Source organism: Dermacentor variabilis, chromosome 3 (assembly GCF_050947875.1).
Source record: "Dermacentor variabilis isolate Ectoservices chromosome 3, ASM5094787v1, whole genome shotgun sequence".
In the NCBI taxonomy this organism is placed as follows: Eukaryota; Metazoa; Arthropoda; class Arachnida; order Ixodida; family Ixodidae; genus Dermacentor; species Dermacentor variabilis.
Window position 1 is genome coordinate 99,080,579 of NC_134570.1, and position 72,089 is coordinate 99,152,667.

At 46.1% G+C, this 72,089-nt stretch overlaps 1 protein-coding gene and 2 non-coding genes across 5 annotated transcripts; 2 read left to right on the forward strand and 1 right to left on the reverse strand.

Moving 5' to 3' along the window:
- Positions 1–14,061: 14,061 nt before the first annotated feature.
- LOC142576093 (uncharacterized) lies at positions 14,062–55,034 on the reverse strand. Of its 3 annotated transcripts, XM_075686034.1 has the most exons (8): positions 54,618–55,034; positions 46,895–47,022; positions 44,223–44,587; positions 33,309–33,452; positions 29,003–29,151; positions 22,488–22,692; positions 15,469–16,509; positions 14,062–14,349 (listed from the first exon to the last, which is right to left on the reverse strand). In XM_075686034.1, the coding sequence occupies exons 3-8, from the start codon at positions 44,479–44,481 to the stop codon at positions 14,210–14,212; spliced, it is 1,938 nt and encodes a 645-aa protein (XP_075542149.1). In that variant the 5' UTR covers positions 44,482–44,587; positions 46,895–47,022; positions 54,618–55,034; the 3' UTR covers positions 14,062–14,209. The 3 variants fall into 3 exon arrangements, with proteins under 3 accessions (XP_075542149.1, XP_075542150.1, XP_075542148.1); XM_075686035.1 differs by lacking the exon at positions 46,895–47,022; XM_075686033.1 differs by lacking the exons at positions 46,895–47,022; positions 54,618–55,034 and adding an exon at positions 32,259–32,416 and having other exon boundaries at positions 44,223–44,479.
- Positions 55,035–68,443: 13,409 nt separating this feature from the next.
- On the forward strand, positions 68,444–68,515 carry TRNAE-UUC (transfer RNA glutamic acid (anticodon UUC)). Its single transcript has one exon. It is a non-coding gene; the product is annotated as a tRNA-Glu (tRNA).
- Positions 68,516–68,522: 7 nt separating this feature from the next.
- Positions 68,523–68,594, forward strand: TRNAQ-CUG (transfer RNA glutamine (anticodon CUG)). Its single transcript has one exon. It is a non-coding gene; the product is annotated as a tRNA-Gln (tRNA).
- The last annotated feature ends 3,495 nt before the right edge of the window (positions 68,595–72,089 follow it).

Below are 72,089 nucleotides of genomic sequence, written 5' to 3' on the forward strand. Positions count from 1 at the left end.
GCTTTTGCCAGAACAACTGCCTACCTTGGCAACATTATTATGTAGGCTCAGCTCGCTCTCCTCCTTACTCAATGAGGGAAGGAGGAGGAGAATAAGCTGGTGTACGCCGTAAGTGCAAGTGAAAATGTTCAAAAACCGGGGAGGAAGGAGAAAAAGAAAACATTGGATGGCGTTTATTCATTAAAGAGAGAGGACAGATAGGCAAACCGATACTGGTTTAGAAGCAAGGCCGATAAGAAATGTGAGCGGATACAAACATGAAAGTAGTTGCTGACAGTACCCCAGGCCCATCTTCCGCATAAGAGGGAATAAGAAGTTGTGCTAGTTGGTCGCGTGGAAAGAAAAACAACAAAAAATGAAGAAAGAGAAAATGGAAATTGTTAAAAGGAACTATTTTAACAAGAAGTGTTTGGTTAGGAGTAAAAGTACAAATGCACAACTTCTTGAAAGCTGAGGGAGAAAGAAACGAAATTGATTAAGCAATCAATAAGTGAAACAATACATTTATACTGGGGAAGACAGTAGATTAGCGAACCATTGCTTGTGAGAAAACATATTATAAAATAGAAAATAGAAAAAAAAATCTGATATAATAAATTAGATGGGGGCGCATGATCAGGTCAGGTCTAACCAATTGCAAGACGACGAAAAAATAGGGTCTGCTTGTTACATTCATGACCAATGGATTGCAGATCTCTATTTGGAACATTGATGCCTGTTAGTTGCAGCGCATTGAACTTCTAAATGAGATAACATTCCCTATATTGTTCCGGAGACCCGCAGCTGTAGCTAACAGGCGGCTTGCGATTTTCACTGGAGTTGGGCACAGATATCCAAGGCGTGGTGTGGACGGGAGACGCACGTGACGGCTGCCTGTCGTGTCGAAGGACAAAACTCGTAGGTTGTGGCTGGACTATGGTGCTCTGGGCATGGGTGTTATCGTAAACGGGATGGTCGCTGTAGGCAGTTCGTGACCAGGCTGCTGATGCCGCGCAGTAGCGCTCTTCAACTGAGCATTGGTGGCACACGCGGTTGACTCCTAGGCCTTGAAAGTGAGCCGGCTCATCTCTGATAACTCGTCGTACTAAAGCCGCAAGGTAGTCAGAGGCAGATGCGTCCACACTTGCTACGCTGGTCACGTTGTCGAGCCCACGAAACTTGGGAAAAATGAGGCATGTTTTAGGAGCCTCTAATGTAACACAGTGATGCCTTAAGTCGGAAGGAGTAGTGAGGCCGTCCTTAGAGATAAAATAAATATATGCATCTTCGGCAATTCCCTTGAGCAGGTTTCCAGCCTTGTCCTCGTCCGACATACTTGCAGTCACAATTCCGCAGAGCTTCAGGACTTCCTCAATGTAGGTAGTGCACGTCTCTCCCGGCAATTGCGCTCGTCGTGAAAGTGTCTGTTCAGCCGTTTTCTTTTTCGAAAGCGAATCACCAAAGCATTTCGTTATCTCTTCGACGAAGCTGTGCCAAGTTTTCAGCGAGCCCTCGTTATTGTCGAACCACATCAGGGCAGTTCCGGCAAGGAAAAATACAACGTTAGAAAGCGGTGCAGACGCGCTCCATTCGTTATGGCGGCTCACCCTCTGGTAAGGTCTCAAGCAGTCTTCGACGTCCTCATTCGCTTTGTCTGATAATTTGCGTGCTTCTCGATGAGGTGTCCAGTAGCCAGCTTGCCTTGGGCGAATGCTTTCTTCCGTGGTTTCCTCGCGAACGTCGCCTCCGTCCGAATCACTCATGGCAGCGTCTCCTGGTGGTAGCACTGCCAACCATTTACTGCCTCGAAGGGGTAGTATAGCTCATTTGTCCAGTGTGACCTACCCAGCACGTCCACCAAAATTTCTGCCTCTGCATCTCTATCTATCTACCTCTGCGTGAACGAAAGTGTGACTGTAGGACATGAAGTTTAAGCTCGTTGAAATTGTGACCTGGCAGGCTAAAATGCTGTGCGACCGCTTTCGGAGGTTTCTTCCGGAAACCTCCAAAAGCAGTCGCACAGCATTTTAACTTGCCAAGTCGCAATTTCAAAGATCTTAAACTCGTTTTATGTTGTGTGGTTACTGGAATCACCAATGTACTTCCTGCTTTGTACAGGCTTAAAGGAATCATTCATCTAACTTATTGAACTGGCGGCGCACATTGAGTACATTGTTGAGGGACATGTGTCTCAGAATCCAGGCATTTCCAATAGGGCGCACCCAAGGTCGGCATGCCATTCTTTAACTGTTTTAAGGGGTACATGATATTCACTGTGGATCACATCATTGCCTAACAACATCACATTCTTTTTATTCGTCTATTGTACATAGGACTCCACTTTGTGTGGATAAGAACTGAAAGAGTGATTTTTTTTTTACTTTAGTCATGTTCGTGTTTCCTGATGCAGTTCTTGTCCGCTGTCACTCTTGAAGCCGCCTTGTGAATTGGGTTCGGCATGTTGTCTAACTTATTAAAGAAATGGAGTGTTCAATTTTATGTCTCTTGTCGCATGCTTTTCGAACTTTGATTTCTGCAGCATTGTTGCTAAATATCTGCAAGTGTTAGGAAGGAGTCTCCGGCACACCTTGTACTTCTGACAGGTCTTGCATCTGCGTTTTTTATTAGCGTACCTGCCAACTTTCACGAATTTTTTGTAAAGTCTATGAAATTGGGAGCCGCTTGTGTTACGGTTATACGAGCGTCGCGTCAAGTTCTACGAAAAATGATTCGGTTTGAAAATGTTTTGCTCGTCAGTCTCCGTGGCTTCTTCTTATGGTGAAAGGTTGAAAAAGGGATACTTACTTCGAGGAAGGTTATGCAAACACGTTCCTGAAGAAGGTGAAATGTGAATCAACTCGGTTGCTGAAAATGTTACTGCAATCCGAAAATAAATTGAATTCTGCGGTTTTACGTTCTAAAACCACGATTTCATTCTGAGGCATGTCGTAGGGGGGAGGGGGGGGACTTCGGATTGATTTTGACCAATAGGGGCTCTTCAACGAGCCCCCAACGCACAGGACACTGGCGTTATTGCATTTCGCCGCCTATGGGGCCGCCGCGGCCAGGATTCGATCGCGCGACCGAGCGCTTAGCAGCTCAGCATCATAGCCGCTAAACCACAGCGGGAGGGGATCTAAACAATCTACAGTTTCACCACAAAGGCAAAGCGCTAAAAGAGATCAGAAAGTACTAAACTACACGAAATTCTTAATTTCATTGCCGTATAAATTTCAGTAAACATTTGCTTACTAATAAGTTAACAAGTATGGTGTCTGACTCGATCACATGTCCATTAATTCTGGACATTCTCCTTTGGAACTTCACAGGAATACACAAGTGTAACTCAATGTGAAAATTTTTTTTCAAATTTATATTTCCGAATATCGGCCAAAGATCAAAATGCCTCAAGTGACTACAACAAGCGGGTGGTGCATTACAGCAGTTAAAGCAGGTTAGACAGGGGCGGTGAAGTCCCAAGACAGGAGGAAATCGTTTTGCACCCTCCCGGCAGAGGGCGCAATGACTTGAATAAAGCGCCAACTGTAAACCACAAAGCGATTTATTACAGTTGGCATTGAGACCGTAATCGTAGAGGGAGCGTTATGAAGTCTGTTAGCACGCGCAGGTTTTTGAGAGGGAACCGAGATGGTATAGAATGGTTATGCTTGTGCATGTCTTGAGCGTGCCTGGGTATGGTTGTATGCGCGTGTGCGCTCTGTGTATGTGTGTGCGGGTGTGTGCCTCGGTATTTGCGTTTGCATGCGTGCCAGTGCGTGCATGCGCGTGTGAGCGTTCGCGGCGTGTGTGCATGCCTGAGTGTGCGTACGGGTGTGCGCGCGCTTGCGGTGCATGTGTGGGCGCGTGTGAACGTGTACGCGTGCCAACGTGCGTTTTCGATTTTCAGGATGCACGAATGCGAACAAATGTGTGCGTGTTTTGTGCGTATGGATGTCTGCGCGTGCTCATTTTGTGTGTGTGTGTGTGTGTGTGTGTGTGTGTGTGTGTGTGTGTGTGTGTGTGTGTGTGTGTGTGTGTGTGTGTGTGTGTGTGTGTGTGTGTGTGTGTGTGTGTGCGCGTGCGCGCGCGCGTGTACGACTGAGACAGAGAGAGTAAATGCGTGGGAGGGAGAGCGCGTTTGTCTGCGAGTGAGAGTGCGCTCGTGTGCGAGGTGGAGAAAACGTGTGTAAGCGCGAGGCAGAGATAGTGTGTGTGTGCGTGTGTGTGCGAGGGAGAGAGAGTGTGCGCGTGCTAGTGCCTCCGTATTTGCATGTGCTTGCGCGCGAGTGCACGTACGCGTGTGTGAGCGCTAGCGGCTTGTGCGGATGCCTGCATCTGGGCGTGCGTGAGCGTGTGCGCACGGGTTAATGCATGTGTGCGTGCGCTTGCGTGCTTGCGGTGCATGCATGGCGGCATGCGAATGTGCACGTGTGCGACCGTGTGTGTTCGCATTTCAGCATACATGCCTGCGGACAAAAGTGTGCGTGTTTGTGTGCGTATATCTATATGTGCGTGCGATGGATAGAGTGTGTGTGCATGCGTGTGAGGAAGAGAGTGTGCGTTCGTTCGAGGGGAGTGCTTGTGTGTGTGTGCGTGAGAGGGTGTTTGTGTGTTTGCGGGTGTGAGCGAGCATTTTCCGGCTTACACTTACTCTTGGAAAACTACGCGATGTGGAGATCTTTAAAACCTGTGTTTAAATCCACGATACAAGAACGAATAACACTGCATTTGTAGCACTATCTCTTTCTAAAGCGACACCGACAAAAAAGAAAAAGCGCCTGCGACGCCAGTATTGCTGCTCATGGGTGGCACGGCCCCGTAAGAAGCTGCCAAGCGGTTCCCTTTCGTTATCTTGCTTCCATCTGTGGCAGCGCAATGTCTTAAGGGCAATGACATGCTAAATCTACACTGTCATTCAATCGTGTATCGTTTTCGCTACCAAGCAAGCTTCCGGCAGCACACGTTCGTTGCTACATTGACGTTTCAACTTTAAACGGCTTGCCTTCAGAAAAACAATCTGAACAAAAATCGACAGTCGTCTGGCCGCAAGGAATATGCTCACGGAGCCGTACCATTCATGACAATATCTCAAAAGGCTGGAAGCGTTAAGGTCGATGTCACCCACGATCTTTTTCAGCGTCAGTTACGCTTTCAGAGAGCACTTATTTGCAAAATATTTGTTCTTAGCAGTTACAGGAGCATGTTTAATAAACATATTTCATTCAACTACACAGTCTCGAAGACAGGCTCGAAACTTCTCATTTGCTTTAGCCACAGAAGATGAATTATTTAAAGCAAAATTAACATACCTTCGTGATTTACGCACACAACTGCTCAACTTTCTCCGTATCCGGAGGTCATCATCTGAATAGTCGGATAATAATCATAATGTCGGGAAGATTTACATTGATCTATTTCTTAAAATTTGGTGTCCTTAAATATGACCGCTTGCATATTGATAGTGCAGCAAGCATCTGATAAAGCAGGTGCGAATGCTTGAAGAGGTTTTCTTGACGCAATTAGAGTTGCTGAACTTAGAACGCATGCGCCCAACCTTGCACCTCTCTCTTTACAATGTATTCTACTACACCGTGCAAGAAACACCTCAGCGCCACGGTACATTACAAAAGGTGTGCGGGAGCATTATTTGCTCTCCCTAATAGATTTCTGAGCGTTCGTGGCATCAGGCTTGGTTTTCTGGTGTCAGACAGACAGACAGACAGACAGACAGACAGACAGACAGACAGACAGACAGACAGACAGACGGACGGACGGACGGACGGACGGACGGACGGACGGACGGACGGACGGACGGACGGACGGACGGACAGACCGACAGACAGACAGACAGACAGACAGACAGACAGACAGACAGACAGACGGACAGACGGACGGACGGACGGACGGACGGACGGACAGACAGACAGACAGACAGACAGGCAGACAGACAGACAGACAGACAGACAGACGGACGGACGGACGGACGGACGGACGGACGGACGGGCAGCAGACGTGCTACATAAAAGTTTTTTTGCGAGCGTGAAAGAAGCCCACAAATGCACGCGAAATTGCCCTGAGACTGGCCACTCGAGGCACTTTAGGTGTATTCGTGGGCTTCTTTCGCTTGCGGAAAAACACTTTTATGTAGCGGAGCAACAGGAACCTGTATCAGGAGTTTTTCATTTTGCTCTACGATTTTCTCATTGACACTTTCCATATAATTATAATATTTGAGGAGTTGAATTATTAAGAGTAATTATCTAATAGGTGGAATAAAAAAGATATCTGCGTTTCTCCGAGCGACGACAAACAACACAACCTTCGTTCTGTCCAGCTACGCCGCATTTACATATCTTTAATGTTTGGCTCATGTTACGTTGGATACCTTGTATATACGCATAGGTATTTACATTGTTTGACCATGGGAATGACTTGCTATTGAATTGACCCTGTGTAATTATTCCTATTTTCATTAAAGACACTAATTCCTGATTTCTCTGTGCAAAACTAAGGCCTAGGTTTGTCGCTGCGCTGCCAAAAATATACACAGAGTCTACGTGAGAGAGACGGTGATTACGGAGATGAAGAAGCGCTATTTTCTGCATAAATTATTTATGAATGATTTATGAATTAGTAATGATTAATGAATAATTTATTTGATACATTAAAACGAGAATGTCGTACCGAGTACCGGGAGACGCAAGTCTTAGCACGTTGCGAAAGGGGCGAGCGACATCTAGAGAAAACAAGAGGAGTCCTGGTGGTAGGCGAAGTCCCAATTAAAGGTCCAGAGAATACAAGAGGGCGTTGGTGAAACCTGTTGAATTCCAGTGTAGATGTGTCATGTGGCGAGCAAACGATTGCAGTCACCACCCAACATCCGTCCTTTCTTGTGGTATAGGTGACCGCAGTTCATGGTAACAAACACGTCCTGAATACCATTCTTGGCAATTATTTCGTCATCGGCCATACTCGATTGCGCATTTCTTAGAGGCAGGCGCTGTGAATTACAACTCCGTTGTCGTGACGACTTACAACTAAAAGAACAGGTCACACTTCTGACTCTTGTGTTTGTGGGAATACTAACAATATGGGCTCAGTGAAACGCTATTTTAAACAGGCAGTTTGTAATAGCGTATCTCGGCTCACATGCGTAGGAGAGATACGTTACATATGTTAAACGTAAGCCACACTACCGCATGTTACGATGCGCGTCCCTTCAGAACTGAGTTTACTGTACAGGAATGCCAGCATAATAAGACGTTAGAAGACAGGGCGCTGTCTTGGGTCTCCTGACAAACATATCCAAGTCATCAAAATGCATTAGCAATCATCCTGTCGTTTCTGGGCCGACGCGTCTCGTCAGATCTACCGAGGCTGGACACTCAACACCTGACGCTCCACGCCCGACTCCAGGAGCTCAGTATTAACCGCTTGGATGGCAGCCTGCTCGGTGAAAATGTCTCGGTAACTTGTCCTTAGTACTAATAGATGCTCCAGGCCACAATGACCAACTGTGCTTCTCGAAAACGGCTGCTGACTATATACGAACGCTTGCAACTGTTAGCGGTCATTGCTCTTGGACTTTGTCCGCTCCGGCTATCCCTTCACTATTATTATCTTATTTTCTTCTTATCTTTCCCTCGCTGTTCCTCTAGCCGGTATAAGCGTGCAAAGCTGGAACTCAACTGAATCGTTTCGAAGTGGACAGACTTTGAAATCTTCTAAGGATAGTTTTTTGTTGAATTTCCTTTTTCTGCCGTCTGCTGGCTGGAACCCGAATAATAAGCAATAACATCTTCTTTTCTCTTGGGACATATCCGTGTTCCTCCATTTTAAATCTGTTAGAGGAAAAATTTGGTTGTGATTTATAAAATATTGTGTTAGAAGAGTAAACGCAAGCGGAACAAAAACATATGGTCAATTTACCAGTATCCACTCAATGAAAATGTAGCATGTCTTTACTGTCATGTAGAAGTGATAGTGAAGAACAAAGAGAATTCCAAAATTGTGAGTCGTGAATCTAACCCCACATTTCGCGCACTTATCCTCTGAAAAAGAAGTTACGCTCAAAGCCCGACGCACTGTTTCGCTTTTGCTGCGAAGCTCTGTATGGCTGCAGTTCCGTGCATATTTGTTTTCCGTGAACAAAAACTATCATCATCGATGGCTCATACCTCCGTAAGCATTCATGCTCCCGTAAGGAAGCAACAAATGCAATGCCTCATAGCCCCGTCAGGCAGAGGTTACAAGCACTCAGCAAAGTAAAGCGAACAGTGCTTAAATTGTTTCTAATTACGCATATAACATACAAAACAGCATGTCTAAAAATGTCATCATCAAAGGCTCATACCCCCGTGAGCAAAGGCTACAGTTCCGTGCATTTTTGTTCTCCGTGAGCAAAAACTATCATCATCGATGGCTCATACCTGCTTAAGCATTCATGCTCCCGTAAGCAAGCAAAAGATGCAATGACTCATAGTCCCGTAAGGTTCATGGTTACTCACTTTGGTTGAATTAACTGCGATGACACTGTCCTTGTCGTTGTCAGTGATTTCAATGTGGATGCGTGCGTAGCGAAAAGGGAGCGGTTTACGCGTTCCGTGCTGCAGACATATATCTTATTTATGCGTTTTACATGTATTTGAACAGCCGGCATCGAAGAAAGGCCCGAGTTAAAGGTTCCTCTTATTGCATCAAACCAGTTTAGAAAACCCAGGGTACATAACACTGACTATACGGAAGCCCGTGGCCGCAGTGGTTCACAAATAATAAGAAAAAAGAAACAGCAAAGAAAGGAAACCTGACGGAAGCTTTGCGGGAGCCGTTATCTCGGCCATACATCTCACCCGGAATGCCGATGAGCATTTTGGCAAGGAGTCTAGCAAGGAGAGCTAAAGCTTCCTCTTATTGCATCAGACCGGTTCTCTAGGGAACACAGGAAACATAACGCTGATTATACGGAAGCCCGCAGCCTCAGTGGTTCACAAATAATAATAATAAAAAAAAAGAAAAGCGAAGAAAGGAAACCCAACGAAAGCTTTGCGGGAGCCGTTATCTCGGTCATGCATCTCACCCGGAATGCCGATGAGCTGTGTGGCAAGGAGTCTAGCAAAATTATCTATTCATTGCCAGTCGAGCAAGTAGCAGGTTGTCTTCGAGATAAGGCCGATACATAAGCGCGCTTGTACCGACGTGAAGCACCGACGTGAAGCAACAGTCTCAGGGTGTGCTTCTTTCTATTATGTTTTCCTTAGCTTTGCGTCATGGCATATGTCACGCGCGAATTTCAAATCTTTAGGGTCGATACGCCACGTGATGGCGAAAAAAGAAACTAAGCGTATGTCCTGAATTCCTGGGTATGTGACCAAACACAAACTTAGTACAGCATACCATCTTCAGAGGAACGGTCTTACGGAGCGGCTTACTCGAACAATAATGGCAAAGCTCTCCGTGTCTATTTCTGATAACCATCGTGATTAGGATACTGCTTTCTCTTTTGTCACAATCGCGTACGATTCATCACGCCAGGTTACTCGTCATATTATTACTTGGACGACTGAGATCCAGTATTGCCTTTTAATACAATACTGCCTACCACTCAAGAGTCCGTGTCTCAGTATCCAAGTGATGTCATTGCTCGAGCCCAAGAAACACGCCAAGTTGCTCACCGTCGCCTTCGTGCTTCTCCGAACAAGCGGAAAAGCATTTGTGACCGTCGTCACGGAGACGCCGATGATTTTCCCGGGGATCTTGTCCCTCTGTGATCTCCCACCCGCGGCTTCGCCCTCTCGAAAAAAACTGGCGAAACTGGTGGGAAAAATGTCCCACTACTGCTGCCCTTACCGGTTCGTCTGTCAGGTAACCGACATAACCTACGATATGTCTCCGGTCGCACCTACTACTGGCTCCACCCAGATTTCCCACCGCGTCGTTCTGGTCAGCTGCCTAAAACGCTACCAGTATTTCTCCGCCTGAAAAGCAATAGGACGGCGCTTCGGTGCCAAGTGTAAATATGTTGCGCAGCTCTGCACAAACCTGAGGAAGATGAGCAAGGAGTATGGTCCGAAGAAGTGAACGCTTCAATGACTAGCCTGCTGTACGCTTGGCTTTGTCAAAATTGGAAATTACTGTACATTCTGCAAATAAAAATAAATAAATTATGGTGTTTCGCGTGCCAAAAGGACGATATGATTATGAGACACGGCGTTGTGGTGGAATCCGGAAACATTCGACCACCAGAGCTTCTTTAACGTACACCTAAATCTAAGTACACCGGTGTCTGCATTTCGCCTCCATCGAAGTGCGGCCGTCACAATGTAAATACGCAATGTCTTGCTTCTTCTCTCAGCAAACATATTATTCTAAACCGAACTTAACGGGAAGCTTTAGCTTTCTTTCTACTTCTACTTTCTTTCTTTCTAATACTTTCTTCTCACAACGACTCCACCGCAATTCGTGAGGTATGTTGAACTTAAAAGTAACATTTGAGATGAGATATCAGAAAGCCGAATATTTATTTAGCTTCCACATTGTTAAATTCTAAAAAAATGCGAAATTTCAAGAATTAATAGTTGATGTATACGACTATGTATCTCCGCAACTAAAAACGATATCAAAATTCTGTAAGCTGCACCTAATATTTAGTTTATAGCGGACAAAAATTATATATCGTATGCCACCCTAAAATACACCACTAACTTCTGATTATGGCATTCGAAAAATCTTCACAAGCATTGTAACAACTTCAGATAAGATATAAATTCATACATCAAATTTGTCCGATTGAGATGCTACAAGGGATGCAGTTTGCAGAGATGCAATGTCAGTTTTTGATGTGAGCTAACGGATTAGTAAACGTCGTGCTTCTATTCTTTGTTCAGATTTATCTATTTCCGATAATTTTTGTCGATAATGCCACGGCATAAACCAAAAGCATTATTGCAGCGATCACTGATCTAACGTTCCCTCTTGAATGCAACAATTCTCATTCAGATCGGTTGAGCGGTTTGATTTTCTCATAAAACATAATTTATGTGTTTTACATGTATGAACAGCCGGCATCGAAGGAAGGCCCGAGCTAAAGCTTCCCTTAATGCATCACACTGGTTCTGTAGGAAACCCACGAAACGTAACGCTGACTATACGAAAGTCCGCGGCCGCAGTGGTTCACAAATCGTAAGGAAAAAGAAACAGCGAAGAAAGGAAACCTAACGAAAGCTTTGCGGGAGCCGTTATCTCTGCCAGACATCTCACCCGGAATGCCGACGAGCTGTCTGCACAAGGAGTCTAGCAAAACCATCGATTCATTGACAGTCGAGCAAGTTGTCTTCAAGTTAAGAGGAAGCTTTAGCTCAAGTGCTCCTATCTAAATACATGTAAAAGGAGAATTCGTTTTTCTCGGCAACCACTGCACCAAATTTGACGAGGTTTGTTGCATTTAAAAGACAAACTTAAAATCTAGTGACTGTTGGTTTCGAATTTTTAAATTAGATCGTCAATTTTTTATAAAAAATTGGCAAAAATCGAAAATTTTCAAAAAACGAAACTATCAAGTTTACAACTCTGTAACTTAACCACTAAAAATGATAATACAATTCTGTGAATTGCATCTAATAGTACATCTAAAGCGGACAAAATTGATATGTTACACATGAATATAAAAAAAACTTAATCATAGAGAAATACAACTTTTGCAAAACCGTTGTAACCAACGTAACAAATTCACGTAAGATGTAAAATGACATATTGAATTTGTCCGCTTTGAATGATCTAATAGATGCCGTTTACAGAACCGCGATATCGGTTCTTGATGCAGAGCTATGAATTTATAAACTTCGTGCTTCTATTTTTTTCAAACGGTCAAATATTTGAAAATCGTTTTAAGAAAATTCAAGCCCTAAATCGAAATTCCGCTTCCAACAGTCACTAGAATTTAACTTTCTCTTTCAAATGCGACAAATTTCATCAAAATCGGTCCAGGGGTTATCTCATAAAAACGTTTTTGCGTTTTACATGTATTTGAATAGGCCGCGTCGGAGTTGGGCCCGAGCTAAAGCTTCCTCTTAAGGCTGATACATAATCGCGCTCGTAACGACGTGAAGCGACAGTCTCGAGGTGTGTTTTATGTTTTTCATTATGTTTTCCTTAGTTTTACGTCATGGCGTACGTCACGGGGCGAATTTCAAATCTTCAGGGTCGATACGCCGCGTGGCGGAGAAAAAAGAAACTAAACGTATGTCCAGACTCCCTCTGTGTGCTGCAAACATTTGTTGTCACCGTGCTGGGGTGATGAGCACGAACAGATGGCCGGGAGCTAACGCTTCGTGCTGCCGGTTGCGTTCAATCCTTCCCCGAAAACTTGACATCAGGCGACCTGCAACACTAGGCAAGATATCGCGCGCACTCGCATGTTTGCGCGCGAGGTCTTGGAAGCCATGAGCTTTCGCAGGTTGCTTCCAAGATACGAAGCGTGGATCGCGTGTGCTCTCATCTGCATAGACAGCCACCCGCAGCCACCGCCAGGCCAAAGGAGGAGGCCCGCGCTCCCGTCTCCATACTTGTAAGCACTTGATCACGTGACCTCCAATGGTGAGCGCGTGGGAGGACTGTGCGCATGAATCAAAATGGCTAGGGTGCGATCTTGTACGCGTTCCAAAATAGAACGGAGGCGGTCCGTTCCACCGAGCCGCGCACGATTGGTCAATTTGAACCGCGACAAACGCCATGAGGTCAAATGTGACCTGATTTCTGCCGTCAATCATTCCGTGTCGCCTGCTATCGGACGAACGCAACGGAACGGATCGCCTATTTCCCGACGTAAGGAACAGGCCGCTGCCGTTCGATTTTGAGACGCGTACAAGATCGCACCTAGCCACCATCCTTCTTGGCGCACCCTCGCAAGGTTTCCCTCGCACCAACAGCACATGGCATCGCTGGACGCGATCTTATCAGACTTGAACTTTACACGGAACCCACGTCGCCAGGGAAAATTTGCCCTGAGTGTCCAAATAATTGCTATCGCAATAAAACTGCTAGTTGCTTGTCAGTATCTACTATTCCAAGTTTGCTGCTGCTCATATTGCTGCGTATTAAGTTAAATCCTGGTGATAGAAGTGCATATGTATGGTTGAACTTACCTGTGATCGGGGCAAGCTACTTTTCTTTTGCTTTCCATAATTTACGAGGACGGTCCCGGGTAACTAAAGTCACGACACAATTTTTCGGACACAGACGTGGTTACAAAAATAGCCGAGTAGTGAGCAGTCTGAACAATCCTATTTCAATGGTAGAATAATTTTTTTTAACGCCAGCACAGCAGAAATTTTGTGTGCAGGCTGTTTTTTGTCAAAGTTGAGCTGTGCTTGACATAAAATGCATACCTTGACTTTCGAGATAGCCGATACCGCGGGTGCGTTTCGCATTCTCCCATCGCGGAGCTCGACGTGTTGAAAAGTTCGCTCCACTTTCCCAATTTCGAGGAGCTCGCTGAAATTAAAAGTCTGAAAGTGAATAAATTTTCACAAATTAGCGAGAAACTACCGCGCATTACCCGTCACCCTATGCTCATCACCACTTACGGCATGTCTCTGAAGGAACCGTCATTCTATTTTATACCGTCTATTTCTTTAATATTTCTTAATGCCTTCATACGAACACCCGGAATATTGGCGCACTATGGAGCAGGGTGGTGCCGCTGGGAAGTCCGAAAAATCCGGCGGCGATTGTACAAGCTTGTGTCTTGTAGTGGCACTCGGGTATAAGTGACATTTCAAATTGCATAATGCCTATAGTCTTCCTTCCTAGTCCCTCTCATAGGCGTTATGACACTTTATTTTGTTCAATCCTGTCATAAACCTGTGCAGCTTCCTGAAATTTGTAAATGTTTACCTAAACATGGCTTCGTGTAACCGTTGTCGGCAACGCCAGCTTTGAATTTGCAAAGGGTCTACAGCCACATGCCACATGATAAAAGGCAAGAAATCACGTACAGGAAGCTGACGAATAACTGAAGTACAGCGCTCTCGATTTTCTTTTTCTTAGACCTTTATTTAAAGAAAAATATCTTAGGAGGGGGGGGAGGGTGAAACATGCACTGACATTTTGTCTTGGTCGCAAGAAAGTTCAGGATGCTGAAGGCATAGTCCATTTTCTGCACAGTGAATTCTATGTGATCAACAAATGCTCATTTTACTATCACTGCAAACATGTACACGTGAAGCATGCAACGTCAAGATGCGCTACTCTTCCGATGTCTTTTGACGAGTCTATAAATGAAGTCCGTGGTCCACATTAAGCACACGAAGAAAGAGCCAATGCTGATCATTTGGAGGAGTCCATCGTATGACCCGATTTCGTCCTTGTAGTAACCTGAGGTAAAGAAGAAAAACGTGCGCCAAGAAATTGTGCATCATGTCTTGGTGATGACGGTACGGCCACTCTTAAAGAGAACACCTGATAATAAAGTAAACATAACTGAAGCACTTCTATACTTATTGCAACAAAAGTTTACAGCTGGGATGATGGATTAGGCTAACATTGATTTGTTAAAACAGGTCTTCATGCCTTCATGCAATAATTCAGCTGGAATAGCGAGTCATTAGAGACATTCTGTACACACAGGAACAAAACAGCAAATAACTCTGTGAGACCGACTCACATTTTTTCTCTCGGCTTCATTTCGTACCTCAAGAGGGTTATAACAGCGATCTCAAGGACCACAATGTATAACACACAGAAATGGAACTCGGAATATAATGCCTCTGATGAATAGTGCGCGTGCGAGCCACGATGTTTCGAGTATGCCCTACACTACACTCTAAGAAGAGTTTACACCCTTTGAGTCGAATCTTGCCACACAACAATAGATGTAGTCTGCTTTGCCCGCATTTCCTTTTTTTAACGCGTAGAGCTCAATTTGAAAGGACACAGAGCTCATATTGATAACAGTGACCAACCGTATTCTGCTGAGCGGCGGGAGTAAAGTATCGGTGGCGACATAATCGCTAACACGCAGCCCGTTTTACTTCGACGAGAACGCATGAGCAACATAAACGTCTCTAACGCGTTGTGCTTGGACAAGGCGTCGCGGTCAGGTCTCCAGCAACAGAACATTTCGTGAAGCTACAGTAATTAAACAATGATGCGTTTCTGGACAAGCAAAGCTCTCTAACATCACGGCGCGGTAACTCAAGGGTAACTATAGAAGGCTGCACGTGGCGAAAATAAGGCCGGAGCGCAAAGCGAGATCGAGTGTCACGGTTGTAGTTGCAAAGGACGCCAGAGAACCAACCGGTACGCAACGCGAGAAAATCTCGTAGACGCCAGATTGAGAGAATGACCAACTGACGCTGATAAGAGAGAGCGCGTTGAAGGGGAGATGAGTAAACGAGAGGGGACAGCGGCATCGTCACAGGCAGGCATACAACTATTGCTATGGGCGAATATCTGTGTCGCATAAGCCACATATATAGACAGCTGCACGCTCACCGGTGATCTTGGGGCACACCAGGTAAGCCAGCCCCATCACGAACCGGGTGACGCCCGACGAAAGTCCCAAGTTCTCCACTCCCAGCTGGTCGGCGAGCAAGGGCCCGAACAGCACGACCACGGTACCGTTGCTCCAGCCAAGCAATGCGCACATGAGTGCCGTCACCGCGTAGCCGTCGGGTCGCATGGTGGGCAATGAGACGCACAGCGCGCCCGTGAGCATCGCGCTGGCGCTCATCAGCACGCGCCGGTCGCAGAAGGCCCGGTCCGACAGCGCGCCGGCCACGAGACGGGCGCAGGCGTCGCCGATGGCGGACACAGAGAGAAACACTGCGCCGTCGTGGCGCGTGAAGCCCTTCTCGACCGCGAAGTCGACGAGGATCATCAGAACCAGAAGCGTGTAGACCGAGAAGGCGTACGTCACGGCCACCATGTAGAAGACGGGCGCCCGAAGGAAGCTCCAGTGCGACGAGCCCCTGCAATCACCGGTTGACTCCAGAGCATCTGGACGGGTCGACGTCTGGCGACAGAGTCCTTTGACCGCGGCGTCGATGGGGGCGGCTTCGGAACATCCGTTGACGACGATGACTTCCGGCTCGGACAAAGACCACGCAGGTGTGACGGCACTATTGTTGCCGGTGCCAACGGCTCCGCCATTTTGAACGTTGTCGGTGCCGTCCAAGCGCGAGTCCGAAGGAGTGTCACCGTCGCCGCTTTGTTTTCTCTTGAGGAAGCCGAAGGAAAAGGGCGCGAACTGTGTAGGTTCAGGAAAGGAAGGAAATTCGTACGTGGTCGCAGTGCCGTTTGTGACAACTGGAGCGCGTGCTTCGGAGATTTCGCGGGTAGACGCGCAAATTATGTCCGATTGTTTGTCGGGCAAAGACCCGTTCGCGTAAGAGGCGATATCCTCGTTGCTTTGCAAAATCGACGTGCTATTGGAAGGTTTCAATTTCACGTCCTTCAGCGTAGTGCAGTTAAGTTCGGCGACGGCGGACGTGCCGGCTTCGATGACGGCCTTGTAGGTACCCTTAATTGTCGCCACTGTAAGGGAAAGGAAAGGAGCCATATATAATTTTCAGCTGCTGCTGCATACATCTACGTTTAGATGTACACCTAATATATGCGCGCAAACAGAGCATACGTGTGTGCAGTCCACACTCATTCTTTACTTTGGGCACCTCAACTAATGAATAATGATGCGTTCACGACGCCGCAATCCTGGGGATCGATAGGCAATGTCGTGATGACGCATGCGCCAGTTATGGGCAGATCACGAAAGTTGGAAGGCCAACCGCTGACAGCTTTGATTGCTCTCATTTTTACAGTGCGGTCTAGTTCAGGTGGGGGCTTTTAACGATAAGTGTGCTTTGCTGGGATGATGACGATGACGTGTTTATTATTTCTTTTAGGGATACGATCGCCCCCATCTCTAAAGTATGCAAAGACGAAGTCCGGTCGTGTCATTCGTTCACTCCAACGTCGCGACCGGGTTTCCAAGCAGAAACGCGGTCGCCAGTATTATCTGGCCGAATTTTCTGCCGCAAAATACTTAGGTGTAGGTGCGTGTGTCTGACTAGCGATATGTAGATGCTCATCTTGAAGGGGCAGCGCGAAAAAACGACGACAGAAGGCAGGTTCCTGCCTTCTGTCGTCGTTTTTTCGCGCTGCCCCTTCAAGATGTTCAACCAGTACCAACTCGCCCAAATGTCGATCCTTCTACATGTAGATGCTCAGTTTAGATATTATTATTTATTGGGACACTGGCCCGGCTAAGGCACCCATACGGGCGTGGCCCTCTCCGCATGCGCAGCTTCTCCGCGAGCTTTCACCGTGGCCACAGAACCGACAAAGGTCTTTGACCCTGCCTTAATTTCCGCGCACACTCGTGTCGTCGTTTTGCTTCACTGAAGGCAACATCGACCATCAAGTCTTAACAGTGTGATGCTACTTGCTCATGGTTTCGGCCCGTAAAACCCTAGAAATTAATTATTTTTTATTCAATTACATGGACACCCAAGGCGCATTTTTGTGCCGTCGCCTTCGCCGAGGCGTCCCATATAAAGTCCAAGGGCAATAACACCGTCGCCACCCGCCGTATGCTGTACGGACGAGTGAAAGCGTGCGAGGGTGAGCTGACGATCGCGGCTCACTCTCGCCTGCGCGAGGGAGCAAAGCGGGGAGAAAGCGCGCCGTCTTCCGTCGCGCGCAAGGAAGCTGGGGAAGGGGAAGGGAGGGAGAGGGGGCTCTGTACTTCGGCAGCAACTCCGTGTGGCGCGGCCGCGCGCGGTAGCGCGGGCTTTATTTTGAAAGCGATCTGCATTTGGGTGCAGAGTCTAGGTGGGCCGACGGCTCGTAACTTTGCTTGTGCTGTGTTCTCGCCGCTAAGTTTACGTTGAAGTGACAGACAACACGAAGGTCACTTCGCTCGCTGCTGCGGCCGCGCTTCCTAACGCCTGCGTTTTGACAGCGAGTGTCCGCGATCATCGAGTGTGTTGTGTGCATGTTTGCCTGTGCGTGCTGACACCATGCTTGTTGGTTTGATTAGTAAGCGAGAGTTTACAAGTTTATACGGCCGATAAAACTATTATCCTTAATTATTACGGATGTCTCCTAACTTGCTATCGGAATCGATGCTTCGCCTTTCGGGCGCAACTGTGACTTTTTAGTTGTTGATATGTGGTGTAACTTAGGATCTCTTTGGATAGTCGTTTTAGAGCGCTGTAGAATGTTTAGTTAAGATATATTGTAATATAAAAAATAAAAAATAAAGAGTATATGAAAGGCGTAAATGTGAGTCTAGAAACAGAGTACACTTGCTTTCCAAATATATGAATCTTTCTTGAGAGAACTTTGCACTGCACCGGTGCATGCTAAATAAATTCTGTCACGCTTAGGAAGAGAGCAATTCCATGCATAAGTTAAAAAGGTGCACTCGACGAGGGTTCGGCTTGTTCAGACAGCGAAATCGATTTTGACCGAGCGTGCATCACGGCATTTTTTTTTCTTTTTGGCCATGGTGCCTCGGAGTTTCCTGCTGCTGTGACGCTGCTTCGGCGAGCTGTCTATAGTTATTAGGGCAGAGTTCTGAAGCTTGTTCCTTCCACCATGCTCAGAAACAGCTTTTGTGGCAGCGTTGCTGCCAAGCCCTCGCTGGCGTTCTCGCTCGCTCTGAAAGGCCGATGCGCGTTCGACCGACGTAGTCGATGCACTCTGCTAGAGTGAACGAGAGCTGTTATATAGCCTGCCTCTTGGACTGAAAACGGCTGAAGATTTGACTGTTGCTGTAAAACGGATTGGAGACACCAACCGAAGTCAGTATATGGTCATGTTGTCCATCAGTCATTATATAGTCCGCTAAATTTGGCACGAAGGCTCTGTAAGGTATAAGGCTGGATGTTTCTGGGATTTTCATCCGTAAGCGCCGAAATTTGCTGTAGACTCTATCGCCGTTTGCAGATAAATGACCCAGCGGTTTTTGGGTTACGCCTATAAACGTCGCAAGTATAAGAATGTCGCCTGTAAGTGCTAGAATTTTATCAAGGGTGGGCCAACAAATCGTACGCTGCTGTGGACTCGTCCAGGCACAAAAACTCTTAGACTGAGAGGGTCAGGCCTGCGCAATGACTTAGTGTCTGACTTTGCACGTGCGTTCAACAGGGCTAGCTCTTACTACAGAACCTTACTGTAGCCAAACTTGAACATCAACGAAATAAAGGAAGAATATTGACGTAAGTGTGAGATTAAAATTCGTATTACGTTGTTCGATTGTTTAAAGTCTTGATGCAATATTGGGATCCGAACAACGCATGTGTGCGAATCTCTAAAATTTATACGAATTAAATTTATACGAATTAAATTTACGAATCAACTCATGTTTGTTTTAACGATTCAATTTCTTCGGATATTCATCTCTTCAAAAAGAAACACGTATTCGAAACGATGGCTCTTACACCCTATAACAAAATATCTACGAAAGGAAATAACTCTTCTACGTTGCTTATGGGCCAGAAGTGCGTCTTCGGTTCTTCGTCCCTAGGCGCTCTTCCTCGAATACTCGTATGGGACTCGAAAATATTGTTCTCGAGCACATCTGCGTTGAACATTAAAAATTGTCACGAAAATAGCTTTCTTTGTTTTATTTTGCTTTCATCAAACCATACTGCTCCCGCCCGTGTCCCTTCTTTAGCGAGCGTCATTTTAACATCAGTATTGCCTTACAGACTGACATAATCTTACGCTAGCAGCAAAGCGAGTCTCCAAATAAGCGTGTTCGCAAATATTACAATCTCAGCCGCCGCGATCGGTGCATGTATGCGCGTGAAACGGGAATGCAAATTCGGGTAATTTGGTAACTCGCGTCAATTAGAAGATTTAGACCCTGGAAATGCAGCAAACAATTTTGAATCATAAGTAACGCATCGATATAGCAAATTTGCTTTCGATATTCAATCATAAGTTGTTTCCTGTTACGAAAATCAAGGAATGTGCACTCCTTCCGGAGTGCACTTTCCTTGACAGGAGTAATTATAGATCTCACATTTTCATTGTGTTCAGTAAACGTCTGTATACTATACTGTAGAAGTTACGCAGGCTCTTTAATCGCTGTAGTCGTTGGCTTGCTGCTTGCCAAAGCTTGTGGTCACATTTAAAGAGCAACAATTCATTGAATGCGTTATTAGCGCGTGAGGCGTTTTGCATGCGCCTCATAACGCAGCAACCTCAATATTTTGTCTTGGGTGCCACCGCGTGATTCTCACACCAAGGAAAGCAAACAGGGGTCGCAGCATTTCACTAAGATGAAAGTATACAGCGCAAATTGGAGAAAAAATGTTCTTGTAGAAATAATCTCTGCGAAATATTACCTGCACTTACGGAATAAAAAAATAAATAAATCTGGCGCTCAGGCCCGGCACCGCCGCTCCAAGGAAAAAGAAGTCCAGATAAAATTTCGTTCACGCAGTACAACCGCCGAAAAAGGAAGGACGTCAATTTTGTTTGATGAAAGCAGGAAAGAGTTCTCGTCATTTCTTTCAGAAATAGTAACCGAAGGCTCGCGCACGGTGAGCGGAAAAGTACGCCGAATTTCTTAAAGTGAGAAAGAAGAAAAAAGCGTGGAATGGGAGGGGAGAACGCTGAGTTTTTTTCTTCTTCTTTCTGATATAACCAATGTTTGGGGCAGAAACGTGCGTAGAAGTTTTAAGAAGAATTAAAGATTGTGCAGAAACCCTCCAGGATGTCAATGTAAGCGAAGAGTAGCTCGCTTCTAGAAAGCTTTTCAATTTATTAAACGACCGATGTGCTCGAAGGAGCGTGTTTGTTGCAGTGAGGATATTTACGTATTGATGTTTCTCGTAATAATTCCAAAGGAAACAAATCCGTAAACCAGCACATCCAAAGCGGTAATACAGGTGGATGTAGACAAGTCGATTCGTCATGAGTGTGTTTCCAGCGGCGCGAGCGCCATCGTAGATAGCCGCCATACTTCGTTCCATACACAGCAGTCAACGCACGTGGAAGCTGCGCAGGACGTTCAGCCAAGAGAAGTCAATATTCAACGCGTTCCGTCCGTGCTTGGCTGCGCGCCAACAGCGCTCGCTGGCGCGATCGTGCACGGGAAGCTCCTCGCGACAGGTTGCAGACAAAAAACCCGAAAAGAACAACAAAAATAAAGACGCTCTAAAACAACGCATCTGCAGCCGTATACCACAGTGCTTTGTTTCTACGGATAAAAACTTGTTTCATTCAATACTGAGCATACATAAAAAAAAAACAGTTGCGCACCATTGCGATCAAACATACATCGAACTATATTCAAGTGCGAACGAAGCCACTGCAAGAAGAAGTCTCTATATCCTCCTCAGCGTTGACTGCTGCGTATGGAACAGAGTATAGTTGCCACCCTCCTCTCCCGCCACAGTCATGAGGAGAGAGGGAGGCGCGAGGAGAAGAGGTCTGTTGGCTGTCTTCCCGAGCACTCCACCTGGAGGACACGAGGCTGGTTTATAAGCTGTAAATGCTCAGCCTGCGTGCTGCTCTCGGCTATGCAGGCTGGGACCGCGACAAACTTATTAACGCGAAAGGATTGACAAGTTGGGGGCGGGGGGCATAATATGGCTCATGAGACGTAGAATCTGGCGTTGGCGTGACCACACGATGGTCCAGAAAGGCTACGAACCCTTGACCTTTGGTGAGAGGCGTTAATTAAGGCGAGGCTAATAAAGTCACAGTTAATTAAGATCGAGTTAGTTCAGACACTCCAACCCCCGACCTTTGGTCGGAGTCAAACTCGCGACCGTTGGTGGGAGCCAAAAACACGACCTTTGGTGCTAATTAAGGTGAAGTCAAATATGCCATAGGCAAGACTGAGGTAATTAAGGCACTCGAACCCACGACATTTAGCGGGAGTCGAACCAAGGACGTTTAGGGTTAATTAAAGCGGAGTTAAATTAAGACGAGTGAAAGGGCATAGGCATCCCGCGGTGGCCGCAGTGCTTTTTAATTCATCCAGCCAGGGAAAACTAACTGTCCCTTCAATATTTCTTGCTTCTTTCCTCTGCTCTAAGGGCAGCGCTGCTCAGGACCTGAATAAAGTTCTTTGTCTGTCTGTCTGTCTTTCCTCTTTATGTCCCCTTCCCCATCGCCAAGGCGCTAAGACATACACCCTAAAGGGCTGCAGAAAAGAGCGCCTCTTCCTCTCGGCAATGACTATCTCTCACAGCACGTAAAGCTTCAGACGCTCCAAAGATCTCGCATGAGCTCGTGTACGTGACAAAGAGCTATCGGAAACGCACTTCGCAAGTCAGTGCCTTCGTGTGAGCGGTGACGGTCTGACCGCCACGAAAACGGGCGACAGAGACAGAGGAACTTGTAACTTCGTAGCACGGAAACAAATTAAGGACGGGACAGAAGGGAAACGACATACATACCTACGTCGCCAACGAGCCCGATCCTCAACAACTCTTCAAGACAAGAAAGCTATTCGTTTCAACAGAAATAAAAGTAAGAAAGCTTGAGTTTACCTCGTTTAGAAAGCTCCGGATTCGCTGCTGATCCTCGCTGCTGCTCTGTGTCGGAGGGTGTGTCAGCAGCCGCTGTCGCGGGCGAGATCTTGGCGCGCGCAGATTTCGATGCCTCCCAGGGGGGCACCTTGAATAAGATGCACACTGGCAGGGCGTTGAGCATAAGACCGCCCGTGATGAGGAAGGCGCCCGTGAAGCCGTACTCCTGCGCGGGATTGGGAGGGAGTGCACGAAGGTGAAATTGTCGAAAGAGCTCAGGATTTCCGCTTATTTTATGTGGTACCTTACAAGTCAAGGCGAAAACGCACAGTCAGTCCGGAGCCCGTATGGGTTCCTCGGCCGCACTTTCTCTTACCAGAGTGGGACTAAGGAACCTACACGGACTCCGCAATGTCTCTGCGTTTTCGCTGTCGCAGAGCGCTGGCTGCCACCCGCTGCTGGGTGACGTAAGCACAACGTCGATTCGAGAGGAGCGGCATTTGCGCTCGCCGAAGTCTCTCAGTTTCGGTGACTCACATAGGCCTTCGCCCAGGCATGGAAATGATGCCCACCATGGGCCCTACAGTCATTCACCCTAGCCCTATTTCAGGTAACGCCCAAGTACAGCACCACGATGGCCAGCACCACTAACGAGCTCGTTGTGTGGCAGTGGAACTGTCGGGGCTTCACTAAGAAGCAACCACTGCTGCAACAATAGGTCCGACACGCGCAACCCAAACCCGACATCATAATGATGCAAGAAACAGTAGGTACCGTACCAAAGCTTCCAGGTTACACTGCGCATGCCTCGCCGATTCCCGTTGATCGCGGACTTGCAATTTTAATTCGGAAATGGATAGTAGTGCAAGAACACAGCGTAAGCGGCACACATGCGGAAAACATGCTTGTAGAGCTCCTTCCCAATAGAACACGCAACCACAGTGTATTTCTCCTCAACGTATATAGTAATCCGGCTCACTCACGGGCTCGTTTCCTCTCTATGTTCCGAGGGGCGCTTGTCTTGGCGGGCGCAAACCCGTTTCTGTTGGGGGGAGATTTTAACGCCCCGAACGAGGCCTGGGGCTATGGCTACACTACCGCCAAAGGTCGACGCCTGTGGCAGGACCTACATGATGCCGAATTAACTCTTATTACCGATCCCACGGCGCCGACCCGCACGGGCACCTCTACGGCACGGGACACGACACCAGATCTGACGGCGGTCCGTATTATCCCTCAAGCAATGTGGTGCAATACCTTCGAAGATCTCGGTAGTGACCACATGATCATAGAGAGAGAGAGAGCAAATGATAAATGAAAGGTAGGGAGGTTAACCAGGACTGAGCCCGGTTGGCTACCCTACAATGGGGAAAGGGAAACGGGGACGGAAAGATTAAAGAAAGAAGAGAAAGTCCACCGGGGATATCATTCAGTCATTCAATCCGGATCACAGACGTTGACTCAATCCTGTATCTTTCAAATATCGCAGCAGCGCTTTTGTGGCCTTTTGTAGCTGCGATATGCGAGGCCATGGTCCCAAGATCTTGTTCAAGGGGAACGGTTTTCTATCTAACTGTTTGAGAGCTGTGCAGAGATCTTGTCTTTCATTTTCAAATGATGGGCAGTAAGTAGCACAGTAGATGGTCTATAGTTTCTTCGACACCGCAGGCATTGCACTCGGCGCTATCAGCCATTCCAATTAAAAACGTATATGCAAACACGAATTCCTCAGGCGGGTACACCCCCTTTTCCTAAGCTATTCAAATGGACGGACTGGGACAAATTCCGAAAGCAGCGAGTTGAACAGAAAGGTGAGGCGGACATCGATGACATCGAGGCATGGATGGAGACGCTCAACGACGACATGAACAAGGCGACGCAGACGCTCGCACCCGAAGTCCAGGTTGACAAGATCGACAGCCGACTAGCCCACCTCTGGGAAGCCAAGACGTCACTAAACGCAAGATGGAAAAAGCAAAGGCACAACCGAAAGCTTCGTAAGAAGATCGCACATATCAATCGCCAGCTGGAAGAAGATTGCCGGACCTTAAGCCGCCAACAGTGGTATGACATCTGCAACGCAGTCGATGGGCAGCTCCACAATGGCAGCATGTGGCGTCTACTTCGTCACCTCTTGGGGGAAACGCAGAGCAAGTCTGCTCAGCAAGCAAATCTGCAACGCCTTTTGCACAAGGAACAGGCTACCACGAGTGATCACCAGCTCGTGACACGCCTGCTAGCCAAGTACTTCCCTCAACGGCCCGATGTTCAACACGGAGATTACACTGGAGAGACAAATGTGACACTCGATGAAGAATTTCACAAGTCAGAGATCCGCGCAGCTCTCCACGACCTTAATGGCAAATCAGCACCTGGTCCCGACAAGGTTACAAACAGGACTCTAAGAAACCTCGATGATGCCTCGCTAACCGCTCTTACGTCATACATCCACAAATGCTGGCTAGTAGGTCGCATCCCAGAGGCGTGGAAACGCTCTAAAGCAGTCCTGATACCGAAGCCAGGCAAGCCGTCCAGCCTCGATCATTTGCGGCCCATTTCCCTCACATCCTGCGTTGGCAAGGTGATGGAGCACGCGTTCCTCTCCCGCATCAACCACCACCTCGAGGACACTGGAGCCTACCCACCCACTATGGTGGGCTTCCGGTCACACCTCTTCGCTCAAGACGTCATGCTCCATCTCTACCACCAGATTATCAATGACCCAACTAGTGGCAACCGGGCCATCCTCGGCCTAGATAGGGAAAAAGCATTTGACAATGTAGCACATGCAGCAATCCTGAGCCGCATAAACAAGCTCAACTTGGGTGAGCGAAGCTACAACTACGTCAGAGACTTCCTGTCGCGCCGCACAGTCACCCTCGCGGTCGCCAGCATGACGTCCGAAGAACATACACTAGGAAGCACCGGCACTCCTCAAGGATCGGTCATATCCCCCTTCCTTTTCAACCTCGTGATGCTGGGTCTCCCGGCCTACCTCGACGAGATCGATGGCCTCCATCACGCCTTGTATGCAGATGACATCACCCTGTGGGTCAACAAGGGCAGTGACGGTCAGATAGAATGCACCTTACAAGCAGCAGTCTCTGTAGTCGAAACGTACCTCCAAGACACAGGTCTCCGACTATCTCCACTGAAATCCGAGCTGCTCGTCTACCGCCCACGCCGCCGGCCCAAGCCTACAGCCGAATCGCGCCAATGTGACGACATAATGCTCTATACGCAAGACGGCTCCTGCATTCCCCGAGTCCCGAAGATACGCATCCTAGGCATGCATATAACAGCCAACGGGTCAAACATGGAAGCTATTCGCAAAATCGAAGGCAAGGTTACAGCGGCTACCCGCCTGATCAAACGCATTACAGACAAGCACACGGGCATGAAGGAGGACAGTGTCATGCGCCTCATACACTCTTTCGCAATCAGTCACATCACTTATTTGGCTGCCTTCCACCACTGGAATGTCACTGAAAGGGAGAAAATCAACACCCTTATACGCAAGACTTACAAGATCACCCTTGGCCTACCAGAGTCCACAAGCACTGCTCATCTGCTACAGCTGGGGGTATAGAACACGCTTGAGGAAATCGTGGATGCGCAAAGAACCGCTCAACTCGAACGCATGTCTCTGACAGCCACGGGCCGGTACATCCTGCAGAAACTCGGCTTCAACTACCACGTCCAACACGGTCAGAAACAGGTCATTCCACCTGACCTCAGCGACACGCTGATTGTCGCCCCTATACCTCGAAACATGCACCCCGAATTTAATCGGAGCCGACGCCAGGCCCGTGCCAAGGCACTGCTGCGCTCCTTGGGTGGAAAGAGGACTACGCGCTTTGTAGACGCCGCAGAATACACACGAGAACACCGGTTCACGGCGGTAGTCGTAGACGTTAGCTCCCGGCTTACGCACGCGTGTAGTGTCGCAACGGAATACCCCGAAACAGCAGAAGAGGTAGCGATTGCGCTTGCGCTTACCGACCCCCTCTGCGAGGTAGTTTTTAGCGATTCACAATCCGCAGTTCGCCACTACGCGCGGGGGCGCATTTCCTCCGAAGCTCTCCAGATTCTAAGGAAAGCTGGTCGACAGCACTTCGATAACACCGCGATCATATGGTTTCCAGCGCACGTCGCCACCTCCACCGATGAGGGCCTCATTAACTTGAACGAGGTAGCACACCGCTCTGCGCGAGAACTGACCCGCCGCGCAGAATCGGAGACCGCCTCTTCGAGTTCGGAACTCCTGGCTCAAAACACGCGAGAACGCCTGGTCAGGTACAATGACATCACCAAGCACTACCAGCTAGGCAAGCGGTTGCTGCCCCCAGCTCACCTTATGCTGAAACGTCGTCAGGCAGTCATCTGGCGACAATTGCAAACACAAACATTCCCCAGTCCAGTGCGAATGCAGCACATTTTCCCCGCGCAATACCCTACTGCTCTTTGCAAATTATGTCAGGAAACTAGAGCGACGCTGTCACACATGTTGTGGAAGTGTCGGGTTACATCAGCTACAATGGCAGTAGCTCCGGAGGCTCTTGCGTCGAAGTGGGCCGCCGCTCTGCGCAGCTCCAACCTCAAGACACAAGAGTGGGCTGTCCAGCAAGCCCTAGAGGCGGCGACGAGGCAAGGCCTCGAAGTCCCCTCATGGGAGACCTGAGCCCGGGTCGTCAAATTTGCCGGATTCAACATAAAAATGTTTCCATCCATTTGGCACGCTCTGATTTCGTCGTGCCACAATTCCGCTGAGAAGGCCATTGGATACAAAAGTTGATATGGCTCGTACCGAGAGAGTATTTCAATTTCCCAATTATGATGAACCCGCTAAAACTTGCAGTTTAAAGCTTAATTCATCAATATGCGATAATTGGCGATGAATAGGCATGTATACGTCACCTCATGGCCACCACCACTGACGGCATGTCTTCGAAGAAACCGCCTTTTTATTTAGAAAGGTTTTTTTAAAATATTACTTAATATCATCGTAGAAACAACCTATATATACACAGTAAAATGCGTACACCAGTGATGAGCATGCGTCATCATTCGATCGTCGGCCTATTAAACTGCAGGACAAAGGCCTTTCCATGTGAACTTCAATTACATACCATTCTCGCGCCACCTGACGTCATGTTGTTCCCCAAACTTCAAAACCACGTCGCACCACCATCCTCGACCGTCCTCGACTGCGCATTGGTCCCTTCCAATGGCGCCCGTGTCTGATAAAACACCGCCGTTTGTCTTCTGTAAGCATTACGTGAGCTGCCCAATCTTGCTACTGCCTCTTAACCTCAAACGTCTATAGACTAACAGATATCGGCATTCGCTCTCTAATCTATACTGCCAGTTTACCTGTGGGCATAAACTATTTCGTTCAAGGGGCCCCGGCCGAGTTTCGCGAGCCATTCCAGCTTGTTTTCGCCGAAGTGACTTGCAGAATTCTCTAGTCTCATGTCGCCATTGTTCGAGCTTTCTGGCGCTCGCACGGAAGGCGGCGGAGGGTCGCATACCTATCAACGACGTATAGTATGCGAGTCCAAAGTCTACATGCTGCCCTATGCGTCTCCGCGGATGCTGGGAAAATGGGAAGGACTACAGGATGACTGTGACGTGCCCGTGAGCGTACCTATAAGCGACTTGTTCGAGCTAGGCATCGACGCGTATAGGTCGATGACTATAGGCTTAATTGTGGAAAACTGGGAGGAGTGAAAAGAAAAAAAAAAAGATGGCGTGGTTACGAAATGTCATCTGTGGCTCTGCGGCTGCATCACGCAATGCTTTTGGGCAGGCCGGATAACTTCAGGCAGGTGGAACGATTTCTTTGACGGCGCATTCTGTGGTATACTAATCGAAGCAACAGCGCAAGAAAGAAGACATAAACACCGACTGTGCGCATCGCGCCGGTGTTCACTTTGTTCCGTCACGCAGACCGAGCGAAGGTGAGGAGGAGGGCGGCAACAGTACCCACGCGACGGTGCTCCAGTGGAGAGCGGAATGTCACGCATACTTGTATGAGCTAGGCCAAACAAACGCAATGAATTCCCTATTTAATCCAGGCTTCTACAATTAATTCGGTATACTTCGCATTTAACTTCACCTTTACTTCACCTGTATACTTCAACTGTATACTTCACCTCAAAAATTTCACAACTTCGGCTGAGGAATGACGATTGCAAAGAAGTCAAAAAGATTGACACCTAAAATTTCATTTTTCCGGTGCCACGAACGACTTCGAACGAAGCCCATCCGATGCCTGTAAACCACGACCAATGTGCATCGTCTCAATATATGGATCTTTAAAAAAATGAATGTTTTGAGGCATGTGGGCGGCTCGTCATCGAGATGCACATGTCACATTTGTTTTATGCAGCACACCTTAACATTCTGCAACAGGCTTTCGGCCTATTCTTCGAGCGTACAGGTACGCTTGCCTTTTAATTTCTGTTCATATCGTATGACCGAGGTTAAGTACGTGTTGTACGGAAGGGGGCTTCGGCTCGCGAGTACGACCTCACCTGCAGCAGGAGGTGTAGGGTCGGCGGGAAAGCGAACCCGGCCAATGTGCCAAGCGTGAAGTAGATGCCGTTGCCCGAGCCTCGGTATCGCTTGAAGTACTTGCCGATGATCACGTCTTTAGTAGGCATCCCCAACCCGTTGCCGATACCTGTAACGGCGAGAGATTGAGACCCCGTGAACAAGATTTTGTCACATGGGACGTCTGGGCGTACGCACAATAAATACGCGAAGCGCGTTGAAAGCGGTATACTAAGGTTACAGCTTGAGAGAACATCAATGCAGTTTGAAGGCACGAAACAGAACGCGAAATCGAAAAAAAGTAGTTCAAACATGTTGGGAAAGTTAGTTATGAGGTACAGCTAACGTAATATTAGCGCTAATAAAAAATCGCGGTATCGCCTGAAAGGCGAAGCATCGATTCTAATAGCCAATTAGTGGACTGCTATACGAACTAAGCAGACATAAACACATCTGGCTCGATGAGCGCGGAAACTCGCTGACAGAAGTCTGGCGAGGAAACGTGGCAGCAGCAGCGAGCGAAGTGACATTCGTGCTGTGTTTCGGTTTAACGAAAAGTGAGCGCCGAGAACACACAGCACCCTCAAAAAGCTACGAGCCGCCGACACACCTAGACTCTGCACCCAACACAGATCGCTCTCAATATACGGCCTGACATCCGCGCGTGGCCGCCACATGCGCAGTTGCAGCCGGAGTAGAACATCGCCTCCCTCCCTCCTTCTCTACCCCCCCTATTCCTGACAACATTGGGTGCCCTGCGCACGGCGGAAGACGGCGCGCTTCCTGCCCACTTTCGTCTCTTTCGTTTTTTCGTGCGGGTGAGATAAGCCGCGATCGTCGGCTTCCCTTGTACGCCGTTACTCGCACACATAGCGTATAGGGCGCGCGGAGACCATATTATCGCCGTTGAACTTCATACGGAACCTCTTAGGGTGGCGTTAGGGATCCACTAAGCCCATCGACTGCTACATCAGGTTGCAAGAATGAAGGAAAAATGGTTTCTTGCTTAGTTACACGGCTCTAGTTACGGAAGGGCAATGCACACAGGAGCAAGGTAAATGTCCGAGTTCGCATCAGGACTCTCTGTACTACTGCTCGAAAAGTCTCCGCTTTTAATACCATCGTCTTCCCATGGTGAGTCGACTAGGGAATCTGAAGACTGTCCAGCAGCAAATCACAATCGTCAGATCCGGTGAGCTACCACGCCCATGCTCGCAACACTCCGCAGTAACTCCGCCTCCGAATCCCGGTGGTTCGGCAAATGCGGCAGTATAGCAACCTGCGAACGAAACTTCGCCGTCGTTGTTTGGTAGGATTGGATGGGACTCCCCCTTGATCCTTAGTTCAGGCTTTTAGGTAATAGTGGGGTTGGTGGCCTTTTGTGGACCCGTCAAGAGTCGGTGTCCACACTGCGTTCACCTCGGAATAGGTGCTAATGGAAGGGTGGTGGTTTGCCTCGTGGCAAACGTCTGATTAACTGCGAATGCCATTTCGCCGTTGTTGTTCGGTAGCATTGGGCGGGGACCCCCCCTTTCATCCTTAGCTTAGGCTGCCAGGTAAAGGTGGGGCGCTGACCTTTTTCAGGGCCTGTGAAGAGTCGGTGTCCACGCTGCGTTAACGTCTGGATAGGCGCTGATGGATGTGCGGATGTTTGCCTTGCGACAAGCGTCCAATTAACGCCTTTGTGGTGTTGAGAGGTAACAAACCTCGCGGGGATTACGACGCTGACGGTGATGCCGACGGCATAAATGCGCCTGGAGCGCCCATATAATTGCTATCACAATACAACAGATGTGAAGAAGGACAGGCGAGACGCAATCAATATCAGACGAACATCTGAATAAGACGTTTGGCTTAAAGACAAAAGGAGAAAAAGCTGACAAAGAGGCCATAATAAATATATTATTTAGCGAATGAATGAATCAGACAGTAATTACGGAGGCGCATGGCCTAGATGGGGAAGGCTAGAGCAATCAGGAAATTGGAAGAAGGAAGTTATATAGAGGCACCGACGGCGTAGTTCCTAGTCATGGATAGAATAATACTCTCTGTAGTAATGCAGGAGGCCTAATCCCACCTTCGTGGCTTCTTGGTCTCGGGCAACCCAGACATCCTAAGACATGCCAAGCAGGACTTCCATAGGTGCGTACACTGCTCTATGATTCAGAGTGCGTACTATAATAGCTGGCGTAGCCAAGCGTGCTCCCAGGTTGGATAGTGGCGCCACATTGTTCCCGACTTAATGGGAGAGAGCTACGCCGTGGTTTCTTCGAGCATAACCTCTTGTCTCGCCTTCTTCCAGAGTTTCATGTGCCAACTCTTGGTCTGACGAAAACGGTCAGGACAGCCGGTGGCCAAATTTTGCGCAGTAAATTATCGTAGATAAGGAAGAGCAAGTTCTCGGCGACGCTTCTGCTGCGATTACACGCCGAAAGAGAGAAAGGGATAATTATACATCAAGCAATAATGCAGAAATCTATGCGACGGTGCCTCGAGGGGCCAAGTCAAGCTTTGAACTCTGAAATAATGGCAGTTCTCAGATTCAGATGCATAATGACGCACAGCTCCCACAAAAGGGTGACACCGGTCAGTTGTAACTATTTTCGCGCAACAAACACTTCCTTAAACCTGGGTAGGGAACACAGTGAAAATCGGCGCTACTATGCAACCTGGGAGAGGACTTGACCACGCGCTCACGCGTTCTAGTTCATACCGAAGGCGATAGTAGCGATGTGGTTACATTATGGAGCATATTTCTTCTAGTTCAATAAATCATCTACGATTTAATAAAAAAATGTATTCTGTTAATGCGCGATTGGAGAATTCATGCAGACTCGCATTATGCGTAGATAATAGCGCATGGGTGATTTAATTAAATTTTTCTCGTTGATATGAATAAGTTAATCTTTCTAATAGAATGTACTTCGCTGGTTACGCATAACCGTGCCGGCACTTTCTAGCAGTCATCCATGCCAACTCTCTTAAACAATGAAATCAAGTATTTTACAAGAACTCGTCTGGTCGGGATTAATCATAGCCAAAGGTAAAATGGACGCCAACCTCAAACATAAATAATATAACAAGGCGTTTCGGTACCCATACGGGAGTATTGTTGAAGTTTGTCAACAAGGCTCCCGTACGGGTACCAAAACGTCTTCTTATGAATGTCTGTAGTCGGCGATCATTTTACCTTAGAGTCTTTAGCAATGTGTTATATGATCGACTAGAGGGACTCACCGATCACACTATTTTCCTTTCTACCCGGCGGAAACAGTTGCTCATGACGCTTGTAGATACGCAAGAGAGACGTAGAAGTGATAACCATGAGATACTCCCAGTAGCGAATTGCATAGAGAAACAGGAAGGTGTTTCTATATTTCGGAATCCAAGGTGCACTGCAGAAAAAGGTGGATTGTTTTGTGAACCAGGTACAGAAGCGAGGAGCTATCTACATCATCCTAGGCAGCAACTGAGGCCCCGAAAACTAGACTCGTCTAGTGACGCTCGGTGGCAACGTTTTCAAAAGCGGATACGCGTGAAGTCTATAGATGCGGGCAAGGTCAATTAGCAAAATGCCGGAGCTGTTTCTGGCGTCAGCAAGGTTCGGCGTGCTCGTCTGTGGGACATAAACTTATAGACCGCATATCCGGTAACAACGTGTTCCTTCAGCAGAACCGAGCTTATCTGTGCCAGGCTCGGCGTAGGTATGTTAGTAAACATAGCTACTGGTGCAAACGTTTCGACAAATTGCTTGCACCAGTCTTTGCGTCGACAATATTCGGTGTAAACGTTTACCAGGCAAGGACTTATCAACGAAATACCTGGTGAGAACTCCTCTACGCGAGTCTCGGTGTAAGTATTACGACAGCCGTTCGATCAAAACGCACAAGGTTTTGCGTTTTGATCGAGCGGATGTCGTCTTACAAATGAACTGCTTCGTTCTTCAGCTGCAGAAACGTTGCCACATCACCTGCGGCGTTGGCTCCGTATCTGTATGGTGTTCTGTTGATGAACACGACGTCGTGGGTTCGATTCTCATCCCGATTTTGATCAGGGGAAATATAAAGACGCTCGTGCTCAGAGGTAAGCAATCAAAATTAATCCGGAACCTTCCACCACACGACGTTTTTCATGATCCCCGCGTGTGATGATTTGGGTGTCGTTACCTTGAATAAAAACATGTTTACCACTTCACTGCTTCTTCGCCTTTGTTGGTTTTACGCTCTGCCCTACTGCGACGAACGTATAGTGACTGTGCTTGCTCGTCTTGGAAAGTGAAACGCTTACCACTGCAGATTCCAAGCAGCAGGAAGACGGCCGTCATGTCCCCAGCGAAGGCGCAGCCTATGGCGCTCACGGCAGTCACCAGGCTTCCCGCAAAAGCCAACGTCATCAGCGGTACATGCTTCGTGAGGAAGCCGACGACAGGACCTGCAGAATCACGCAAACCATGCGACACGCATTCAGTTCCATTCAGCCGTTTTATGTTTTCGAGGTCAGGCATACCGGGACCCCTGAGGTCGCTTGCCACAATTAGGGACCGTGCTCATGCGCTTCTAGATCTCGGAGCTGCCATTATATCCATGGTGCGAGGCCGATGTCCTCCTTTCTCTCTTATTCTCCCCCTCCGTCTCTTGGCGAGAAAAGGTGGTAGCTGTGATGTAGCTGTCTAGCTATTAGCAGAAACCCATTTAAAAAGCCATGAAGCTTAAGTGAAAACATAATGTCTGCTACACAGTCTGAAGCTAAGGTTGAACTACCAAGACCTCGGCAACAAGTGGATATGCCGCATGAGGGTGTCGCCCTCGATAATTGAAAGCAGTAGAAAGCTGCAGTGTTGAAAAGCCGCTCATAGGCGACATTGTGGGATATAAAGGCGTCTAAAGAGCTCATTGTATTTATTGTGCAGCTGTAAGAATTTTACAGATAGATCAAACAATGCGCTGTACATGAAAACATGAACTCAGTCGAACGGAAGGAAATGTGGGCCATGCCAAGACCGCTTGACAAAGGCGCTGAGCTCTTCACGTGCACAGTCAACAATTATTTGAAAAGCAGCAGCTTTAAATGTTTTTCGTGTGTATAAAACTGCATAGCCATAGCAAATTATAGCACCCATAGCTTATAGCACCCATCTGTCGACAGAATAGCGAATTAAATTTCACTGGTTCTTCCATTTACCTTACTTTCTTTCATTTAACCGTTTAGTATCTGCCACTATGGGTGTGCTCGTTGTTGGCCAATCCTCCAGAATGGGTATGTCCCACTACGATTCTTGCATAAAACCTGAACATATAGATATCGTCTCACAGGTATATCTAAAGCACACCCATCTGCTGACAGAATGATGAATTATGTTTCACTAGTTCTTCCATTTACTTGATTTTCTTTGATTTAGCCGTTTAGTATCTGCGCCTATGGGTGTGCTCATTGTTGGCCAATCCTCCAGAATGGATTTGTCGCACTAGGATTCCTGCATAAAACCTCAACATATAATGCCATCTCACAGATATATCTATAGCACACCCGTGTGTTAATAGAATGATGAATTCTATTTCACTGGTTCTTCCATTTACTTTATTTTCTTTTGTTTAGCCATTCAGTATCTGCCACTCTGGGTGTGTTCGTTGTTGGGCAAACCTTCTTAATGGGTAGGCCCGAAATGTTGTCTAATGCATCTTACTTTTCTCTGCGTACAACAATCATCACCATTCTTTTCTGAACAGGCATCACACATCGCCTTCGTGCTTGTGACATCACTGCGTGTACGTTCCGCCCTGTGCGTCCACCTGATTTCGAGCCTGCATTTCGGCACAGCAACTGTATACGATGTAGTGCATAAGATTTAAAAAATGAACAAGATTAAAGTAGTGACCTTTCTAGTGGAATAACATTAACATTCCATGAGATTACACGTTGCATGGGATGACAGTAAACAAAATTGTACACATCACCGTTAGTTGTGAAGCATATAATCAACCGTTATACTAAAATTTCATTGCACATACACTCCAACACGTGCATTATATCTGCATTTCTTGTATCTCTCTTTCTTTTTTGTACTAATAGCATGTGCATTATGAAACGACAGTTTTACCACATACACCAACACTATAAAGAGTGATTTTCTTTAGCTGCATCAAACCCTTAAAATTTGAGCAACTAGCACAGTTCTAATCCTTGATCTAAAATACTCTATGACACGTTCATTACTCCTACGGGAAATGAAAATCCTAAGTGCATAATTAGCCGAACTACTCAATCTATCTCTCTAAGTAAGTATATTACGGCACATATTGCAATCTACCAATTGAGCTAGTGATTATGCAAGTCATATCTACTTTGAATCAATTCTTAGAATGAAAAATGTTTAATGATAAATCATGATTCATAGGGCTAGGAAACCCACCACGAGAAAAGAACTGTATGCAATGAAATAAAATTTATCTGCCACATAAACGAAACGCACAGCTGGAACACTGAACAGAAATGTCCAGAAACGTTGCAAGGAAATACAGCACAAGAAAAACCATGCATTGGACGCACTGAAGCAGATATTTAAGCGCTACAAACTGGTTTTTCGCCTTATTTCTCCCCAAACGTTCTTTTTCCACTGCGGCGCGGTGTTAAAGTGACATTAAAGGCTAGCATTACACAAGTTTAGACTTTTGAAGTATTTTGTTATGCTGAATAGGACCGGAGAGTGCACTAAGCGAGTTGTGTTGAGCTACAGGGGAAATTAAGTCGGCAACATAAAATTGAAGAAGTCGGCTACGGAGAAGTTATGAAGCCGGCAATAGAAGCAGCTAAGTGCAGAACAGGAAGTGAAGGGAACAAAATATGACCAGATCTTGCATTGAGCGAGTGGCGTTGCGCTGCAGGGAAATTATGAAGTGCGCAACTGAAAATTGAAGAAGTCGGCTACAGAGAAGTTATGAAGTCACCAACAGAAGCAGCTGAGTGCAGAGAAGGAACTCAAGAAAAAAATATATGACCAGATCTTGAATTTAGTCAGTTGCGTTGAGCTACAGGGAAATGACAAAGTCGGCAACAAAAAAGTGAAGTCGCCTACACGAAGTGAGGAATAAGTCGGCAACAGAAGCTGCTGCGGGAGGAATGTGGAGCTACAATACGCCAATAAGAAGTTGAATGAAGACATTTAAATAAACACCAAAGAAAGATTACCTCACCACTGATTTCCATGTATGCGTGGGATGCGCTGATTATTGTGATCTTTAAATGCTTAAGCATTTCTATGCCCACCCAACGACGAAGCCTGTCCTCACGTATGACGGATCACTACAAAGAAAATAATCTATAAAACAGTGTTTCTATGAAGGGTTTGTTGAAATGTTTAGTGATGACGGAATAAAAGCCATCTCTAGAACCACATGCAGAGCCGACTTGGTCCATTGTAGACATCAGGAAAATTACGAGTTTGCGAAAATTTAATGCCGAGTGCGCCACATCTCCGTTGCGTTCCCGCCGTCGCGGGATGTGCTTTCCGTTGGGGCGTTGCTTCACCCAAGCTTCACCGTGCAAAATGTCACCGATCTATGAGGGCTCATGCACTTCATGTCGCGCAACACAGACAGATAAGCAGTCAATGACTTGATAAGGATGATAAGGAGTGTGGAGAGGTTATATGGGCCTCATCACGGTTGATATAGTGGCTCGACGCGGATGGATAAGCTGCTAAAGAGCGATAAGGGCTTATACTGGTCGAATCAATTCTGATAATGTTAATAAACACTGATAAGGGTTGACAAGGGTCAGATTAAGTCCGATAAGGTTGGTAAGGTCCGTATCACATCCGATAAGGTTGATAAGCAAAAAGATAGAAACTTGGGCGAGTTAGTAGGTCTGCTTCTAGTCTTCCTGTCTGCTTCTAGTCTCTGTTAGAGACGTTTATAATTACTAGTAAGGGTTGATAAGGAGCGGGTCGATTGCGTTAAGTTTGACACCGACCGATAAAGGTTGATAAAAGCTGGATCAAGTCCGATAAAGTTGAGAATAACCGGTAAGGGTTGATAAGAGTCAGATCTAGTCCAATGAGGTTGATAACGACTGACAAGGCTTGATAGCTTTATGCTTGTGCTACGCTTCCCTTCCCTTCCAAAGGAAGGGAAACGTAGCAGGGGGCGGCAGAAAGTTAGCTGGGCGGATGAGATTAAGATGTTTGCAGGGACGATATGGCCACAATTAGTACATGACCGGGGTAGTTGGAGTAGTATGGGAGAGGCCTTCGCCCTGCAGTGGGCGTAACCAGACTGATGATGATGATGCTTGTCGGATCAAGTTTCCTAACATTGATAATGACACCGGGCTACATGGAGGTGAGCAAGTGGTACAATGCTTACGCATACTTAGACAGCTCCCTGAAAAGTTTCTGCGTGAATTTTTTTATGCCTCATCACTAATGTGTCAATGTATTGTATGTCAAGAATTTTAATGTTTTCACGTGTTCGGGCCCCTGTTGCACAGCAGAAGTTCTCGGAGCTTGCTACGTTGAGTATTTTTCTAATGCAACGATGTCCGTCGTTAACGCGAGTAGATGCCGCCAACAATAAATGCATAATTACGTCACGGCCAGCACGTGCCTAAACTACGAACGACATCACTTCCGCCCCTTTGCTTCTACGTCTTTTCGGGCTTGAAAGCTCTTCCTACAGTATCAAGGGTCCTTTTGCTATCATAAAAGCGTTAATTAAGTGCCAGCGAAAACTCCACCAAGGTTTTTTTAATATGCACCATAGCGTTAATTAAGCTAATTAATTAAACGGTGCAGATGTTTATCCAGTACACCTCGAAACTGCTCTGCTTACCAGCGTAGTCAGAAAAATATTACGTGGTGCCGAACAAGCTTGAATCAAAATTTAAAGAGACCTTTTCACGTCCCTTCCACTAATGAGCATTGATGGCGCTTGCGTGGTTATACCATGTCAAACTTGCCAGCTCTGCTTCTGCTTTGGCACACGCATGGCACCACACGACTGCTCATCACTTCCCTGTGTCTCGACCGTTGTGTAAGATATGTAATATGCAATTTACACCGTGGTCGCAACTCTCTTGAGAAACGCTACGCAAGTCCTGCAATGAACGCCGTATGAGAAGTTCACCACCGTTGCAGCTGCTCCGGCACCCTTGCGTGGATGGGGCTATTATCAGGGCGTCGTTCCCTCTTATGGAACGCTTCGCCAGTCATTTTGCTTTTCTAACACGCACTTTGACGTCCTTATATATCGGTCCGGGACACTTGCGAGGCTTTCCTTCAAGATAAGTACCCCGAGGGAAATGGGTTGAAATGGTGGCGCTTCAAGTCGGTTTAGCCTGGCAGTATAATAGCAGAAATATGTCAGCCCCCTTTCTGGGACAAGAAAAATATTTCAAGGGGACCACTAGAGCTAACAAAACAACGCGAAACAACAGCACGACGATGACACTGACGGATGACAATAATAGCGATGTAACAATGGCAGTCGACAACGGCACGACGGCGTCGACGATGGCTCGGTGATAACAACAACGTCGTGGAATCGCGGGACTGAATCCTAACTTAGAACAAATGGTGGTATTTTTAAAACGAATATAGCTGTCTTTGCTGCTTTCGCTTGTTTTCGTGGTCAGTCGGTCTGTCGGTCGTTTCATCTGTTCATTCCTTCGCTCGCGCTATTCGCTTACATTGAAAGTAATTGTCGAGCAGGTCTGCACAATTCTTTATAGCGGATTCATTCATTCATTCATTCATACTGTTAGAGCTGAATAGGACCGTTACAGGGCGGTCAGGCAAAAATTTGTTTAAAAATTTTAGTGATGCTTCTTCGGGGTTGTTGCGAAGTTCAGCTCAAAATATACAAGAATGACATACGTATACTAGTGCAGTGCAAAATGCATCGTATACAAAAACAAGGGGAAAGCATGGGCAGCATCAGGAGACTATGGAAAGATTAAATATAAAATAAAATCTATATGTAGTCACAATGTTATGCACAGAAAAGAAGTGTTATATTTTCTTATATGAGGTAAGCGAAGAAAATATCCGATTGTTGACTTAGGTAACATATTCCATTCTTTGATAACCGAGGGAAGTAATTGAACCTAAAACAGTCATTACGTAAGGCGAGGGGTAGTATATACATGCTGTGGCGATGTCTGCAACGGGGAGTGCTTAACGCCTGCTTCACCTCCGCCACGGGTCGGCCCGGTACTGCATTATCTTCGGGATCGGCTCACGTATGAGGAGGATTTAACGCCTGCTTCACCTCCACCACGGGTCGGCTCGGTATTGCACTATTTTCGGGATCGGCACACATTTGAAAAATTATTGCACTACGCTTCGTTTCTTCCTGGAGATGATCCGCCAGATCACAGCCATATACAGATTCGCTGCAATATGCAGATTACATCGCACATCAGATGCAAACAATACCCCGAAGTATTTGTTTTTCTGTACACATTTCAGCCTAGTGTCGTCAATCCCTAGTCATAATCCAGTCGTTTATTTCTTCTATTTATAGACATAAATACTGTTTCTTGCTGGGCTTAAATCATTCGCCAATCTTCGCGCCATTCCGAATTTTGCGAAGGTTGTTGTATAAGTTAACTTTACCATGTTGAGTCTCAATAGTGCTATAAACAACAAACAACCTAATCGGGACGCTCACATAATATAGTAGATAGTTCATAAATAATAAAAATAAGATAGGGCCCAGTACACTCCCATAAGGAAGTCCAGATTTTACAGCAACCAATCTAGACTTCTCTTGTTTTATTTGAACAAACTGCTGCCGCGAAGTAGGACTCAAACCACGTTGAGAGCAAACTCTTTTGAAACGTTTTATCAATTTTAAATATTAATTTTGCATGAGACACTTCGTCGAATGCTTTTGCGAAATCCACAAATACGACGTCAGTATGACTACACGAATTTATTGCATTGTAAAGATCATGGACAAATTCAGTTGCTTGAGTGGACGTTGATAAGCCTTGGCAGATTCCATGCTGATGTGAAAACAATATATCATGCCTATCGAGATAGACGAACAGATGTTTGGAAATAATATGTTCGAGTAACTTTGAGCATGTGCTGATGAGCGAGATAGCTAGGACGGTAATTGGACACATCAGAAGGAGAAGGAGCACGCTTCCATGCGGTTGGAAATTATCCATTACGTAGGGACGACTGGAATATTTTGGTAAGAAAACGGGATCGCTATTCTTTCTATCTGTACAGAAATTCGTTAGATATACCATCATAACCAGGACTTCTATTATGTTTAAATTAAGTAAGAGATTAGGAATGCCTTCCTCGGCAATTTTCTACATTTCCAATTGGCTGTCAAGATGATGAAGCGGGAAAATCAGGCAAAATACCACTCTCATTCATGAAAGCAGAAGCAAAAAGGGTAATAAAATTATCAACAGGTTGTTGAGTAAATTCCTCAGATATTTGGTACGAACATGCCGGAGTGTTTATATAGCACCAAAACTTCATTCAAACTTCAAAGGGTCTTCATTCAATAATTTCTTCAATGTCACATCGTAAAGTTTCTCTTTGGATTTCTTGATCAATAGTTTTAGTTCTTGTCGCATTGATGTAATACAGATTTACGTACATGACATTCTTCCTATATGTTTTCAGAAGTACAGTTTCTCGAACAAAATTTTTGTTTTCGTTTTCTTTTTGTATGAATAACTTCTCTGGCTTTCAAAGATTGGTTTTACGAGTGCGTTTCTGGTAATATCGCTAGGCGCGTTACTACCATATTATGATCAGACATGCCCTCTACATCACAACCACTCCGAAACTGTCGCAGCCTAGGTGACATAAAGACCAAATCAAGGACAGATGACCATTGAACCATCCCGGTGTCATATACAAGGTACCATGCGCAGACTGCAGCTGCAGCTACATCGGTGAAACCGGCAAATTCACGAGAAGATTAAAAGAGCACCAAAGGGACGTCTCCAACAAGAAAAAAGTATCGAACGCCCTTGCCGAACACGCCGATAATCGCAGTCACCGCATCGATTGGGAAAACGCTGCTATAATAGCTAAGGAAAAGAATTCGATGACGCGACTCCTGTTAGAATCTTTATTTATTCAAACTACTGACAACAGCATCAACAGGACTGATGGAAATCTTCCTGCTAACTACACCCGTTCCCTACGTCACATTTTGGCATAAAAACGACTTGTGGCTCTTGCCCGCTCTTAGTGTGATCAAGGAACCCGTATGGGTCCCGAAACGTCTCTGTGTGTTCTTTCACCTTGACTTGGTCAGTGGCCGTAATTTCTTCATCAGATGACCACTGAGTAACCATTCAAGTGGAATCATTACCGGTTGGCGTTACCCTGTAAAAGAATGCAAGTTCCAATAGTTTCTCAGCGCTTGCTACTTGGTCCGTTCCAGAAGACTGGGATAGTCAGTTAATTCCCGGTAGGTTGAAGTCTCCTAATGATACGACATTGTCAGTTAGGCGAAACTATGAGCCCATAAAATCTATTAGCTTAGTTGTTGTATTTAAGGAAGAATTTGGGGCTTTGTACATCCCCTGTTGCGGGTCGAGGTGGCGTTAGGGCAAGGACTCTACCAAGCCTATCGACGAATACATGCAGTAGTAGGAATGAAGGAAAAAGAATTTATTTGACATTAGTTACACGGCTCCAGATACGAAAGCCCACTCCATGCAGGAGCATGTTAAACGTCCGAGTTCGCATCAGGACACGTCGGCCCACTCACAAAAAGTCTGCGCTCTTAATATCGTTGTCTTCCCTAGGCGACTCCACTAAGGAATCTGATGACTCTATCGCGGCCAATCGCAATAGTCGAATCAGTTGCAATCTCTGCCCATGATATCGCATCGTTCCGCAGCACCCCCACCTCTGATGGTATGGAATAGGGGACAGGATAGCAATCTGGCAATCCAAGGTCGAAGCCGTTCCCATGGTAGCATTCGACATGGTAGCATTAGCCCTCTTTCCTCATAAGTTCACGCTGTCAGGTAGTGGCAGGGGCATTTTGTGGACCCATCAAGAGTCGGTGTCAACGCTGCGATGACTTCTCGATAGGCGCTGATGGATGGGTGGGGTTGCCTTGTAGCAAACGTTTAATTAATGCCATTGGCCGTGTTGAGATTGAAACCCCCCCCCCCTCTTCTTTGCGGATCATTTCTAACAATTACGTAGCCTGGAGACGTTATTTCCGAATCCGTTACATCCCTATGTAACCAGTCTCTGTTGCAGTGCTAGGCAGAATAGAAGATTCATGTATCTTAGATACTATCTCAGATACTTTTTGGGTATCTTGTATCTGTGTCATGATACGTCTGGCAAGACATTTATCAGTATCTGTAGTTCAGATACATGAAGAATGTATTGCATATCTTAAGATACAAGATATTGGGGCTATCGTAACATCACCGTGAGAAAATATAAACTCTGGCTGAACACCGCTTCTCAAGCTGATACTTCTTCCGCTAAGCTACCTGAATAAAACTAAAATCCACGACATTCTTTTATTTTCCCGTCAAAGCCCTCCAGCGAGGGCAAGCGATGAGGTCAGGATGAGATAAATAGAATATGAAAAGTCATTGCAGCGTTATGTGCTCTCTGTATACATCACGTGTCACAAGATTGACGTTATCGGCGTTGTTGCTGCTGTACATCTGTCCGGTGATCTGGTAACGGTAATACGTTTATGGACAGGGTAAAACTCCACAATGGTATTCGCGCCAGCATGCAGAGGTTTCTTATTGACGTTCTCGTAATTAAATGGCGACTCTCTAGCTGGTCGGCAATCAGAGCAGCAACTTCCATCAATTATAAAAGCGGCAAGCAAAAACCGCTGACAACGCAGCATATAAGGCGCTTTCATGTTAACTAGCTTAAGCGACCTTAATAAATTGTTTCGGAAGGAAAAGACTATATTTCCGGCAAGTAAGACAAAACTTGGAGCACGCTTAAGCTTCGCCTTTAAGAGTGAAACGCGATAGCGTTCAAAGATCGCTGACTGCTTCGCACGATTACCGGCAACTGCAGCTTATGTAACCGTAATGTTTACAAGGAAACGCTGGCGGCGAGCCCAATGCATGAAGGCGAGCTTTCTGGTCGAAACGCGACTTCTTGCGTGGACCGATCCTGGAGGTAGTGCGAAGCCGCCCCCAAAAATTGCACAATTTTCAGATTTCTGTTATTGTTTCGCACTAATAATATTTAAGTCTAACAAGATTTAACATAAAGGCATGTACTGTCGGTGCTTTGTTTCTTGACATTTGTTTGTGGTCTGTCATTCTCAAAATTCCGAGCAATAACTTTGAGAAGAATGTAAGTCAAGGTATGAGCAATTTTAGTGATAGAATTGTGTGGCAGTGCAACCCATATACCACATGCCATATAGCAAGACGTGGCACATACACATACCTAAATAAATACGTAAATTTTCGCTCACGGGCAAGACCGCCGACGTATACGCCGGATATTCTGCGACATGTGGCCCTTAACGCTATCTCGTTAACAATTTTAGATACTAACCTACACCTCATTCCTGTAAAACAAGGTTGGTCGGAGTTAAGAAATTTCCAAGCAAACATTTTTCTGCATACGCGTTTGCTGCTACCTTACATAGATTTATAACGAGAAATTTGCGAATGTATCAAAGTGTACTAAGATACAAATGGAAATCATCGTATCGGATAGAATAATTTTGTTAATATCTTGCATCTGCATCTCAAATACGTGTTGCCCGAGCACCTTGTATCGTATCATGATACAATTGCAATCTATCTTTGCCCGGACCTGCTCTGTTGCGCTCATTATATCTGGTTCATTTTCTAGGATCACTGCTTCAAACACATCAACCTAACTCAATATGCTTCTAGCATTTACATTAACAATCTTAAAACATACTGTTGGTCGCCTCTTGCGTCAAGCGAAGCCGGTGTGGCCTGAACCAGTTTTCCTGAACCATTGATTGAGAGCTTCCTTCTAGACCTAAAGGAGGTTATTTATTTGCATTTTGTCTAAAATAAGCATAGCTTTCAGAAGCTGAACTTATTTTCAGAAGCTAAACCATGCTTGCATCTTCTGAAAAGAAAGCATGGTGTTCACAAACATGACTATAATGCATTTGTGACAGACGGCACAACATCTGCGTGGAGTGTACCCTTAGCAGCTATAGTCTTCGCAAAGAGATGACTTACCGATCAGCCAGGCGATGCTGGTGCTGACGCTGAGCACCCAGCTGCTTTGTTCGCGTGTGGCGCCGAACTTGTGTATCAGGGCCACGTAGACGACTCCCGTGGATCGACGGATGAGGGTAGTCCAGAACAGGTTCCACCCGCAGGCGACAGCCACCAGCCATGATCGCGGACCGTCTGGGCCCGACGGCGGTGGCCGCCCCTTCCGCTGGAGCTGCCGTGGAGACTGTCGCAGGTGCTGACACTCCTTGCTTCCCTCCATGTTTATGTAGCTAGCCCGCGTGCAGGTCTCGCAGGCAGGAAACAGTTTCTAGACGTCTTCTCGTTCTGCCGGTAGTCATGCGGGCAGAGAGTTTTTGGGCTGCCCTCTGCGATAGTCGGACATGCAGGAGAAGCCAGTAAATTCGATGCCACCAAATGAAATTTGCTTGCTGGCGCTGTAACGGCCACAGAAACGCGCGTCATCTTTATTGGGCACCTGTCTCAAGGGAAGCTCGTCTTCCGAACGAATCAAAACTGAACACGTCGTTGACTGCGCGCTCTCGCGGCTGGCGGTCGTTGCCGGCGCCGCCCGGAGTGCATATGGCCGTTTCATTGCGAAGTATACAGGCCTAAAGCACGTGTTTTTGGAGTGTTACAAAGTTGCTGCATGCATTGAAGTCAATACTTGCAATAACCTTCTTATAGTTAGCACGTAAATAAGGTCTAAGAGAAATTTACTTGACATTTCAGTCTTCACGATTCACTTACGATAAGTGAATCAGAACACGCAGAAGCGATTGGGAAATCTATGTTACGTCTGGTAGGTACCAGACAGATTAAAGGAACTACAATGTTCTGGTGTGACCAGTGATTCTGTATCAAACGAGCGATTTATGTCAATATTCAAGCAGCTAAAATGGGGATGTTGGCTTGGATACGTAAAAGAATTGTATATTAGGAGAAACACAACGGCGTGAAAGCACAGGATACAGTAAAAGGACAAAGACGCACAGCGATGAGTGCGTGTCCCCTTACACTGTCCCGTGTTTTCGCGCTCCTATATTTCCGTTTCCATAAACGTTGTATATCCAATGTTCAAAAGAACTACAACCGAGGACCTTTCAGATCAGAAGACGTATAAAAAGGATTGAGGAGAGGAGAGGAAACTTGTTCGTTCACGTAACGTGTGTGTAGTCGTAAAAAAATAAACACTCACAACTAACCCTAACGGTAAAAGGAAGCGAGGTTGGTTTAGAATGATGTTCATGGCAATATACGAAGGAACACTTGGAACGCGAACGCTCGGAAAGAATTGTTTTTGCAAAGCGGAGCGCAGAAGCGTTGCGTGAGAAAGGAGACCTGGCAAGGAAAGACGCTCACTTGAAACTAAGTGTATTTTCGGAGGCAAACCACCAGGAACGTTATTTCGCATGCGCTGCAATCTAGAATTATGAAAAAAAAAGTTTACAATTTTTAAATAAGAAATTGCCTAACAACGGGGCACGTATGCCCCGTAGTTCCACGCAAGACGGGCTTTGAGGCGACGATGGCTACGAGATGGCGCCAAAGTATAGCGCGCGTCGCCTGTATGGCAACAAAGGGTTGCGTGAGCGGAGGTCTGTCTGGTGCTGTGAATCGCGCCTAAACGTCGCCCACGCGCTGCCTCTCACGGTCTCCCGATTAGCGAGGAAGTCGCGCAATACCTAACTCTGTTTGCAACGCGTCGCTCGGACAGACTGTCCGCACCAGCTAATATATTGCGAAATGAAAACACGTATAAAGCGGTGCTCAAATTTCTCATTATGGATTATCGTAGTCGTCGGTGAAATTTTTATCCCCTTACCCCTTCCACCAATTCAGGGTAGCAAGCTAGAACTACCTCTGGTTAACCTCTCTGCCTTTCTATGCAACCTTTCTCTCTCTTCTAGAATTCCTTCCATAGTGCCATAGAGCTTTCGTAGGGTCGCCTACTGAAGACAATAATTTGAACACTTGTTCAACTAGAGGAAGGAATGCGGGTACTAACACACAATAAAGATCGATGTAAGCGAAACTTATGGGGCTCTTTGTTTTGACTGACGGTAATTAGCGGTGATGTTCACGGCGGATGTTTAATTTCTTGTGTGTGCAGTGCAATACAATAAGGCTGAACGTTACCACGCGCACCACTGCTCTTTTCCTGCGTAGCATACAGTACACAAAGCGAGACGTGATTGGTTGAGTCGTTGCTGTGCGCCACTGTTCATAGCCTCCGAGAAGGTTAGCAATGTCATTTCCTCACACGGTACATAGCATCGTGCCAGATGTGTTAAACTTTAATTAATGTATAAGGTAGTACGTGCCGATACTCTAATTGATTTAAGGCACGCCGTAGCACCAGACTCCGGATTAATTTCGACCCCCTGAGGTTCTTTAATGGATACATAAACTTAAGTACAGCAACCTTTTCGTCCTTCACACCAGTCGAGATGCGGCTACCGCTGTCGACATCGAAACCATGAACTCGAGCAACGCCGTAGCAGAAAAGCTACCGCGGTGGATACAGAAGTTTCGATTTCACGTGTAGTCGTTTCCGTAGTGTCGCCGAGACACTACGGTGCTTTACTGGGGCTTTGCGTCTACAACGCGCTGCGTCAGTTGCTTGCTTGAGAAATTTCCATGGTGTTTATTTTACAGAAATTGCAGGAACTTACCGTACCATAACTTGAACTTAAATTTATCCAGTTCGTCCGCAACCGCCGTCGTGTCTCGTAGTAGCGCTTCCTCGCCTTCTCACGTCGCCTTCACCCTCTTACGTCTGCCCTCTCTTCGTGCATGGGAACTGCGAGTGAAGAGTGGCAAGGGCTGTCATTCACTAGCTTCGTGACTGCGTTGGTTGTACTCGTTCTCTGCCTCCTCGCTACGATTTTATCTACCTTCCCTCGCGATGGTTGCAAATTAGCATTTTAATGCTTACCCAGTGAGAAAACCGTGCATCACGTGAGACAAAAATGTGTGCCGACGCCGGAGATAGTGCAATACCGGTCCGACCCGCGGCGAAGGGGAAGCAGGCCTCAAGCACCCAGGCAAGTGAAGCGAAAAGTGCGTACATTCTTTGGAATCACGCATGCAATATAGAGTCCGCAGCAGCGAGCGCTGTTGTGGTCGCGCCGCTGGCACGAGTTGTTGGGAACTCGGCGCTGACGCCCGTTGTTGCACCTGGGTCGCAAGCCCCAAGGGTAGCGTTGGCCTGGCGGCCTGGGGTACAACTGGAAGCATCCGAAGGTCCCGGCAAAGCATGAGTCGACTGGTAACAACAAAACAACTTGTTTATTCTAATATCGCAAAGAGTTGGCGGTCATGTCGACCGAAGTAGAGAGACGGGAGTGCACTTTACTCAACAGAAGAAATCGGAGCCCTCCTTTGGCGTCCGGGGGCAGCTGTTTTTATACTCTCGCAGTTGAGGGCAAGAAGGAACCCCTCTATAGACGAGCACGTGACTGTACAATGGGATAAGGTGACGCATACTGTCGTGTCGCCGCCGGTCGGGCACAATGGGGAGGAGAAGGTGGCTCACACTGTCGTGTCGCCGCCGGTCGGGCACAATGGGGAGGAGAAGGTGACTCCTACTGTCGTGTCGCCGCCGGTCGGGCACAATGGGGAGGAGAAGGTGGCTCACACTGTCGTGTCGCCGCCGGTCGGGCACAATATGCACATACACTCACACACGCACATGAAGACACGTGGCATCGGAACATGCCTGGACGCGCTTGGCGGGGAGGCGTAGCGGCGACGCCGAACGGGCCAAAATGTCTGCCGCTTTGTTGCAGTCGCGCCGGCTAAACCGCGCGTCGTAGGCGAAACGTAACAGCGCCTTTACCTTCGTGCTGCCTGTCGCTTCCACGCGAAGGAAGCTGCGAGAACACAGAGCTTACAAATTCCTCAGCACTCGCCGCACCCTGCCGCCCTTTCGCGGATTGCTTTCAACATGTTGGCCCGCGCGTCTCCCTTCAACGCGAAACGGCGAGAACACAGATCGCGAAGCTAACAGCGATCGGCACTCTCTATCCACATCGCAGATCGCGTTCAAGATGTGCTCCGCGCGGCGCATAATGGTTCGACGCGTATGGATGATGCGCTAAACAGCGATGCCAGCTCACAATGATCGGAACGTCATCAGCACACCTGGCGCCGCCACCTGCAGTAGTTTGCTTGCCCCGTCATTTCACCATGCGCAGCCTTCCGCAGCAGTTCAGAGTAGTAGCTTCAAATTTACATGCAAGAAGTTCATTTCGGCTTTATTTAAGTAAGAATGTAATTTTTTTTATTCTACCTTTATATTCGCGCAGAATTTCCGAGTGCGTAACAATAAAGAAAAAGCTGATTTCTCTCCTGATACGCTTGTGCAGTTCAGATGTGACGTATAACTTCCTTCTGTTTAATATTTGTTAATAGGCAGACATGAAAATCCGCTGCTATAGCAACTCTATGTTGTTATGCTTCAGCGTAAGCGTGCTTATTTCTCAAACTTCGTGTGGAATGTCTTTCCGCTTTCATGCAGCGGTCTGGAGTGACTAAAGCCCGTGTTCTCAAACCATCCTCGACTCGAAACTCTTCTTCCTCTCCCCCGAATGCAGTGCAATGCCGCCCTCCCACTGAAAAAACACGCAACGCTATTCAAGAATTGCCGTGCACTGTCAATGAAGCGCAGTGACCGCTACTGTCGGGTGGCGGCGCTGTCATCAACATTCTTAATTTGAGCTGAGGACCCAAGTGGAGGAACTACGCTCTTCAAATACGGGGTAAGTCTTTGATAGAGCCAACAGGGTAGTAGTTCATAGCGCAAAAGGCGAGCAATCAGCGTCCGATAAAATGCGGACAATAAACGCGATCTTAAGACTGCCTTGCTCGCTTATTCTTGTAGCACCCGCCGTGGTTGCTCAGTGGCTATGGTGTTGGGCTGCTGAGCACGAGGTCGCGGGATCGAATACCGGCCACGGCGGCCGCGTTTCGATGTGGGCGAAATGCGAAAGCACCCGTGTGCTTAGATTTAGGTATACGTTGAAGAACCCCAGGTGGTCAAAATTTCCGGAGCCCTCCACTACGTGGTGCCTCATAATCAGAAAGTGGTTTTGGCATGTAAAACCCCAAAATTTTATTTTATTCTTGTAGCACGTGCGTCAGGCTGCTTGCCTACAACGATCCTTCCATGAGTCGTCCAAAAGAGACTCATATGGTTCTAAGTCTTTGCTTTGGTTTTCTCTAGCCACAGCGGTCGTCCGTTAACTGCTGCCAGGTTGTCGGAAAACCGGATTCCAGAGGATTTTGCTGCTCGCTCTCCATTCTCTTCAAAGAAATTTGACCGCAGAACTCGGCGGCACAATATGAAATTAACCACTGGTAATTTTTCTTTCTTAGGAGGGCGAAAAGTAAGTGATTCGGTGTTGTTCTCCAATAACTCTGGAAGGGCTAGTATCTGTGCAATCTTATTTCCTTTCTTTCTGAGGTCTCCACCTTCGTGAGGCCCAAGGCCATGAATTTCTATATATTCAGGCGGCGGCTACTGTTCCGTGTCATTTGCTTCTTGTTTCAGCTGGCAAATCGTCTTTTTTTTTTTGACGACTTTTCAACGGCTTCTAAGCGGCTCTTTAAATCACTGACGCCTCTGTCCCTTTTCAGCCCCCTAAGCGGTCCTTAGTGTCCGGCGGGTGCCGTACAGATTACTAAATGTTGTGTGCAATTTCCTGACGGTGAACGAGCTTGTGTAACCTAGTTTTCAGTAGTGGTATAAAAGATAACTTCTTCCTAATGTACACAATCTGTGCCTGCAAATAGCGAGATTTACATGGATTACAATCCATATACTTCCAGGCTATCCTTGTCGCTTCTTCATCATATAAAACAATCTTTCAGAAACAGTACCGCGTTACCCGAGATGAAAGTTACATCGGCATCGAGCACAAGTCACAGCAACATCCTGAGTCTCTATAGGTTCTGAACCAGAAGATTAATTAACTCGTCGCATCATGAGAACTTATTACAAGACACAAGAAACAACAAACGCGCGACAATCAATGGCAATACGAGTGGCGCTGGTTGCAGAAACAAAAAAGAGGTAGCGAGTGCAAATACAGCTGCCACCAACCTTCACAGAGAAGCGAAGACTGTTTTTCATTCGTTCACGCAATGCGCCACCGCCATTGCATGCATGCTTTAGACCCCGAGTGAAGCTGCTGGTTGCACGTCGCTCATCCTTCACGTTGTGTCTACGATCCTTGGTTGACTCTTCCAATGACTTAGTAACTGCGCACCGGTGCTCGGGTCCGGAGGGCATTTCCTTGCCGCGGTCAATCAGCGGCAAATGGCGAACGTCCTTCTAATCAGTGAACGAGGTCCCGGGCTGGATTCCCTATAGCGACGGGGGGGGGGGGGGGCGCATTTCGATTGGAGTGAAGCGCAGGAAGGCTACAGCGTTCCTTTGACATTAAGTGCGCACTTAATTTTGCCATGCTCCACGACGGCGTCGGTTTTGCGGTCACATACGATTCGAGGCATGAATGTAGATAATTGTTCGAGGACAAGACTTGTCCCAAAGAGTGCAAGCTTTTCTTAGAGCGATTAGTGTTAACTGCGATTTCCAAACGCAGAGGTTGGAAGCCAGATGTTTCAGGCAACCATATTTCACTTGTTGGGGAAAATAGGATTATGCGTTTAAAAGACGAAACAATAGCAACGTGTACTGATTGAAAGAATAAAAAACGAGTTATTTTATCAGTTTAGTCAGCTGTAGTTTACGATAAATATAATAGCAACAGCAAGACTAAGTTATTTGAGTCATGTGTCAGAGCACGACGACAAAAAATTCCAACGTTGCTTCAGATAATAATAGTTCAAAATATTATTAAATCGAGAATATAAGATTTCAGATTAAACTAATGACAGTACTATATTTGTCATGGGAGCTGGGGAGGAGTACGGGATGTTGCAAATAGGAGAAAGCGTCGGGGTTAATGCCCTTGTAAGACAGTGGCCGTTCAGTGCGAAGCAGAGGCTCGCCTTCGCGCACATGCTTTTTGACCCCACCATTTTCTCCTCTCTACGTCTACCTATGCGACTCGCTGTGTATTTTTGCAAGAACAATATATATATATATATATATATATATATATATATATATATATATATATGTGTGTGTGTGTGTGTGTGTGTGTGTGTGTGTGTGTGTGTGTGTGTGTGTGTGTGTGTGTGTGTGTGTGTGTGTGTGTGTGTGTGTGTGTGTGTGTGTGTGTGTGTGTGTGTGTGTGTGTGCAGCGAAGGGCACTACAACGAAATTAACTGTACAACGAAGGCTTCCGTGTGTGCCGGCCGAATTCGTGCCTTTCATGTATATTGCGAACACATCTACAGCGAAGACCGCTATACAACAAATTTACCTGTATAACGAAAGAATTTAGGCGTCCTAGAGGGCTAATTTGTTGCCTGACAATGTATGCGCGTATAGCGCTGCCACCACTGCCATCAGCAGCCACCACTGAGCTGCGGTTAGTGCTAGAACATAGTGACGCACTTGATACGCTTGCCTATTACAGCGAGTATTTTAGACCTACAGCACAGCTCCAGAAATAGCTCAACTCACACGCCGCTTGTTGTGAAGCTTTCAGACAGACTCCAATAAAATAAGTGAATTTTATCAGCCAGACGTTTCGGAGCCTGTTCGGCTCCTTCTCCAGGGGGTATTCTTCGGAAGTGGCGCTGTGCAGCTTTTAAAGGGTCAAGTTGCACAGCCGCTAGTCCGAAGTCTGCACGTATCGACTTGAAGTTAAATATTTCGACAGAATTACCTGTCTGGAAATCCTAATCCATATCCCAACCAGACAGGTAATTCTGTCGAAATGTTTAGCTTCAAGTCCATACGTGCAGACTTCGGAATAGGGGCAGTGCAACTTGACCCTCTAAAAGCAGCACACCACCACCTTCGAAGAATACCTCCTGAATAAGGAGCCGAACAGGAACCGAAACGTCGTGCTAATAAAATTCACTTATTTGGTGGGAGTCAGTCTGAAAGTCCTAATCAATTTCTCAACCTGACAGGTAATTCTGTCGAAATGTTTAGCTTCAAGCCACTCCTTGTAGCACAGCAGCTGCTGCGACTGCTGACAAGTACGTCGAAGTTGATGACTACGTGAGTCGCTTAGAACTGACGATACAGACGATGTCGTCGCAGTTAACAAGGATTGGAAAATGGCGAACGTTGTCGATGGCAACAGTAGTAAACAACCTGATGACGAACAAAAATGCTTAACGACAACGGCGGCAATAGAGGCATCCGACGCTCTGGAGCCACGCGTTTCATCACTGTCGGGTTTCGACATGAAGGGTGGGTCAACCTCCATATCATAATTTCGGTCGCACACGCACATTCAACTTAAGGAAGTGTGCAGAATGAAATTATAACGACTTATTTCGCTAAGCACATCTTGAATTTATGCTAAATAAATGTCTTATTTTTTCTGGATGCGCTTATACCCTACACCATCGGAAGCAGTACGGCAGCCGATCCTTACAACGAAGTGACCTGTGTGTAACGAAACATTTTGAACGCACTGAGCGCTTCGTTATAAAGCCTTTTGGCTGTCGCTGGCTTCAAATGAGTACTTTCGCTGTAAAGATTCTCCCTTTCAGACATGCATTAAGCCCAGACATTAACTGTTACATCTAAGCACGCTTAGAAAGTGTGAGATGTGGGTAAACTTCCAGGGAATTCTTATTGCTGTTCCAAAGCTTGCAGGCGCAAGTTTCTTCTGCTTCTTGTTCCTTTTCATTTTAGGCGCAACGACCAGGGCTTATCTGCACCGTCTTATGCCCGATGTTCTAGTAAGTTTTCTTGTATATATACGGGTGCTGGTGCACAATACTGGAACTGCGCACTCTGCGCAGTTCCAGTATTTCAGTATCGGAGAGTTCCAGTATCCAGTTCCAGTATCGGAGAGTGCGCAGTTCCTGCGCACTCTTCGAGTTCGCGAGCGAGGACTCGATCGTCACGCAATGCCATATTTACAACGTCATATTTTGAAAAATTATAGACCGATCAGCTTACTGTCCGTTGCCTACAAAGTATTTACTTAAGTCGTCGGAAATAGAATCAGGAACACATTTGACTTCTGTCAACCAAAGCACCAGGCAGGATTTCGTAAAGGCTATTCAACAATAAACCATATTCACACTATCAATCAGGTGACAGAGAAATGTGCTGAAAATAACCAACCCTTACATATAGTTTTCAATGATTAAGAGAAAGCGTTTGATTCAGTCGAAACCTCAGCAGTCATGCAGCCATTACGGAATCAGGGTGTAGAGGAGCCGAATGTAAAAATACTGAAAGATATCTATAGCGGCTCCACCAGCCACCGTAGTCATCCATAAAGCAAGCAACAAAATACCAATAACGAAGGGCGTCAGGCAGGGAGATACGATATCTCCTATGACATTCACACCGTGTTTACAGGAGGTATTCAGAGATCTGGATTGGGAAGAACTGGGATAAGAGTTAATGGAGAATGCCTTAGTAACTTGCGATTCGCTGATGATATTGCCTTGCTTAGTAACTCAGGGGACCAAATGCAATGCATTCTCACTGACCTGGACAGGAAAAAACAGAAGGCTATGTGTAAAAATTAATCTGCAGAAGACTAAAGTAATGTTTAACAGTCTCGGAAGAGAACAGCAGTTTACGATCGGTAGCGAGGCACTGGAAGTGGTAAGGGAATACATCGACTTAGGGCAGATAGTTACCGCGGATCCGGATCATGACACTGAAATAATCAGAAGAATAAGAATGGGATGGGGTGCGTTTGGCAGGCATTCTCAGATCATGAACAGCAGGTTGCCATTATCCCTCAAGAAAAAAGTGTATAACAGCTGTGTCTTACCAGTACTCACCTACGGGGCAGAAACCTGGAGGCTTACGAAAAGGGTTCTCCTTAAATTGAGGACGACACAACGAGCTATGGAAAGAAGAATGATAGGTGTAACGTTAAGGGATAAGAAAAGAGCAGATTGGGTGAGGGAACAAACACGAGTTAATGATATCTTAGTTGAAATCAAGAAACAGATATGGGCATGGACACGGCATGTAATGAGGAGGGAAGATAACCGATGGTCATTAAAGGTTACGGACTGGATTCCAAGAGAAGGGAAGCGTAGCAGGGGGTGGCAGAAAGTTAGGTGGGCGGATGAGATTAAGAAGTTTGCAGGGAGTACATGGCCACAATTAGCACATGACCGGGGTAGTTGGAGTAGTTGGAGAAGTATAGGAGAGGTCTTTGGCCCGGCAGTGCCGGCAGTGGGCGTAGCAAGGATGATGATGATGGTTTTAGGACTCATTAGCTGTTCTACACAATGCTATATATCTTATAGCGACTGGTTGATGACACTCACCAGGAAAATCCACAGCAAGTAGTTCTTGCTTGAAGAACAAATCGGACTCTCGTGCACTACACGCGAGATCTTTCTTCGCACGATCGGTTCGCCGATGAATGCCACGCATCCCCAAATCACTGCCGCTTGCGACACGCCCCCGGGGTTGAGGTAGCTGCCTTGCTTCAGCAAGCGTGGCGTCCTGACACCTTCACTCTCGGATGTCAACTTTCTACAAGTCGGGAAAGCGCGTGAACCGCGAACCGAAAAAGAAGAAAAAAAAAGATAACAAAGGGAGAGCGGGGTTCCCATGACCCGCCATGCCACCACAGAACACCTATAATACTTAATTAAGCTCGCGCTCTCCCGCGTCAGTAGTCTCGCGGCGCCAACTTATAGGTACCTTCCTTGTATTCGTTTGAGCACTGCGCGTATGCTTGTTCTTTTTGTTTTCTTTTCTGTGCGCTGCTTGTTCATTCAGGATCATACCTATGGCAATCTCCCAAGTTTTTTTGTTGTTTTTTCCTCTCCGTCGTAAGTCTGGTCAATTAAGCGTACGCACGGCGTCGAACTTGGGGCGGCCGTGATCTCATGTTTGTAATCGTTTGATTCAGGAAAGCGCTCGAATTACGCACGAAGAAACGAAAACAGCAGACGACTCTTCGCGGCTCATGCCTCCTTTCCCCTCATTTCAGGTTTCTGTCACGCATTCTTTCGAGACTTAATTTCACTTCCTTCATTGCTTAACCACTTCGTGTTGTCCCTTCTTTAAAGTCACGTGTTCGGTTTGCGGCAACTTCCCAGAATCATGAATTACCAACTGGCCTCAACCTACACTCTGCTATGGTATTTTGCAGGCCTTGATGAGTACTCCCGGAGGTAATCGCTTTTTTTTTTTTTTTTGCTGCAGTCGCCAGCGCTGCGCAATACCCAGAGAGCGAGCGAGAGAGAGAGAGGAGGTATTTGTGTGTGTGTATGTGTGTAAGAACGAACACGTGACACCGCATGAAGTTGTGCTAGTGTTTGTTTGGCCAAGGTGCATGTGGATATCTTTCGCGGCTAAAGGGCATGCCAACTGTCACGTGACAGCAAGGCTAGCAGTCCGCCAAGTATTTTATCGTGAAACAGGCTTTAGCGTCTTTACGCTTACCTGTTGTACTTCATTTTACATAGAGATGTAAAATTTCCAGGAAAGTTGAAGCCATGTAAAGAAAATAACAAGAAAAAAAATTTTTTTGCAGTTTTGGAGACAGTCCAAAAGATTCACAACTTTTCTTAGTATACAGAAGTAAAATAGCAGCAGATGAGAATGCATGCAAAGACATGCTTTTTTAAAGCTTTCGCGAGATGTGGAGATTCTATAAGAAATAACCCACATTTTTATTCCCTAGGACATTCCTGGTAGAGCTTCCGCAATTCTCGCCTACCGACCACGAAAGCTGAACACCTTTATTCTGTTAGAAAGCGGAGGCTGGAGTACACGTGGTCTTAGGACAAAGGAACGCCAACACAGAAGTGCAAACAATCAAAAAGGCATTTATTGACTTTTCAAACACTAAGGCCTGCTAGCCAAATCACAACAGCATGCCGATGGGCACGCGACAAATTGAACAAGCCCGACTCACCGCGACCCGATAGCGAGCGAATATGTTCGCCCGCATGCTGGGCACCAACGCCTAATCGTTCGAGTGTACGGTCACGCGATCGGTGGCGTGTTCGAACGATCGTGTTCGTCCATTCCGGTGTCCGGCTCCTAGGCTTTTCCGAGATGGCACCGCGAAGCGAGTCGGCGCACGCGCGAAGCGTTCGCACCGCTCGCCAACGACAAGCTTAACAGGAAGAGCCCACTGCCTGTCGCTAAAATCAAGGGGCTTTACCTGTCGCGCTCTTCTAACGCCGCCTTTAGGTGGCGTTAGCAGCGCAACACTCGCGCCATCTCTCGTAACAAGCTGCAACCACACTGAGCGCCGATAGCTACGAGGAGAAGCCAGATTCCAGGAGACGCTAAAGGCTTGCGAGGAAGACAACATCAGGGGACGCGTGAGAGTCGATTATCCTTGCACTGCACACCTCAGGAACATAAGTTTTGAGATTTAGGATGGAGTTTATTCGCCACGAGGAAAATTACATACCACGTGACGGTAAAAAAAAAAACATCCCAAACATGTGGGTGGTTTTAGACGTATATACGAAACGGTGGGAAAGAAGCAGTAAAAACATGTAGATTCTTGGCGGCGACCCGCTTGAAACCTGTTAGAGATGGTAAAATATTTTTCTCGCAAGTGGCTTTATTATTTATGCTCAAAAAGAAACAAAGAAAAGGGGGGGGGGCGAGAAATTAAAGAAATCGAGGCTAGGCATTTTCTCTCTAAATTTTTTTCACAACCTCGGTGCCGTTATTGTAAGCGGGATGTCTCTAATTTAATCTTTCTTCTCTCATATTTTCTCGCATGTAAGGTCATATATGATTACACTATTATAACGATTATATATGCCTTAGCTTTGCAAGTTACGCATTTTTGTGCAGATACAATGCATTACACCTTTCGCGTGACAGGGCTGGGGAGCTTAAGTAAAACGTAAGTAACCTTACGTTTTAAAATAAAATAAAGAAAGAACATAACATAATCCTAATCCATAAGAAAGGGGACGCCAAAAACTTTAAAAATTATAGACCGATCAGCTTACTGTCCGTTGCCTACAAACTATTTACTAAGGTAATCGCAAATAGAATCAGGAACACCTTAGACTTCTGTCAAGCAAAGGACCAGGCAGGATTCCGTAAAGCCTACTCAACAATAGATCATATTCACACTATCAATCAGGTGACAGAGAAATGTGCGGAATATAACCAACCCTTATATATAGCTTTCATTGATTACGAGAAAGCGTTTGATTCTGTCGAAACCTCAGCAGTCATGGAGGCATTGCGGAATCAGGGTGTAGACGAGCCGTATGTAAAAATACTGAATGATATCTATAGCGGCTCCACAGCCACCGTAGTCCTCCATAAACAAGCAACAAAATCCCAATAAAGAAAGGCGTCAGGCAGGGAGATACGATATCTCCAATGCTATTCACAGCGTGTTTACAGGAGGTATTCAGAGACCTGGATTGGGAAGAATTGGGGATAAAAGTTAATGGAGAATACCTTAGTAACTTGCGATTCGCTGATGATATTGCCTTACTTAGTAACTCAGGGGACCAATTGCAATGCATGCTCACTGACCTGGAGAGGCAAAGCTGAAGAGTGGGTCTAAAAATTAATCTGCAGAAAACTAAAGTAATGCTTAACAGTCTCGTTAGAGAACAGCAATTTACAATAGGCAGCGAGGTACTGGAAGTCGTAAGGGAATACATCTACTTAGGGCAGGCAGTGACGGCGGATTCGGATCATGAGACGGAAATAATCAGAAGAATAAGAATGGGCTGGGGTGCGTTTGGCAGGCATTCTCAGATCATGAACAGCAGGTTGCCATTATCCCACAAGAGAAAAGTATATAATAGCTGTGTCTTACCAGTACTCACCTACGGGGCAGAAACCTGGAGGCTTACGAAAAGGGTTTTACTCAAATTGAGGACGACGCAACGAGCTAGGGAAAGAAGAATGATAGGTGTAACGTTAAGGGATAAGAAAAGAGCAGATTGGGTGAGGGGACAAACGCGAGTTAATGACATCTTAGTTGAAATCAAGAAAAAGAAAAGGACATGGGCAGGACATGTAATGAGGAGGGAAGATAACCGATGGTCATTAAGGGTTACGGACTGGATCCCAAGGGAAGGGAAGCGTAGCAGGTGGCGGCAGAAAGTTAGGTGGGCGGATGAGATTAAGAAGTTTTCAGGCATGGCATGGCCACAATTAGTACATGACCGAGGTTGTTGGAGAAGTATGGGAGAGGCCTTTGCCCTGCAGTGGCCGTAACCAGGCTGATGATGATGATGAAAGAGAAAATACCTACAGAGATACATACCACTCCTAAGAAAATGCATGGGGAAGTTTATAGAAGGCGGGGGCCAACTAAAATTTGGGTCAACATGAAATTTGCAGTTGGGTCAACTTAAATATTTGGAGATGGGCCAACAGAAATTTTGGAGTGGGCCAATTTCAATTTGGGGTTTGTCAACTTAAACTGTGGGGTTACGCGCTACTACTGCAGCTGGTATGCCCTTTCGACCGCTCTGCTCCGTCGAGGCGTGCTCGTATCCGGTGTTCCTTCTCAACTGGTACAACTGCATTGAAGGGGCCGAATGCGGCACGAAAATCTGACAGTTGGCTGTTAAAGCCTGAGCACTCTTTGCCACCGGAAAAGCCATGGGTAGACGTGCGTAAGCTAGGAAAAGGCAAGTTAGCAAAACTAAGCAAGGACGAGGTCGCACAAGAGCTAAACAATGCTTACGCATCGTCAACATCATCATCCTCATCAGCTTATTTTATGTCCGCTGCAGGACGAGGGCTTCTCCCTGCGATCTCCAATTGCCCCTGTCCTGCGCCAACCGATTCCAGCTAGCACCCGCGAATTTCCTAATTTTGTCGCACCACCTACTCTTCTGCCGTCCTCTACTGCGCTTCCCTTCTCTTAGTACCCATTCTGTCACCCAAATGGTTCAGCGGTTATCTAATCTGCGCATTACATGGCCTGCCCAGCACCATTTTTTTTTCTCTTAATGCCAATTAGAATAACGTCTATACCCGTATGCTCTCTGATCCAAACCGCCCACTATCTGTCTCTTAAAGTTATGCCAACCATACTTCGTTCCATCGCTCTTTGCGTGGTCCTTAAGTTGTTCTCAAGCTCCTTTGTCGGTTTCCAAGTCTCTGCCCCATATGTCAGCAGCGGTAAAATGCACTGATTGTACACCTTCCTTTTCAATGATAACGGTAAGCTTCCAGTCAGGAGCTCACGATGTCTGCCGTAAGCGATCCAACCCATTTTTATTCTTCTGTGAATTTCCTTCTCATGGTCAAGGTTCCCTGTGATTAGTTGACCTAGGTAAACGTACTCCTTCACAGACTATAGAGGCTTACTTGCGATCCGAAACTCTTGTTTCCTTGCTCGGTTATTCATCGTTATCTTTGTTTTTCTGCATATTAATCTTCAACCCTACTCTTACACTCTCCCTGTTAACGTCCTCAATCATTTGTTGTAACTCGTCTGCAGTGTTGCTTAATAGAACAGTGTCATTCGCAAACCGAAGGTTGATGAGGTATTCACCGTTGATCCTTACTCCTAAACTTTCCCAGTTTAATAGCTGGAATACTTCTTCCAAGCACGCAGTGAATAGCATTGGAGAGATTGTGTCTCCTTGTCTGACCCCTTTCCTTATAGGTATCTTCCTACTTTTCTTGTGCGCAATTAAGTTGGCTGTGGAATCTCTGTAGATATTTTCCAGGGTATTTACGTGAGCAGTCTGTACTGCTTGATTACGCAATGCCTCTATGACTGCTGGTATCTCTACTGAATCAAATGCCTTTTTCGTAATCGACGAAAGCCATATAGAGAGGCTTATTGTACTCTGCGGATTTCTGTATAACCTGATTAATGACATGGATGTGATCCATTGTAGAGCATCCCTTCCTGAAGCCAGCCTGTTCCCTTGGTTGACTAAAGTCCAGTGTTGCTCATATTCTAGTGGAGATTATTTTGGGAAATATTTTATATAATACTGGGAGCAGGCATGTACCCAAGGGGGGGCCCGGGGGGGGGGCCCCGAAATTAAGACGCATGCCTCCTCACCCCCCCCTCCCTGCCCACGCCACCACTTCTCACTCACATTTCTAAAGCACCGCCAAATCAACGTTGAGACTTCACAGCTGTTCAGCAGTCAACATTTTGTTGCCTTTTTCACTCCTTTTGTATGGCGGTAGTTATCGGCGTCTCCTGGGATGTGAAGACCAGTTTCCTCATGAATTCGGTGCCCGCGCGATTAACTCGAGATGCATTCAGTTGTCACCGTCTATTCAATGGTCACGCGCATCATTGTTGCTTCGTTAGTTGAAGCTTCTTCGTCTAGACTGATCCAGGGACCAGGAAAGGGATAGAGTTCATGGTCAGCTGGTCTGTATGCACGTGGAACGAGTTGAGGCCAGAGAAAATGCCAATTGCGTTTAACTTTTCTTTTTGTTTCATTATTTCCTCGAGTGACGGCTCGCCGCGACGCTGAGAGATCCTCGGAACCATATACCCGTGATATAGGTTATATGAGGTGGAAAATAAGATCATGCGAGACAGCGTCCATCATCAAACCCTGCAATAACCCTGAAACTCATAGGCAATATGACTGTCACCCGTTAACTCATCTGGTTTTTCCCTCATTGTACAGCGCTTTTCGTGCAAAATTGGCAATTGGAAAGAAGAATCTCAAGGAGTTGAGAAATTAAGCGATCTACTAAGGGAGAGGGCCGAGACAACAGCCAAACAAGAAGGAAAAGCGAAAATTAACAAATTTAGCCATTCTTTATGAAAATATTTATGGATCAACATCTCTTTATTTAAAAAGGAAACAGAGAAAACGCCGCCGGAAGTGGAGGATAATTCTTTATGTTCTGAATGACGCTTCTACAGTTATCATTAGAGCCGCCTAACGTAGCCACTTCCCTGCTGTGCTTATGTAGGTGTTTTTCTAACCTTCCGCGGTGGGCGCAGTATGTCTAAAATCACATCTTCCTGCGCCATACGCGGTTGTACGCGATTGGCGGCCACGCATCGTTACGTAACTTCCCAAATAACAATACGAGTCGGTTGTGGCACTTGTTAGAGCAGTAAACGAGGGATCCAAAAGAACTGTGATTGTTCCGCAAATATATATTTCTGCATAATTCTTCCAGAGTTAATTCAAAAAACGCTACTACAGTCGCATACAACTTAAGTCTGCAATGAAACCCTGCCCACGCCCTCATAACAGCCAGCCACTGATCGTCCGCGAGGCTGCAAATAATTCGTACTTAAAACTCTTTCTGTTACCCAAATAAGGCGGTAACTACAAAAGTTAGCGCGTAATTTTATAGCTTTGCCCTCGCCTATTATAGTGGAATGGCGAATGTCTAATTCCTAATTGAACTGGAATAACATGCTTGCTTCGCTACAACTAATTGTAAAGTTTAACTTCAGTTGGCAGTGAAGTTTCATGAGTAAAGCGGCTGCAGCAGTGAAATGAAGTGCACCCAGACTTTTGAAGACTCCATAGTTTTGTACATGTCCTTTGCACACCTCATTGCTTCTGCCGATGAAAAGACTCTTCAAGAACAGCAGACGCTCCGGAGATGTCAAGTACGGTGCCATTTTGAAAAGGCCGCATGACGACGATATTGTTTTCTTCTGTGATTGGCTGGCGGAGTAACCTAATTCCGAGCAGTCCATGTGCCTTTGTTGCCAACTGCTGTTCTTTTAAGTTCTATTCTACTGAAGTAATCTTTATTTTAAACTTTTGCTTCTTTACTTGCTCTTGGCAGTGATCTTTCAGCGCGTCTTTCCTGCGCAAGTCCAGAACCACGTCAAATGGATATATATATATATATATATATATATATATATATATATATATATATATATATATATATATATATATATATATAATATATATATATAAAGCATTGATTTGTCATGAGATTGGTTGCGAGGAAGTAAAGGAGAGGTGTATCGCACAGGCGTACGTGTAAAATAAGCCTTATTTCATTTCTCTTGTGTGGGTTTATGCGTTTTTATGGCGAATGGTGGGTGTTATTCACATTAGTACTAGTAAACGTACCCCCCCCCCCTCATTTGCAGAGAAAGGATACCTTGGGTTGGGCCCCCCCCGAAAGAAAATCCTGGGTACGTGCCTGACTGGGAGCAGTAAGCTAATGGGCCTATAATTTTTCACTTCTTTAACGTCTCCCTTTTTGTGGATTAGTATAATCTTTGCATTCTTACAGTTTTCTGGGACCCTAATGCTTACGCATTAGCAGACAATTCTCGGAATTTCTGTAGCTTTTTTTAGCCTACCTTTAAAAGAAAAAATTGCGCTCCTGACATCGAATCTATAGTGAATAAAGTTATTTGTCCCAAACAGTATTTTCACAATCTTGCTCTAGAAATGTATCGGTTGGAGTTGTGCATCCAGACAGCCTGCTACCTTGGCCCGCCAACAGCATAAGGGCTTTCGTCCAGATTGACAACCAATGCAAAGAAGAAATCTCTGTGGAAGCTTTCCTTGTTAGAATGAGACGGAGTCAAACCAAGTTGTTTGTGTGCAGTGAACAGCTGTTGGCGGAATAATTTCTACAAGTGCAATGGGTGAAGTGGAGAGGGGCGCGGCTGGGCTTTTGTGCTATCACGGTAATATATACATACAACATGCGAATGCTTGTATAGGCGTGCAGATATACGACGCGGAAGGAGGTGCGCATCTTCTTGTTCAAGGCTGCCCGGTTTAGCGAAGAAGCTCGAATACCGCTCGGCTTGAGAGGCTATTGATGGGACTGGCACCGTTGCGGTATAAATGAGCACGCCTTATTCAATATACATGTACTTCTTAGTGCGACTCGCTTCTGATAAGACATGTGCCAATTTCAAACAGTTCCCATTTTACAGCGAGTTTTTTTGTATCGGATAGAGAAAGCTACATTGTGCCGAATTAAGCGTTCGCGCGATCTCTCTGGTATAATTTCTCCCGCAGTGGGAGATTTTATATAATAGCATGTCAACAGTTCGACGCATTGGATATGCTGTGAAAAGGAAAAAAAAAGTCGGAGGCTTTAATGATGTCCTTGTCACTGAACACGTTTCCTGGAACGCATGTGTGTGTTGTAACGGCGACGACCACTGACTGAGGACCACGGCGCTGACAGCATGACGACTGACGCACTCCTCCGTATATGCCACACTGGTGTGCGTCGCTCCTCAGCAGACCTCTTTGATGCCAACTTGGGTCACTGGGCATGTGTTGTAGGGGATGTGCCGCCTTTCGTAGTAATCATTACAGAATTACTCAGCAACTAGAAGATATATTAATAATAGCTTTAAAGTCGCCAATTATCGCTATAGAATAGATGCACGCCAATTTTCTATTTATTTATTTATTTATTTATTTATTTATTTATTTATTTATTTATTTATTTATGAGCAACGTCATCATATCTAGCCTTATTGCTACACAACCTCACTGTTAACTTTCTCGTGGGCCGGCAAGCAAAACGAAATTAGCGGCTTGGGAGCGGGCTATCCCAAGCGCCGACATGCTTTTATAGGGGAGCATTCAACTGTCTGTGAAAGACGCTTTGAGGCAATTTAAGCGATCTGAACCAATTTACGGTCGTTTGAGCCTTAGCTACTGGCAGAACTATACCTATATTGTGTAAGACGCATCGAGAAGAGGGGCTTATAACGCGCTTCGTGGCGTTCTTAGCAACTCGGCAATTAATTTCAGACGAGAAGATTTGTCTTGCGAGACACAACCGCTTGCACAGACACAAAAAAAAAATGAAAGCAATGACCGACGCGAGTGCAATGCGATAGAGCAAGCAGACGCCATGAGCGCACACCGGATGGATGGATGTTACGAGCGTCCCCTTTGGAAAGGGGTGATGGGTTGCGCCACCAAGCTGTTGATTTTATGCTGCCTAGTCTCCTACCCAGGTAAAAAAAAATTAAAAAATAAATAAAGAACGCACGATGAATTCCCGTAACCAAATTTTCTGACCCCCTATTGTAAACTTTCTCACCCCCTCGTGAACGCGCGGCGCAGCGCCGGTAGCGCCATCTCGTTCATCTGGTGGACACTTCTCCGCAAAAGGGATCCATGCAGCCGTCTCCGCTCACCAAGATGTGCCAGGGCATCAGTGAGAGGGAAAATGACGATTATTGTTGAAGAAAACTGAGGCAAAGTTGCCATCGCTTTAATTTTGCGCCTATACCTCAGCGCCAGGGGCGTAGCCAGGGGGGAGCGCTTATGCTGCTTCAGCCCCGCCCCCCGCCCCCCGAAATTTTTTTTCTTTTGTGCTGTCGTGCCCCACCGACCAAAACCACCCCCACCGTTGGAAAATCATTGTGTATTTTTTTCTAGAATGTCCTTTTCACGCTCGAAAAAACATTTCAGCGCGAACATTGTGAACTCCGGCTGGATTTTGTGGCAACGCCCATAACTCGGCAGTCACATAACGCAGGGAGCCCCATCTGAGCACAAAGCTTCAAGGGCGTTTTGATGGCGAGCGGGCTCGTCGCGGCATTGTGAGGAGGCCGCGGAATTTATGGAGCGCATGGATTTCAATTCTGAAAATTTAGAGGTATAAAGTTCTCACAAGCTTTTGATGGAAAAGGTGCATTGACTTTTCCAAAGTCGTGCTTTAGATTTTGAATGCCGAAATTTTGTGGTTTTAATGTTGTTATAAACATTTGACGCCAAAGGTGCATTGACATTTCTAAACTCGTATATCGGACCATAAAACGAGAAAACCCAATCAACACACTATCAGACAAGTTGACAAAGCACGCAGAGACGTCCGATGAGACGAAGCGTTGTGGTGGTTCCTTTTTGCCGTCATGTCACAGAAAAATAGTATCAACATTTCTTTTCTTCCGCGCCAAAGCATCCATGTTAAGACACCAAAGCCAGCAAAGGTAATTAAGTTCTCATTATTTTTTCTACTTTGACTTTTATTTGCGACGACACATTGAGCCTCTTCAATTTTCTTTTCTTTTCTTTTTTTTTTTTTTTGTTGTTCTCGCTACCTGCGGGCTGCCGGACCCAGCCAGAGCGCATGCGTTTTCCTCGCGTTGCCCTGACCACCGCGCGGCGCACTTCGGTGCGCGTTCGTTTTTCTCTTGCCGAGTGGATTTTCGCCTGGCAGAGTTTTTGGACGGTTTGGTGCAGACAAGGAAAAGAAACAATGCGTGGTCGCTCGCCGCCATCACCGCGGGGACTCGGCGGATCGGAACGCATTCGCATGAGCGCAAGCACTCCGGAAAATTTTGTCTCGCCGGTGTAGGATACCTAGCAGTATGCGTATGGGTCTCTATGGACCAAGCGTCTGCCGTTTTCTTCGACATCCCTTCAGTAGCCACATGAGGTGCCTAATGTAGGCATTCGATTGGGGCGAAGATGCTTTCCTTTGCGTTTTTTTTCCAATTTCAGTGCCACCGCTCTACAAAAGTAAAAAAAAAAAGACATTGTTGCGGCGGAGCGAATTGCCGCATGGTGAAAGTTCGATTTTGTTACTTCTTTATTGCGGAAAGTAATGGGACAAGCAACGCTTCAGCTCCCGGATACACTTATTATATTATTACAATAGCAATTACATGCACACTCCAGGCGTATTCCTGCCATCGCCGTCACCCTCATGTTCCGTATAGTTCAAGGGCGATAACATCGTGACCGCGCGCTGCAGCACCCTCCGGGGAGGGGGGGGGGGGGAGGTTGCTGGCATGGGTGACCCAACTATGGTGGCTCAGTCTTGTGTACGCAAGGAAAAAAAGCGGGGATGAAGCGCACCGCCTCCTGTCGCAAGCGATGCATCAGGAGGAGTGGAGGGGGGGGGGGGGCGTGATCTGTGAATCTTGGTTGCGCAACATGTTTATTTGCCTTGTTTGACGCATTATATACAGTGACTTTTTCTTAGATACGTAGATTTATTGGAAACTTATCAGTATACTTAAATACCTTGTTGCGAGGTTTTGTGTATACGTCCAGTGAACTTTGTTTCCAGTGGCACATTTTTTCCCTTTATCAATCACATTGCGTCTTCGCATTTCTAATGTACGAGGGCGAGTCAAAAGAAAGTGAGTCAACTCAACCCGCGCAATAACGGTTCGGTTCATTATTTGCCATGCGCGTAGCACAAAGGCGCCTCTTATTTACAAAAGTTACACGCAGGTGTGAGGATAATGGCTCTTTAATGCTCTCATGCACTTGGTTCAACATGGTTGCGTGACATGATGGACCCTCCAAAAGTTGAACAGCGTGGTGTTCTGAGGTTTTTGACAGCTGAAGGTGGTTCTCAGAAAGAAATTAGTCGCCGTATGGCTGCCATGTACGTTGAACATTGCATTTCATTGGCCACTGTGAAGCACTGGAGCAAACGGTTCAAAGAAGGACGTGAAAGTTGCAAAGATGATCCAAGACCGGGTCAAAGCCACCGTGCAATCACCCCCAACACAATTGCAAAGGCTGGTGAGCTGGTTAGACAAGAACGAAGCATAAGCATCGATGAATTGGCAGGGCGTGTGAATATCAGTCATGGTTCGGTTCACACCATTATTCGGAACATTTCGGTTATCGGCTCTTGTGTGCGCAATGGATGCCCAAGATGTTGAACCACCGCCAGAAAATGGAGAGATTCGGCGCTGCCTTGACTCATCTAATCCGGTATCACAATAAAGGTGACGACTTTTTGTCTTTAGTTGTGACCATAGATGAATCATGGTGCCACTACTACGATCCTGATACACGACGGCAAAGCTTACAGTGGAAACATTTGAATTCACCACCTCCAAAGAAAGCAAAGGCCGTCATTTCTGCCAGAAAGGTGTCGTTGACTTTCTTCTTCGATCGTTAGGGGCCATCATTGATCGAATTTGCAAACCTGGAGAGACTATGAATAGCTTCCAATATTCTGAAACGCCGGATCGGCTACGTGTCGCAATCAAGAAGAAACGACGTGGAAAATTGAGGAATGGGGTCATCTTGCTCCACGACATTGCCCGTCCCCAGGTCACTGATGTCGTTGATACGAAACTGGCAAAGTTCAAGTGGGAAACGCTACAGCATCCGGCATACAGCCCAGACCTGTCGCCTTGCGATTTCTACTTTTGGGGAAATCGAAAAAAAAAAAACAGCTCAAGGGAAGCAGATTCGTGTCGGATGATGACGTGAAAGAGTCAGGTACAAACTTTTTGAAGCAGCAACTCAAGGAGTTTAATGAGAAGGGAATCACGCGATTCGTCAGTCAGTGGAGACTACTTTAAATAAAGTACCCCGTTTGTCATTTCTTCGCATCGGCTCTCCTTCATTTGACTCGCCCTCGTATATTTTGCATAACTCCTGCTTTCTATATATGCTCTCTGTTGCGACTATAATTTCGGTGCAATTACTTACTATACACGAACAGTGACAGCTGCTCCTACGCAATACAGTGTAACAAAGGACAGCATCATTGAGATTTTTCCCAGGCCGTTGGATATGTATAAAAATGTAAACAAGGTTCTTGAATGACAGTTTCATTAAATTATTCATCCTCAACTTGTTCATTTCATGGCCCTTACATTTTTCATATCAGCGGCGTGCACTGCTTTGCTGGTTTCAAGCTGATATAGTTCTGAAGTTCGTGTGATGTTTTCTTTACTTTTTAAATAGACAGAAAATATGAAAGCATTGAGATCAGTTATTTCTGACACGATTTTTGAGACATACGAGTATATTCTTTTATGATAAAAAAAAACATATTTTACTTGTCTTGACAGTGCGTAGCGTTCAAGCATTCGTTTGCAGCATCTTTGGCAATGGCAATGCAGTTATTATTCATGTATTTGATCCCTCAACAAATTCTATAAGGAAGAGGTCCAGCTGCAATGCGAGACAATTTTTTTTCCCGTTCTTTCCCGTAGTTCGTTCGTTTGGCCGTGCGAACTCGCTGTATTGGAGAGGAACCACAAAAAGAAACCTTCAAAAATTTTGAAAAATATTTTATCGCGAGTACTTCGGTGCGGCGCCAGCGGAACCAAAGCTGCAAGTCTGCCAGCTATCCATATTATGCGGCACAGCGCCTGAGTCTATTTCTGTAGCCACAACCCGCACATGAATTACTACCGTGCAGCGACGCGGCGCGGCGGCTGCAAACGGAGGCCGCTTCGAGCGCTCGCTCCTCAACCGCCATCTCCGGCGTGGTCTAGTGGCTAGGATATCTGGCTTTCACCCAGAAGGCCCGGGTTCGATTCCCGGCGTCGGAAGAGTATTGGTCTCATGGTGTAATGGTTAGCACTCTGGACTCTGAATCCAGCGATCCGAGTTCAAATCTCGGTGAGACCTATACTTTTTTTTTTTCAATGCAGCATTCTTTATTTTTCCCTTTTCTGCCTGCTTCTTCTTTTTCGCCGAGTTTTTCCTTGATATCTTACGCTACGTCTGCACTGGTGTTTACGGTATTAGCGATTCTGAATACCATTTACATCAACAAGGATCACCTCTAAATGTTTTTTTTTTAGATAACATATGTATTTCGCAGACGCCAGCCGTGCCTCTTGTTTCTCTTCACTGAATGCTCGGTTTCTTCGAATTAATGACGCTGACCCACTACGGAGGATTGGACAAGAAACAGGCGGTGAAGTAGGAAACCGGAGGATAAATGCTTTAAGGAAAGTGGATGTAAGAGAAATAATAAGGACTACATAGAAAGCGAAGGGAAACTTGTAATATTAATGCAAAAGGTTCCACACAATTTCACGAGTAGAAATATTGCGAGCATTTAAACTATTTCCGTTATAATTAGAAATTTGGAGATTTAGTAAAAGTACGGATAATTTTAGGAAATTATTACCCGTAATGTTTCTGTGCCGCGGAAAATTGGCCGACGGAAGAGTTCCTGTGTGTGAAGCGCCGAACGCTCGAGGGAAAGCATAACCGGTGAACGCGAAAAACTCGGTTGACGGAGCGAATATCGTATAGCTGTCATTTTCTTTTGCTTGAACACCGGTGGCTGATTAGAAAGATAAGCTCACTATAGACTCAGGGTCTCTACAGAAAGCTGTATCGAGAGTCTTTCATGTCGCTCTATAATTTTCTCTTTGACACTTGTCGTCTAATTATAATATTTGAGAAGCTGATCAATTAATTAATAATAACTATATAATTTGGCCGAACGAAAAAAATAATCTATCTCCGACCGACGGCAAACAACATTACCTCGGTTCTGTCTAGCTACGTGGGATTCGCATACTTTTAAACTCTGGATAAAATTAGAGCTGGGACACCCTGTATGAATACAGGGTGTCCCAGACCTGACTACGAGATGGGGCCAGTGTAGCTCACGTGGTCTGGTAGATTTATCGGCGGCGGCTGCCGTGAGTCGCACCCACGCGTCACCCACGCTCTGCCTCCAGCAGTCACCAGATTAGCGAGGCAGTCGAACCGCACTTGGCTCCATTTGCAACGTGCCGCACGAGGCAGATCGTCCGCGCCAGCCAATTTTATATCGCTAAATGAAAACGCACACAGCTGCGGTCAAATTTCGCATTACAGAGTATCGTAATCGTCGGCAATCAATCTTTTTTTTGTTTCTAGTTATGTATTTATGGTTATAGACTGTTCCGTGGATTCAATTTTTATGTTTCGATCCTGGCATCAAGCAATGACGTCGCCAAATTGGTTATTCATGCTAATCTGATCCCTATCTGAAGATATTTCCGTGCACAATACGCAGTCGTCAGCACACAACTTCACATTTATAGAAAGATCGCCGACAATATCATTGATAAGCAACAGAAACAAAAGCTGTCGGAGGATGGAGGGACGCCAGAATAAACGGGGATATTCCAGAACTAGTTTCATTTAAGGAAACAATTTGTTGTCCATTTTAAAGGTTGGCTCGTACCCATGACAGCAATTTCCCATTTTTAGAATATATTCCAATTTATGAAGGAATTTCTTGAGAATATTTATCAAAAGCCTTCTGAAAGTCCATAAAGATGACATCTGCCTGTTTTCCTTCTCTTAATGCTGTAGCAAAATGTTGAATGGTTTGAACCAGTAGTGTGCTAGCTGAATATCCATGTCGAAACCAATGCTGCGCATTTGTGTTTATAGAATACGTGATCTAAACTTTTGCAGCCTGTCGAGGTTAGTGAAATTGGTCGGCAATATTCAAATGGTGTTCTGTCACCTCTTTTGTGTAAAGGTTTAATTCTGGACATCCTCCAGTCTTCAAGTAACTAACCTTCTTTCAGAGATCTAGTGCACAACACGCACAAATATTTTGTACACCATTCTGCGAACCGCTTTAGGAAATCATCCGGTAGCTCATCTGGTCCCACATATTTTTTATATCTAGATTAAACAATAAAGTAAAAAAACACTTTAATCAGAAATGACGAGGTCTGATACCGCAGGTAGAATTACATTAAGGGATGGAATGCAGTCGTTATCTTTTGCGTATACAATAATGAAATGGTTATTAAATGCCGTACGAGCAGCAGGGTTGTCACTCACTAATTTTCCATTTAAAAGAAATATGTCAGTAAAGCACGAGCCTGGACTTATCTCCCTTAAAAGTTTGCTTGCTCTTGTTTTAATAAATGCTTATAATTTTTTATTGTAATGTTCTTTGTCACAATAACATTTTTCGTTTATTTCTTCGCGTATTTCACCAATCTTTGCTTTTAAAATAGGACTGTTGACCTTGTTCGTCCTTTTTCTTTAACCGTTTCAACTTTCGCCTCGGCTGTAAAATTTCTTTTTTTATCCACGGAATGTGATTTTCAACTATTTAGACATAAAAGGGATGAATCGCTGAACACAATCTTGAACTACACCTTTAAAACAAAGTCACATATCATCAACAGTAAAATTACTCGTAATAATATTACCATATGAAAGGCCATGCAGAGCATGAATTACTGATCCATCTGGTTTATAGCAATTAGGACACTGTTTCATCGCCCTCTCCTGTTTAAGTGTAACTTCACTTAGTGCCGGTACCACCGCCTTGTGATCGGATATGCCACTTGTTATCTTGCACGACATGCTTTCGTGTATATTGCCACTTCCAAGATATATATCTAGGATAGATTTTGAGCACTCTTTTATTCTAATGGGATCAGTAACTTCTTGCGCGAGATTGTATTTAAGCATGATAGTCAAGATTGCAGAGTCCATAGCTTGTAACTTACTAGATGAAAATGTTTCCGAATTCATAATGGACATGTTAAATCTCATGATATATTATTAACATATCTTGTCCTTTCACGGGACAATGCAGGTAATTATGTCTTACAATAACAATGAAGGAAGACTTCGGTTGTGCATGAACAACACCAAGAATATCGTCACGTAGTAGTTACGGTGAATAATGCAGCGGCAAATATGTGAATGACGAAACTAACTTTTATTGAGCGAACTTGTGCCTACGGAAGCAAGTTAGAGTCAAAGCACAGTGATAGCGGCGGACACGGTCGGAGATCGTCGAAAATCTCATCTGCCGGTCAAGCACGTCGGCTTTTATACATGAGTCATCGAAGGTTCCAGAGCGGTCGATGTTACTCTCCTGTCGTCCAGAAAGTTCCACAGAATTCGTGTCGCACATGCAAACAAGATTACACAAGCTTCGGTGACAACAGAAAGCAGATAGAACCATCGATAACTTTCGAGAAACTTCCTATGCATGCGGGCGCGTCCCGCGCTGAGCGATGAGATTTGTTAGACGGCGAAAAGTAGTCACCCGAAAAAGATAAACACGTATACGTGTCAGTATATCTGCTACGGCCAATATAGACTTTACGGAACATGCTTTCTGCGGCTTGAACAACTCGT

Coding starts and splice junctions, on each gene's coding strand:
- LOC142576093 (XM_075686033.1), bottom strand. CDS start 44,383: ATGGCTGGTGGCTGTCGCCTGCGGGTGGAACCTGTTCTGGACTACCCT. Junction 33,453..44,222: donor CAGCATCGCCTGGCTGATCG/GTAAGTCATCTC, acceptor GTGATTCTGCAG/GTCCTGTCGTCGGCTTCCTC. Junction 22,693..29,002: donor CCCTACACCTCCTGCTGCAG/GTGAGGTCGTAC, acceptor AATCCCGCGCAG/GAGTACGGCTTCACGGGCGC.